The sequence below is a fragment of the Ambystoma mexicanum genome, chromosome 2q (genome assembly GCF_040938575.1).
Source record: "Ambystoma mexicanum isolate Mex_15411 chromosome 2q, UKY_AmexF1_1, whole genome shotgun sequence".
Lineage (NCBI taxonomy): Eukaryota > Metazoa > Chordata > Amphibia > Caudata > Ambystomatidae > Ambystoma > Ambystoma mexicanum.
The window spans coordinates 286,640,900-286,712,988 of record NC_090924.1 but is presented as its reverse complement, the minus strand read 5'-3'; positions in this window follow the sequence as shown (position 1 = coordinate 286,712,988).

Genomic DNA, 72,089 nt, shown 5'->3' with positions numbered 1-72,089 from the left:
ATGTTGAAACAATTGCTCAAAAGGTCTTAGTTGGAAGTTCCAATCACGGGAGGGATGGGCGGGAGCAGGGCGGGAAGAAGGACCAGGGAGGAGACAAAAGAACAAAGGGAGAAGAGGCACAGGGGCTTGGGTGGCACACGGAAAACGGAAGGAAACAGAAATAAATGCAATACATAATGAAATAGGAAGCACGTAGATGGAAGGTGGCCACTCATCACACTATCCCCACACTCCTAGCCTTGGGAGAGGGACTCACTCACACGGTCCTTCAGGCATCGTCTGTGGAGCTGCGCTCCAGTTTATTCCTGCTTCCTAAAAGGAAGCCCCAATCACAGGAAGGGAGGTCGGACACAGGGCGGGAAGGACAGGGGAGGGGACAAAGGGAGAAGAGGCATGGGGAGTGAGGATGGTGCACGGACAACAGTGGGAAAAATAAATAAAATACATTGTAAAAAAAGGGCAGACAGAAGTGGAAGGGGTTAGCTGACCACACTATCCGGACACTCCTAGCCTGGTGAGCAGGATTCACATTTTAATGGGCCTTCAGGCATCGGAAATTAATTAACTTAATCTTTAGTGGTAGCCAGACAGCATCCTCAGTGGTTTTGAACAGAGCAGTATGGATGGCTCGGTCGGATCTGTCAATTTATTTACAAGCCATATAAGGTGCGTGGATAGCTCAGGGTGCTCCCTCATCCCAGACCCCAATCTGTGCGCCAGTTATCAATCAAACCCCCACAGTGCATGAGCTTTAACTCCAATGGAGTTCCGTGCCAGTGTGGGCCCACCTTAGAATATTGAAACGATGGTTCAAACTTCGAAGTTTTATTGTTTTATTTAGGCAAAGAAAACCTCATCTATCCTTGCAACTATGATGATGGGTTTCCCTAAGCTTCAAAAAATAAACTGGTGCTAGTCAATCCTCCATCCGGATCTAATCTACCCTAGTATTAATACCAAAGGAAACAAACTTAGCCTGGTAAAATATGACTCCCTCCTTCCACCCTCTGCCTTTTCTTGGCTTGTGGAGGCTCGTTCCTGACTGCCACACATCATGTCTTTGGTAGCCCCTCAGGCCTCGGCCTACTGGTACAGTTCAAAATAAGTCCTTTATGCTTTCTCCCTTCATAGAAAATCGGATTCCAGATGTAGCCCCTGGTTTTAGGCCCAGACCTGGGGATTCACAATATTAAAATTACCTTGGGGCAGTAATGAACCACTATTGAACCACCCCACCATCTCAGACCAGCTGTTCCAATGAGGTGCTGAGCAACCTGCAATTAAAATTGTTAGTACAGGAGATGGGCCAAAATCCTGGTTTCCAGGTACTAAAAAATAAAGCACAGAAAAGGGGGAGTTGTGTTACCCATACAGGCTTTTATATAAAAATGAGTAACTTATACACAGAAGCAAACACATAACATTTCTTCAAGTCATTACAGGCCCCAATTCAGATCCCCCTTTATTGTTTGATAATGCACTCATCAGAGTAGTAAATGCCCTTTGCACAAACCGCCTCGGAATGACCTTTAAGCAAGTTCCTATGCACACCTCTCATTGGCACCATACTTTAATTTCCAACCTATCACTTTGCAATGACCCATTGCATCCATGGTACCATCTAAGTCGCATTAGCAGCTACAGTCTGCACTACTTAGAAACATCTCCCCTTTTTAGTCACCATGGTCAAATATCATGTTACCCAAATCACAGTGCCTTTTTTGTCTTGTGTCATGATGTCAGTGCTTTCATATTTGCCCCGCTATGCCGCGGGTGGCGGCCATGGCATTACTGCTGTCTCCCCTTCACAGGGTGTCTTCTAATAGTCCTATGGGCTGGCATCATTGCCGGGGGCCCAGGACTTACGTTATGTTAATAGACTTTCATACTGTACCACATCACAACCACAGTAGATTCTGAGCACCTACTCTTGTCTGCTGAGTCGCCTTCCATGCCAACAAAAGGGGTATCCAGGCCTGGTAGAGGAATGAAAATCAGTGATGGGAAGATAAGAGGATAGGAAATTGGGAAATGCATGCTAAGAACACAAGAAGGGAGGGATGCAGCAGGAAAATTATATTTTGTTTTGGCATGGGAGCATGCAAGTCCTGTTAGGGGGGCGAGTCGGGCATTTATCAAAGCGTTTTGAGAAATGGGTTGTGGTTTCAAGGCAGATTTGGAAAGTGGCATGTTTAAGAGTAGACTGCCTTAAGGTGAATGTTGATTGGTGACAGAAGATAAGGGAATGGAGTGGAAAAACTACTACATTAACATTGAAAAAGCCTGGCACCTTGATGCCCAAAAGGTTACTATTAAGAGTCTGTTCTGCATCATTTCAAGCTAGACTTTATTTTAGTTCACAGTGAGGCAGGGTGTTGCCTTACTGGGGATAGGATATAGTAGAATCATACACAACCGCCTACAGTGGGGACGTCTATCCTGAACCCCCTCTTCAGGCTGTGTTCCTTCAATTGAATGATAGACAGGAGTGCATGTGCGGAATACAGATTAGGTAGGGAGAAAAGAGACAGATATCTGCCCTCTGTATGCAGTTTGAGTCTGGTTGTCTCGTGCTATTGCATGTTACGTTATGTTAATATATTGTGAGGGTTACAATGAGCTGAGGACATACTGTGTTGCTTGTGAAGCAATTTATGCCACAGTAGGTTCACTTCTTAGTAATGAGAAGCAGGGAGGGAATGTTTAAGGTGGCAAGTCAACAAGGGGGAAAAAAAAGTGCAGCCAAAGATTAGCACTGCCGGGCCACTTAGACAGCTTGCCATCCAGGCAGCCAAAGTAGAGCGAGTGGGCATACAAAAGAAGTGGAAGTACTTTAAAGCTGGCCCACAGGCAAGATAAATGTTGACCTGGGCAGCTTGTACTCCTGGAAACCCTTTTAATGCCACCAGCCGGGAGCTGCTGAACATCAGAAAAGCAACAACTCCCTGAAAAATGAACAATATTCCAATGTTATCAATTTCATTTTGGCAACATTTTTCATGTTTTCATTAACGTGAAGTTACAATTCTCATAAGGAATCAAAAAACACCATAGTAGTGTCAGAGCACATTGGTTTGTCCTTTTGAACACCATACTTAAAAGCATGAGCATGTCTTTCAATCAGCAGCCATCAGCCTAAGCCTTCCACAGTGTCAGGGTGTCATTGTGCCTGGGCATGCTGAAACCATCCACAGGAAACCAGCAGAGAAAGGTCCTTCTACTTACTATCTCACTTACTCCGCTAGTCTGTGAATAACCACGTTCTATAGACAGGAACCTGTGAGGGACTCTGGACACTTTTAAATAAGGGAACGTTTTGAAATGTGCTCCTCTGGGGAAAAGCCCACGGGCCCACTAGAATTCCTTTAGCCTGCTAGGAGCTATATAGGATTTGTAATAGTGATGCGCATGACAGGTCTCCTATTAGGCCTGGGCTCGTCTGTGAGTTGTTCTGCATAAATCAGCCTTCTCAGCTAAGGCTGCAGTTACCTTGCACTGTTAATAATAAAGTGATAAACATAAACAAACATTGTAACATTTGAAAAAGCCCATTTACTATTTTTTTTAAATGAATTAATAATGATTTTGATAGAATATTCACCGTCTTTTCTCAAAATGCCCTTTGTACTTGGAAAGGGTTCCACTCAGTTTAAAACCGATGATCTGTCTCTCCTCTGAGATCCAAGCTATGTTTCATGTTGAATACTGGCCACTGATTATTCGGTTGTGCTGCTGAACCTTCACATTTGTTACAGTGTGCAAAACCACTAAACATTACTAAAAATAGATCTACACTCAGTAGTAACAGCCTATTTCTGAGGTGGGGATTTCCATAGATAGACTTTTTTTAGCATCTCTCCTCAATTTGAAGTGCCTATTGTGTGCTTCATGAATGGATCACCACCCTCACCCTCAGAGAGATTCATCCTTCAGACATGGAACTAAGCCGCAGCCTCCATTCATTCATAATGTACTAACAAGATTCAGGAGGAGTAGGAATTGTTCGCTGATTCAGATTTCGGCTCTTTTGCTGACAAGTTTTTGGTTGTCAAGAATCAGAAATCTATCATCTCAGCAACCTTATCTTCTTCCTACAAATGACAATCTGTTGAGGCAGAGCTATCTTTCAATGATTCACCATCCCATGGATCACTGACTTTAGCAGCTTTTGCCCTAGAACTTAGAAGGCTTGCTAGTCTATATGCCCTTGCCTGAAACCCATGTGGATTAGTTAACACGTAGACAGCCCTCCACTAGAACCCACCATTGTAACAAGTGCCCTGATTCTGTCATTGGCACCTAGGTAGACCGGTACATTGTGTGGCATGATCCTCAGATCCTTTCCTGCAGAACTGACAGTGGGCCTCATTACGAGTCTGGCGGTAAACCTTAAATGCGGCGGTAGCACTATTACCGCCGCATTTAAGGGTCCGCCAGATCATGGCTTTGGCGGGTTTCGACCCAGCTCTGAGCTGGGGGAAATCCGCAGCAAAATTGCCAATTTTTGGCACGATTAGGGAAATCCGCCGGTGGCAATAGCGTGAATTCTCCCCATTGGGCCCAATGGGGAATGAGGAATTCCCGAATGGGCCCAATGGGGAATGGGCAATAACCCTTCCGCCAAACCCGTGATCCAGCGTTACCGCCCAACTCGTGATGGGGCCCAGTGTCTTGGATTGAAGTGGACACTTTCAGGAGCGATCTTGCTTCAATATGAACTTATCATAGCCAAGATGATCTGTCCTTCTCTGTTATACCACTTGGCGAAAAGACACATCAAAGGACTCTACCTCTCAATTCTTCTAATAAGAGATCCACAGCCTGTGTGGGCCTTGAAGATAGGACGCTCAGCTATGCTAAGCCTACTCAAATGAGATAGCATTTCTAATAGCAACCAATTCTGCCATACGGTTAAGTGATCTGATAGCCTTGTTATCTCTTTAATAAGTGGAAGGTGGAGCTTTCTAACCATTATTCATTTTGCCTAAGGTCTGACGTCTACTTGGCTTTTCTTATTAATCAGCATATTCCTACTCAAAGGGGGCACTTTACTCTTTGAATGTACTCAATTCATTGAACTTCCACCTAGACGCAACAAAGCCCCTAAATATCGCCATGCTTTTGATCACCTTTGAGGAGAAGCAAAGAGGAAGGCGCGCGGCTAGGTCACACATTGCTCAATGCAAAGTGTTCTGTATTCCTGAGACTTACATAACTCAGAAGCTTCCACCTCCGTAAGGCCTTCACATGCACATGAGGTGGACAAGGACAGCATCTGTGGCTTTTTGGAGACATGTAAGAATAGACGTAATACGTCAGATAACTGTCTGAGCTTCCTCATGAGCTTTTTGCAAGCTTTTCTTAATGAATGTCAGTGAAAGGGATGATGCGCAATTCGGCAAAGCAGTCCTTTATAACATGTTAGTTAGCATTGGGATCCTCTCCAAGCAGTATTTTTTAGGATTATGCTTTGAAATCCCCCACATGTTGGAGGAGAAGGGATAGGACAACTAATCACGTGACATTACACTCCCTAGTGACCACTGTACACCTAGAACATAGCCCACATTCCTCACAGCACTCTTCACCTTTCCTGCTGACCTAGCCATCAGTGCAGAGCTCAAGTGCACAGCACAGAAGGGGTGGTGCTGAGTGCCCTGCAGGCGCAAGGCTTTGATTCATTTTTTGCAGTGCAAAAGTTTCTAATCCTGTCCCAATTGGATGGACATCTCATAAGCCACATGTATGAAGGAAAGTGGACTATGGGCTAGAGTAAGGCGGCTAAATCAGAATGCACAACTCATGCAGATGTGTCAAAATCTTTATTGGTCCTCCCTCAAAAAGAGTTGAATGACTTCCTAATATTGCATTGGATATCAAAACAAAGGGGGCACTCTGAGACAACAGTGTCAGGAAGGAAGGATACATCGAATACAGTGAAGGAACGATGCTAAGGAATGTTGATGTCCCGAGTTCAAAGGCCAGGCCATTCTGTAAAGTTCAGGTGTATCTACACCCAGAAAAGGTACGTACAGTTTGAGGGCAGATTTAAATGCCACATCACACTTTTAGATTTGACCTTCAGCAAATGATTCCAACATTGAGTAGTGCATCAGGATTCTGTACCCTTGATATGGTGCTACTGGTGAAAGATTTACTCTGTTACCATTTTTACCAAATGGGTTCCCTGATACATTATTGCTACGCACAACATTGTGGCTTCCCCTCTTGTTGCTTTAGGGGTCTCTTCTCTCTTTTACCCCACCAGATCCTCATAATATTCCTCACTTGCCCTTGTAGTATTTTGGGTGCAATTCTATTCCCTGTACCCAGGTATTAATTAGGGTTCAGAAATGAACACCTCCACTATCATCCAACGAAATGTGAATGGTGGCTTTGCAGTTACCACCAGTAGTTGGGGGAGAACCCACAGCAGGCAGTTTGTTGTCTCCTTCTTCTGAATTCCTGGCTCCGTCAAAACTTTGGGCTAAGATCCCCAGCAGGCTCTCTTTGCACCCTTGCCTAAACTCCTCCAGTGTGTTGCTTGTTTGGCTTGGCTATATCAGTTTCTTCCTCTCTGTCTCGCTTCCTTTTTCTCTCACTATTGCACCTATAGACTTTGGAACACTGCTCTAACACCCTCACAGCCAGGAGGCTTCTGCTTCTTTTCACAGTTGGGATTTGCTCGAATTGTCTAGATGAATGTCCTGGCTGGTGCACATATTTCCACGTATGTCCATGTGTAGTGTTTCTTCTGATGAGCTGCCTTGCCCTGGCCCCCATGACCTGAGGTCTAAAAAAGCCTGTCTGCCATCTTGGGACACGTTACTGTTGTCATTGTGGTGGATACATAGAACTGGAGAATAGTACACTGGCAATGCAGCAAAAGAGTGTGTTAATTTGTGCTCATCTTTTGTGCACGGAGAGCATATGCTGTGTATTTGTGCTTTTCTGTTATGCCGAGTATATTTTTTTGGGTTCCAGTCTGCGCATCACTAGGAGCTTTGTGCAGTGGACTGCATTTGTCACAAAGCCCTACTCCTTTGGTGGATCCTTGGTCAGAGAATGGTCTTCTCTGTATGTTTCCTGCATGTTTTGTGCTCAAAGTAACCTTTTCCTGGGTCTGTATATTTGAGGGTTTCCTCCACCTACTATAATTTTCCCCACATGCATACTGTATTGTCCCCCATGACAGATATTTCATGCTGGATGACATTATGAATCGTTCTTTGCAGAGTTTTTTGGAGTGCATGTACTGGGGTTTTTGAGGGAAGGCTGGGAGGGCGTTGGGGGATCCCCTGCATATCACGTCTCAGTGTTGTATCACACAGAGCATTGCTTCCTCTAGCCGACAGAGTTCTCCAGTGCCCACAATAGGTATTCCCAGTTGACTTTGTCAAGTAGTCACTATGACTGGAAGCAGCCATTCATCTGGATCATGGGCCCTTCTTGGAGTTGGGTTAAACCTTCCAGCTGGTTTATTAAATCTAGGAGGAGACTTTCATCTACACTGTCCTGTGATATAAACGCTGTGTGTTTGAGGCAAGACTCTTTTGTGGAGAAAAGAGGATTAGGACAAAAGGGCCTATTTACAGATAAGTATTTCTTCATAAAAAATGAGAGACAGAAACCACAACTCTACATTTGACCTGGGAAGCAATTTAGCTGGTGGTACTCTTATTTTGGGCATCTTCTACATGGGTTTCCTCTCATGCATGTCCCGACTTTTATCTGTGCCTATTTTATCCCCTCATACCGTTAAAGTTTCTACACTCTAACCTGTCACACCTTGTACCTATCTCACTATCACACTCAAGAATTCCAAGATTAGGCAGTGCGCTTGCTTGTCAACACTCCAATGCAAAATGTGTTCTTGGCAGAAAGTTCAATATGCACAAGCTGATAATCATGTAAGCCGGAGAACCTGGTCATTGCTTGCTTGGTAACTGTGAGAAAAGAACATGTCACGCTGATGTGGCCACTGACACCAAATGGAAGCTGGAAACTATTGTATGTATTGCAAAACCCTAGGCCTCACATGTCATCAAAAACATGTGAGTACAAACACCTACATAAAAACAGCAGAAGGTGGAAACACTCACAATTTTGATCTTTAGTAGCTACTATAAACCCCTTACGTAGGCCAGCTCCAATTCTAAATATGCCTTCATAAAGATAGTAAAACCAACACTTTCAATGAAGCACTGTATGATGGTTGATGTCCTGTTGGACCCAATACTTATGGGAACATCCACTGAGCTATCTTCGAAACCTGCTAGGCCCATTTACCTAAAGTAAATATTGGTTATTGTGAAGAAGCAGCAGGCTCTGAGGGCCCTGATAATGGCCTCATACAAGACCCTCCTCTTTGCTTCAGCCTTCACTCCCTCTCTCCCTTGTTGATCTGCTCTCTCTTGGCACTGTGTGCCTGGCCACCCTGTGTACCCTGTGCCCAGGGACCTACTGACCCTGCCACCCACCTGCGCTTCCTCCTGGCCACCCCTTGCTCTGGGGACTGTAACTGTACCCATACAGTCCCCCAACTCCCTTATTCTTCTTTCTCTGCACTTATCAGACTTACCCAGTCTGCTGCCTTAAACACAGCACTTGCCACATGCTGGCTGCACTACCACTGTTTATTGCCTCCATTATCTATTTATTTTTTTATTTGTTATTATTTATTCTGTTCTTCTCTGCTCTGCACTTTCCACTCTACCCCTAGTACGATCGTCTCTGTGAAGGCTGAGGAGATCAAGCGCTATACTAATAACATTTTACCGGGAAAACTAATTTTCCCTGACAGAGAAGGTAATAGTAGTCCGTGCTCCATTTTGATACTTGTTAACGTTAATGACCCTCCCAACGGAGCAGACCATTTTGAATAAACTTGAAACCCTACTCAAAGTGTATAGCGGTTCTATACCAATTACAATTTGTGGTGACTTAAACGCGAGAATCCCTAAAGATAGCTGTGAAGCAGTGACCTCTATTGCACCTGCCTGCAATAACAATATGCAAGGCAGAAGCTGGAAGGGTTTGAGTTGGGGAAGGATGTTGTACTCCCATGGTCTCCCTATGGTTAATGGAAGTCGCCATTCAGATGACCCCCCTCAACATACCAAGGTTACCTTTAATAGCACCAGCACCCTAGAGTAAGTCTTTGTCTCAGCTACTGTTGGCACGTTATTGATTGATATGTGTATCTTGCAGAGACATTAGAGTGATCACTATCCTTTGATTGCACCCTTAGATTGCCCCAGACCCATACATAATCAGGAAGAGGTGGGTAATTAAGGCTGCATCAACAGTTATGCGAGCTGCGTTGATGCAGTGAAATCCTGTATTCTGGGAAACCACAGCACCAAGGCATGGTCTGGTTTTGGATTTAGATCATCCCTCACCGCCATCATTTTGATAAGGAGTTAAGTAATGGAAAAAGGACCTTGCGTGCTGAACTATGTAGGGCTGCTATTGAATTTACTTCACCTGATAAGCATACACCAGCAGTGCGAACTATCCGAGTGAATTACCGGAAGTGGCTACATAGGCACCAAAAAAAACATTCAGCGTAAAATATGGGAAAGCTTGGTGTAAAGCTTGCAAATGAATGATGTTAAATCATTCTGAAACATCGCTAATAATGCAGTCCTACTACTATAAGTGGAGTTTCCCAGAGCGACTGCATAGCACACATCAATCACACGCTTGGTAATGTTGCTGTGCCCCAATTGGCTGTAAACATCACTAAATATCGATGGCAATGCACTTTGGGTTATTCAGACTTGGTCAAAATCATTATCACTATTAAATCTTCCAGGGCGCCTGGCCCGGATGGGCTTTGTAGTGTGTTAATAAAGGCAAGTCCCATTATTTGGGCTAAGGCCTTAAACTGTTTATTCCATTGGATCAGGTTATCTAATACTCTTCATGCCACTTGGACTTAGAGAATTATCGTCCCAGTACACAAGAAGACGTCTTGAGAGGACCCGAGTAAGCATCGCCTGCTGGCGATGCTCGATGCCCCTTCTAAGATCTTTGCACGTGTACCTTTACTGGAATTAAATAACTAGATTAATGATAACAAGATCATACCATTCTATCAGACTGGTTTTAGGAACGGGGCCAGTATGACTATCAATGCAATGGCATTAGTTACTATTATTCAGCAGACCTGGCTGATAAGAAAACTAACTGTCTATGCGGCATTCTTAGACTGCAGTGCAGCTTTTGACACCGTGGTTAGGAACAGACTTTGGATGAAGCTGAAGAATTGAATATACCAGCTGGTCTGTTTAACATGATCATTGCCCTACATGATAACACCTAGGTTAAAATATGAATGGACAATCATGGTTCCTCAGCTGATTGAATTAACAACAACACCTGTCTGAAGCAGGGGTGTATTCATGCTCCCACCCTATTCAACCTTTATTTGGCTGTTGTAGGTGTGAAATTGGAAAACTCTGCTTCTTGTCCACCTAAATTGGGGAACGTTGGCATATGGTGGCTTGCATATGCCGATGTTATTGCGATCTTGGACTGCTCCCCAAGGGGGTTGCAGATTACACTGAATAAACTCTTTGAATATGTGGAATTAAACTCCCTTAAGATTAACATTGGGAAGACCAAAATTCTGGTGTTTTGTTGAAGATGTTCTATTGCTCATGCAAAATACACCTGCAAACTCAACCAAGAACCTGTAGAGGAGGTGATCACATATCAATATTTGGCAATTGTCTTTGACTCCTCTATTATAAAGCCATCACAACCAGCATGTAAGGTAATGAGCCTTATTCAGTTACATGCATAAAAAGGCTGCAGTCTTACCCCATCCTTTTCCAGCCTCTAGCTGCCAACAGATCATAACATCACATTCTACTGCTGTAACATTCTATGACTTCACTGGCTATTGGCAGTGTTCCGTCTGCAAGACAATGATGAACTTTGTACAACATGAGGAACTATATACAATATAAAAGATCCTCCCTTAATTGGAAGACACATTTGGAACAGGTTGAACTCAAAGCATTTCAGTTGATGGGTGTCATACAGTCTATATCACATCAATAGGGAGGACATTCAGATGGGGTGATTCTTAAGTTATACTTCCCCAAGCTTTCACAAATGCTATCGTATGGCTCTGTAATTTGGGCCCATAATGAAAGCCTTGAAATCGACAAAATAGATCAGATTGTACCATGGAGATTGCTACGTCTCATGAAAGCGACCCCAGCTGAATACATAGATCTTGAGTTTGATATTGTCAATATTCGAGCTAAATTTCTTCTACGCTGCTTTACGCTATATTGTAAATTACTGGTGATAGCATCCAAGGGCTATTATGGAATTGTATTGGGACCCTAAGGCAACATATGGCAAAGACTATTATTATCAACATTTTGAAAAACTGTGAGCACTGGGCTACATGGTTGACGGAGGATGTACTTAACAAACTTTTTACTTTTTTTAAGGAAGGAGTGTTTGTGAAGTTTTGCACACACATTATTGGGAACACATCTATGTGGATTTGGCTACAAAAGGTTTGTCTGGCATGTTTGTTCAGTACATTACTAGCAGAGTGACTAAACCTAAATGCATCCAATGTTATTAAGGGAATTTCTCAGTTTGGGAATACATGAAACTCAAATTGAATATCAATATTACCCTTGAAGCGATCGGTACCCGGTACAGGATCCCGAAGGAAGAGAGGTTATGTAGACTCTGTGGAGAACAGGCAAATGAATCTGTAAGACACCTCATATTGACCTGTCCTTCGGTAACACATTTGAGAATGAAATATTTGTTGGTGGCAGGTCCGAGTTTGTAATATAATAACAGCATTGATAACATTTGGAATATGTTTATGTCTGCTAACAGTGATAGTTGTATTTACCATATGATGAAATGTTGGTTTCAGATAAAAAAACATTAAAATATTTTTATTTGAGGGTTTTTCTTTCCCTGCTTCCTTTATTTCTATGTGATTCTTTATTTGGATTTTTGATTATATTATGTTTATATGTTTTATGTATGTGAGGACTTTGTTTCTTTCTTGATTTTCTATTAAAAGTTGACTTTTGCAAACTGTATAATACCAATAAAGAGATTAAAGAAATGATAACAATATTGAAGGACACTATGTAATGGAACTAATGAAAGCATGAATCAGAAAGGCAACATCAAAGGGAGAGAAAATGTGAATTTTATTACAAAATAGCAAATCCTGGAGCAAGATGCCAATGATTCTGAAAGCTCATACGTTACACGTGTTAGTATTTACAATGAACAAAGAAACAGAACGCATACAATAAACAGAGTTAGAAACTACAACAAAATGCTGAAAGTAGTGGTGGTGCATTTAGGGATCCTCATTCATTTTCATTGGAGCCATAAACAAGCCCAAATCCTTAGTGACAGATGGTAATAATAATACTCCAGGGACATGTCTCTGCAGCATAAACAGCATTTTGAAAGATCTCAATGCCTACACGATTGTTGGTCGCTTTGCTGTCGCCTGTCAGTAGGCATTGTATGTCTTTGATGGTCTTAATAGCTGATAGTTCATGATGTTTACCTAATATATTCTCCAGGTAATTTCCTTACACAGCTATACTGATCAGATTTCACATTCTAGTGAGCCTGCTTGGACAGGGACCATACAGAAAAGTCAACATGTCAACAGTTAGATAGTAAACTATTTGTACGCATACTCCAAGTAGAACCTTCTGTACTCCAATAATCAAGGAAGCTAATACCAACACTGTGGAGGGTCAGAGAGTCAATCAAAAGTCTGTCCCATCAACCACACTGTTCCGAGATGCTGAGCTTTCCTTATGATAACAAGAAACAATCTCAATTGGTTTGGAAATTTAATATCTTGCTCAAAAGTGTATCATTGGAATGTTAGAACATAAATCATTTGGCATCCAATTGTACAATTAACAATCACAACATGAAACACCAGGCATGACAAATAAAGTAAAGGCATGTGTTTTTACAACCCAAATCAAGTTAGGGCTGCAGCCTCATCGCTACTCCCACTATCTTCAGAAGCCATATTTCTTTCAAAATTGGGCCAAAATGTCCTTAGGTCTGCAATGCAAAGTCACATTAGAAATATAAGTTTCTTCCCTTTCATTGGTATATACCATATATTTTATCCATTTAGATGATGTAGGTCCAACTTTGGATTTCCAGTGCCTCAGTGTACATTTTCTGGCCACAATACATGCTATATTGAAAAGTCTATGGATGATGATGGAGACCTTGCCTATATCACCCAAAAGATATTTTAATGGGGTAAACGAGGGCGGAATATCCATTATATCAGCTAATGGCTTGGCCACATTCTGCCAAAAGCTGGCGATGTGCGGGCCTGACCAAAACAAATGCAAGAAATCAGCTGGATAGGCAACAGGCCTCGTACACGCGTTACTAATGTCAGGACATAATTTAGCTATCTTCACTAGGGTGTAATGTAGGCAATTTAGGACCTTAAATTGGACAAGCCTGTTTCTAGCACATAAGGATACCTCCTTAGAAAGGAGGCAACATCTCCTCCACTGTTCATAAGTAATCTCATGACATGCATTGTGCTCCCATTTGGGGCGCATGTGGTTCAAAGTGGCTTGATGTTCTTGAGTCAAGTTATATAGCTTAGCGACCACTCACCTAGCTACAGCCATATTTACTGTCACTTCTATACAGATATGCGTCTCAGGCTCCTGGGGAAATGGGGACCATTTCTTCTGAAACTCTACTTTCATACAAAAGTACTCCAAAGTTAATATGGGTGTATTGCCCAATTTATTTGTAAAGTCCTCAAGGGAGAAAAACTTACCCTCCGGGAACATATCTCAACTAGGGCAGTGCATGTGGCCACTCTTTTTATATTGTTGCAGAATGTCTCTACTCTACTCTAATCTCCAGCCATGTGAATATGCTATGTAATATCTCTAAAATGTTGTCACTCCCCTTTCATCTGGTGCATTATATTTTATCCTCCTTATAACTTCCTTTGCCCTGCCTCTTCTGTGAGTAACCCCTCTCAGCTAAAATCCCAAAGTGTCCTCATCCCCACCTCCTCTATCATTCACTGCCTCAGTTGCCACAATGACACATACCTGGCATGATTCACTTAGGCACTCATGCAATCAATGTGTCTTGTCAGTCTGGTTGCACCCCAATGCAACTCAAGCAAGCCATTGTGATTCCCCTCCTGAAAAAAACACCATTAGATGCCTTAGTCTTAGTCAATTCCCATCCTCTTCTCTTCTACCTTTTATCATGAAGTTTTTGGAGGATTTAGTGTCTCCTCTTCTTTCTTCATTCTTGGAATCTTCCTTTTCTCTTGACCCCTTTCAGTCTGGATTCTGGTCGGGACATGAGTCTGAGAGTATCTTGGTATCCGTTGTGGACGACTTAGCCAGGCTGGTTGATTGCAGAGGAGCGGGTGCCCTGATATTATTAGATCTGTCAGCGGCTTTCTACACTGTCGACCACTCCATCCTGCTTTCCCGCCTAGCCCCGATAGGCATCTCTGGTCCTGTCCTGGCCTGATTTACATCTTCTCTAACTGAAAGGGTCCAATCACTGTCTCTTCTAACCTTTTCTATCTTCTTCACACTTTCTCTCATGTGGTGATCCTCAGGGCTGCCTCTTGTCCCCAATATTGTTTAACATATATATTCAGCCGTTAGTTGCTCTCATCCGCTCCCGTGGCTTCAGGTGTTACTCGTACGCAGAGGACACCCAGATCCTTGTCTGTTTAGAGCTTAACTGGGCTGAGGTATCATCCTGTCTATGCGAGTGCCTGGAGGCCATGAGGGGTTGGATGAATAACAACGGGCTCAAGTTAAATGGGGACAAGACGGAAGTCCTGATGGTGGGTTCCTTTTCTGATTTTCTTTCTTGGGCCCCTTCTTTCTGGCCACCTCTGCTCAGTGCTCCACCTGTTCCTGTGCTGGTTTTCAAGAATTTGGGAGTCTATCTTCCCTCATCCTTGTCAATGGCTCCCCAGGTGAGAGTAGTTTTCATAACAGATAATTTCCTGCTTAAAACTCTTTCTGAGGTTCTACCTTTTGTACCGGCTCATTTGCACCATGCAGTGTTCGCCTCTTTGGTAACTAGCTGCTTGGACTATTGTAATGACCTGCTTCTGGCCCAGCCTCTTGGCCTGATATACCGGCTGCATCTTTTACTGAACCTTGCCGACCGGTTGCCGCTTCTACTTGCTATGGCTCACACATTAGCCTAGTACTTTGCTTCCTTCATTGGCTCCCTGTGGCAAAAAGAATTAAGTTTAAATCCCTTTGTTTGGCCCACCGAGCCTACTATCGCCAGGGAGTGAACTTCCTCCAAGATACATTTCTGAATATGTTCTGGGGTGGTCTCCCTGTTCTATTGATGCATGTCTTGTGGTCATTCCTAAATTTTGCCTATGCAGGGTCAGGAGTTCAAACTTTCTCTGTTACTGCCGGCAAATTATGGGATGACTTAGGCGTACTATGAACCATTTGCAATTTCGACGCTTGTTGAAACCTTGCTGTTCTAGTTGCTGTGTCACCTAGCTTGCTCATCTAGTCCTCGCGCCAAGATGCCTTCGGGTGAACGTGCGCGGTGCAAGTGTAACTAACATAACATATGCAGCCTTTTCTGTTTGTCAGTGTGAAAGTTCCTTTCATTTAGTAGCAAGTGTTTGCAGAACTCGGGTCACTTATTAGACTGTGCATAGGTGATTAAAATAAGAAGGGGAGTTTGCAGGGTTGGGGTGGGCTTTGAGAAATGCTATTGGCGATTTTCAGGACATATAATAATAACACCATTCCATGATTACTTTATTGATATTCACAGTCCTGAAAGTTGTGTATGTCCTGTCATAAAATGCATAATACAAGAGTGATTTCATTATCCAGAAATGGCACCATTTGCTCAAGCTGCCAGTTAGCCAAAAGGAGCCAGGCTTCTGCTAGCTATAGGGGTGTACAGTGCTTAATCTGTGGGGGCCTGGCACATATTTATGAGCCCCTGCACTTATTGCTGATTCTAGCTTGATTATGTTGTGGTGTTTTGGCAGTTTTATTATTTTAACTGACAGTCAGTCACAGTAAAATAATAACAACAGTGCAATGTTTGAAGTTGCTGCAGCTGGGAGCTATGTTTCTCTTCCCTCGAGCCAGGAGAGCCAACCAAACCAACATCTACAATGAATTACTTTTAGCTTTCCAGTCCAAGTGGTGCCTTACAAAAATGCATATGTGACATTAACTTTGAGTGTTTGTAAATGTTAATAAAGAAGAACTAGGACTCATCTAGGACAGATTTAAATATAATGGACCATACATACTAGCCAGAAAGTTAGAATGCATCCCATGTGGAAGTTAAACCTGTGGTGCGTTGTGTACCCACTCCTGGTTACCCAGCGTACAGTATTTAAAAATAAGGGAAGATTTGCAGAATTCTTACTACTGCCTTTCTTCTGTTCTTTTCCTTTTTCCTTAGGACATCATATCTCTCTGCGTTGGCCTTTCGAGTCTGTTGCGAAATACCCCATCATATTCCATCTATTCACTGTTCATACCCATTCTCTCCACTGTGTTGGCACTCTCTTCATTATAAAAGGCTCTTAGGCCCCGTTCTTAAAGCACCTCTTCTGTGTGAAAAGGCTTCCCTCTCTCCTGTCTACCCACTCAATTGGCCCCAACCCTTGAGTTCTTTCCGCGAAGCACACCAACCAAGCTGACAAGCTTCCTTCTCTCTATCTGTGTTCCTGCCAAGCAAATGTTTACAAATACCTTCTCAGTGTACCCTGTTAACGCATAACAATTCTCCGCACTGAGCCAGTGGCGCAGGCACTTCTGTCTCTCCATCAGAAAATGGATCATAGGCCTCGTGTTTCGTTCTGAATGCTTCCTAGTGTTTACCGCAAATCTCTCATACTATAAAGCAAACTAATTCTAAGTGCCTCAACATACATACATACATGTGTGACAGCGTGTCAAACATATTTCTAATGTGTCTCTACAAAGCATACATGTGTGTCATTCTAAATGTCTCTCCATGGCATTTCAAATATGCCACTGTGTGTGTCATTACAGGCCTAATGTTTCTCTCAGCCTAAGCGCTATTTCTAATGCAAGCATGAATACATAGCATATCATGGTGACTATATATCGTGTCTCTAAAACACTACATGGCACTTCAAATATATGGCAAGTGTCATTCTATTGCAAATGGCAAAAGTGCAAAGTGGCAGCATGTTTCTTTATCATTCTAAATGGCAAGCACTATATGCATACATAATCATTCTAAAAGCATATTGCAAATGCATCAATCTAATATGTGATTGGGTAATGGTGTCTACTACAGCAATGTACTATGGGTAGCTAAACAGAATGCAATAATGGAATGATTCCATAGCAAAGAGTAATGATTGGGTAATGGTGATTCTAACAGTGAGTCTTAATAATGGGTGTTATGATTCTCTACAGAGAGTCTATGATTTCATCATAATGATAAAAATCCAAGGCTCCTCATGTTATCCAATTCCACAGGTTTAGTTATCTCGTCAGCGGCTACCGCTGACGAGATAACTAAAGACAAAGCCTGGTGTGCCAGCATTCAGTCCGCCATGCTCAACAAAATAAAACTCCTCCAGAACAAAATCCAAAACCTCTGCAAAGCCCTCCCAAACCAAAAAACCAACCGCCCTACACAAGACAAGTGTAGTAATCTCAATCACTCTCAATTCTCCTTCAGAAATGTCACTGAACCTGAGGTCCTTAATCTCATCAAAAACCTCAAACCATCCCTCTGCAAAACAGACATTTGCCCTCCCAAAATCATAAAGGAATGCGCCAATGACCTAGCACCCCTGATTACTGCCTTCATTAACGCATCTTTCCAAACAGGAACTGTCCCAAACAATCTCAAGGAAGCCTGGGTGCGGCCACTTCTAAAAAAGGCCACACTTGACCCAGCACAACCCAACAACTACAGACCGATAATGACAGTCCCGTTCCTCCTAAAAATCCTGGACATAGCAGCTCACATCCAGATCCAATCATACATTAAAGCTAACTCCATACTAGGCAAAAGACAATCTGGCTTCCCTGTCGGGCATGGAACAGAATCTGCCATATTAGACCTAAAAAATCAAATCTCACAGATCATGGACAAAGGCAAACCTGCCTTGCTCCTCCGCCTCGATCTATCAGCTGCTTTTGACCTGGTAGTTCACCAAACACTCACCACCCACCTCACCCATGCAGCCCATTTCTCTAATCAAGCAGCATCCTGGATTACTTCCTTCCTTGAAGCAAGAGCCATGAAGATCTACTCCGACACAGCTAGGGCAGATCCTACCACTATAAACTGCGGTGTCCCCCAAGGATCTTGTACAGCCCCCACCCACTATAACCTCTTCACAAAACCCCTCTTCGACCTACTGTCATGATTCCTGCCCCTCATGTCCCCATCCCTCCAAGATGTCAGGCTGGAGCAAGGCCAAAATCACCTACATGGCCCTCAAGGGCCTCTCCATCCCTCCAAAGACCCACTTGGAGTCAGAGTTGGTGCTTGTGGCACCAGACTCACTCACTCCCATAGGATAACATTTGGCATTGGACTTGTTGTGCATTGATGGGGACAAGATGGATGCCCCAACATATTTCGGTACCCAGAACTGCATGTGCGGTCTAGTCTTTGGGTGTGGATCAGCCCAGAGAAACCTGGGATACCTAGAGACTATTTAAGCCACACCCAGGCTGAGAAACATGCTTTGCATTTTCTGCACCTGCAGCGTGACACCCACCGTGTTCGGATCGGTCTCCAGTAGGTCTGCATCTTTCCTCTGCGTTCAGCTCCTGCAAGAACAAGAACACCGTTAGGAACAGCTTTACCTTGCGGCGCTTCTGCCCATCATTCATCGCTCCTTCTGTTCTGCGGGCCTCTTCGGCAGTGTCATTCCCATCCTGGCATGCCGCTTCCTAAGGAAAAAGGAAAAGAACAGAAAAAAGGCAGTAGTAAGAATTCTGCAAATCTTCCCTTATTTTTAAATACTGTACGAGCTTCAAGCGCTTACCTGAATCCCAGCCGCTCTGGGGGAACTCTGTCTCGGGAACTTCTCATCCATCTGCAAAAGGGAAAAGACACTCCAGGTTAGTGTGGAAACATCTAGAGGTGCCACACACCGTGCTTACCCACCGCCTTTGTTCTTCATAACTGGCATCCACGCTGAAAACACAGCAGCACCTAAAAGACACAGAAAAATAATTCAGTTCAATGCAAATACGAAAGGGGTACATCGCGCATCACGCTCTCACTCACCTTCAGCGCTACTCATCTCAGCAGTACGCTGCCATCCCCGGACGCCGGCCATCATCTAAGGAAGGAAAGGAACAAAGTTAGAGAACTGTTCAAAAGACTCATTATACTCACCTGTCGGACTCTTGCCAGTGAAGTAACTAGGCAGCAACGAGCCTGCATCAATCAACGCGCCCCTGTGCTGAAAGTAGGACGGAGAGCACACTTTCCAAGAAAACAAGGTGAGCTGTGGATCAAAGGGAAGGGTTGGACCCCGGGGAAGAAGGGGTTCAAGCACACAGAGACAATAGGGAGTTAAACTCTACCAATCCTGTGTTTCAGGCCCAGCCTCCAGTCGAATAGCCTCCAGAGAAGGGTTCGAGGTCGTAAGAAGTCAGACAGGCTGAGTGACGTCCCCGTGGATACCAGGTGAGCGTTACAGAATGCAAAGCCTCACATCAAAATCCACCTGGGCATCATGGAAAGTTCAGAAACCGACCAGTTAGCCCACATTTTGGGCCAGCTGCGTTCCGAAGTACATGCAGCCAGGAAGGAGACCAACACCCTGAGGAGAGAGCTGATAGTAGCCAAAGAACGCACAGATGATTTAAGCCGGCAACTTCTCCAGTCACAAGCAGGGCATGCGCCATGCCGGGAAGCGTGCCCTCGATGCCAGTGCCATCAGCCAATCCCGTTCAGATAATCCTTCCTGGGGCAGTACCCTTGGCCCCGCCCGAACGATTTGCGGGGGATCCCAAGAGGTTTGCAACATTCATGAACCAGTGCCACCTGCACTTCCTTTGTAAGCCAGGGACCTTTCTCTGAATGACCAATCACGGGTCACTTTCGTGCTATCCTACCTGAGTGGTAGCGCCGCGGACTGGTCTGTACCCTTTGTGGCCCAAGACGATCCTTTGCTGCATGACTTCAGGGCTTTCGGCAGGAGATGGAAAAGCTGGTCGCCCGTCGTACTCATGGGCAGGCATTAGACAACAAACTTATTTCCCTACGCCAAGGGAATCAAGACCTATTAACATACATAGCCACGTTCAATAGACTCGTAGTTGAAGCAGAATGGCCAGTGGAGAAGAGAACCACGTTATTTCATCAGGGGTTGCGGGGGGAGCTCAAGGATGTTCTCGCACAAGTAGTGAACCCCCCGAAAGACTGCTCAGAATTCATTGACCTTGTTGTTCAACTGGATCATAGGTTGCAGGACCGCAGAGCAGATCGAACCAGACCGGACCCTCGCCCTATGTATGTGCGTTCAAAGGACAATACTGCCCGAACAACAGAAGGTTCAGGAGAACCAATGCAAATCGGGGGGGTCAGGTCCCCCTTGACTAAAGCGGAAAGGGATAAAAAGAGACAGCAGCAGTTATGTCTGCACTGTGGAAGGTCAGGTCATTTCCTTAAAGAGTGCCCTGTGAAGCCACCGGGGAGGACGGTAGTGGCCACGGACAAGGAAGATACCATCAAGGAATCGGAAAACTCCCCAGCCCAGCAAGTGTAGGGGTCTGTGGTTTTGATTCATCACCAACAAACATCTCGGATGCACGCAGTAAGAGCGTACATAGACAGTGGAGCCGTTGGGAATTACTTCGACCAGGATCTTGCAGCAAAGATGGGGCTTTGTTACGCCCTAAATCAACCACCAACACTGTTACCACTGTCGACAGCATGGAAATAGCTTCTGATCCAGTATCCCAAGGCACTGCAGCTTTAACCCTTCTGTGCCAGGATGGACACCAAGAATCTATCATTTTCGACCTCATTGAGGCACCACAGTTCCGGTTGATTTTGGGAATGCCATGGTTGGTAGCTCACAATCCTCGAATCGATTGGCGAGCAAAAGAATTGGACTTTCCCAAGACTTGCGCCCACACATGTTATCGCCAAGAGAAACAACCAATAGACACCAGAACCTCCACGCTTGCGACTGTGGCAATTGGCACCCTACCAAGTGAATACCAGGACTTTCAAGATGTCTTTCAGAAATAACAGGCTAATACCCTGCCACCGCATAGACCATATGATTGCCAAATCGACCTGATACCCAGTGTACAAATCCCTCGTGGGCGAATTTACGCACTCACGGAATCAGAAAACTAGCACCTGAAGGCCTATCTTGACCAATACCTGGACAACGGGTTCATCCGTCCCTCGAATTCTCCAGCAGCCAGTCCTCTATTCTTCGTACCAAAAAAGGAGGGGGACTTGAGAATGTGCATCGACTATCGCGCACTGAACCAGATTACCGTAAAAAATCGCTACCCCCTGCCACTGATCCCTGAATTGCTTAATCAAGTCAAAGATGCCCAAATCTACACAAAACTAGACCTAAGGGGGGTATATCACCTTGTTCGCGGAAAACAGGGGGATGGATGGAAAAACGCTTTTCGCACCGAATACGGCTTGTACGAATATCAAGTAATGCCCTTTGACCTTTGCAACGCGCCTGCTGCATTTCAATACTTCATGAACGATGTCCTACGGGAATTGATTGATGTCTGTGCTCTAGTGTACATCGACGATATCCTAGTATACTCCGCATCAAAGCAGGACCACGTTAAAAACACGTCCGATCCATATTGGAGAAACTCCGTCGACACCAGCTCTACGCCAAGCTTGAAAAGTGCTCATTCCACATCTCTGAGGTGGAATTCCTGGGCTTTATTCTCAGCCCGAATGGAATCCGAATGGATGTACACAAGGTAGAAGCTATCCTGAACTGGCCATCCCCAAATTCATTCAAGGGGGTTCAAAGTATGCTGTGTTTTGCAAACTTCTAACGCCAGTTCATCCCAGGATTTTCGCAAATCGTGCATCCCATCATGTCATTACTAAGGAAAAGCATCAAAAAGTTCCAGTGGACAACAGAAGCCGAGGAGGCTTTCCGGGAACTCAAAGCAAGATTCACATCTGCCCCAATCTTACACCACCCTCGCCCTGATCTCCCATACCTGGTGGAAACGGACGCCTCAAGCATGGCTATGGGAGCCGTCCTCTCACAAAAGGACCCCGAAACGGGCCAGTTAACTCCTGGCCATTGAGTCAGCCTTTAAGGCATGGCGGCACTACCTCTTGGGCGCCAGACACACAATCACCGTAATAACTGACCACCGGGACCTCCAGTACCTAAAAACGGCAAAGGCCCAATCCTCACGACAACTACATTGGGCTCTTTTTTTGCTGAATATGACTATGTGATTACATTTCGACCAGGGGTGAAAAACGGGAAGGCCAATGCCCTTTCCCATATGGGGGTGGAAGAGCAAGGGTATCAGACCCCTGACCCAATAGCAATCATCCCGAGTGACAAGCTCCTAGGAATCACAGCAACCATAACTCAGAAAGAATTACATGAAGAAATCCAAAACCTGATGAGTCCGGAGCATTTACAAGCATGGAGTGCACAAGGAGAACATTAGATGATAAAAGATCAGTTGCCCTACTTCAGGAATCGTTTATTCTTGCCAAACCAAGAACTACGAGAACAAGTCATGTCCGGTTATCATGATTCCTTGATCGAGGGCCACCCCGGAATCGCTAAAACCCTAGCCAAGGTAAAACAAAATTATTGGTGGCCCACGTGGCGTAAAGACATTATCCAATTCATCCTATCTTGTGGAGTGTGTGCTCAAAACAAGTCATCCAAGCAGAAACCGGCTGGGCTATTACAACCATTGGAAATCCCACTAGCATCCTGACACACCTTGTCCCTCGATTTTATTACTGACTTACCACCCAGTCAAGGGTTTAACACTATTCTTGTGGTCGTGGACCTATTTTCAAAAATGGCACATTTCATTCCTCTTAAGGGGCTCCCAAATGCTTCCACTCTGGCAAAGGTATTTCTTGAAGGCATCGTACGGCTCCATGGGTTTCCTTCAGTTTTGGTCTCAGACCGAGGTACTCAATTTGTATCTAACTTCTAGAGAAAATGCTGCTTCTATGGCCCAGATCGACATCTGGCTATCCACCAGTCACCATCCCCAAATGGATGGTTAAACTGAGACGACAAATCAGATGCTCGAGCAGTATCTGCGTTGCATGTTACACCAAGCTGAAGGAAGCTGGTTCGACATATTATGGATAGCTGAATATGCTTATAATAATTCCCTACACACCAGCACTGGGCAGACACTATTTTATAGCATGTATGGCAGGCACCCACGTACTTCTGAGTTGGACGTTCCTACAACCCTCGAAATGCCAAAAGTCAAAACCTTGCACACGACATTACTCATACCTTTAAAAGGGCAGCTGAACACCTACTTCAAGCTAAGAATCGGCAAAAGAAGTTTTCTGATCAACACCGAGCAAAGGCCCCCAACTACCAAGTGGGAGACAAAGTCTGGCTGGCGTCTAAACACGTGTCCATTAAAGGAGCCCAAACTTTCCGTCCAAGATACCTGGGTCCATTCACCGTCACCTCCGTAATAAATCCTGTGGCAGTCAGACTAGCTTTTCCATCAAACATGCAGATTCATCCTCTGTTCCACATGTCTCTCCTTAAACCTGTCCAACCTGGGACCCGGGTAGCAACGCAGCCGCAGCCAGTAGTAGTCGCCGGGGAGCCAGAATTCGAAGTCAAGGACATCCTAGATTCAAAGTACATCAGATCCAAATTATACTACTTAGTAGACTGGACGGGGTATGGTCCACAAGACAGGACATGGGAGCCTTGTGAGTATATCCATGCACCTCGCTTGCTTAAACAATGTCATCAAAACCATCCAACTAAACCAGGACCAGACTGAAGAGCCACCTTGAGAGGGGCCTTGAGGGGGAGTGCTGTCATGATTCCTGCCCCTCATGTCCCCAGCCCTCCAAGATGTCAGGCTGGAGCCAGGACACAATCACTTACATGGCCCTCAAGGGCCTCTCCATCCCTCCAAAGACCCACTTGGAGTCAGACTTGGCGCTTGTGGCACCAGACTCACTCACCCCCATAGGATAACATTGGGGTTTGGACTTGTAGTGCATTGATGGGGACAAGATGGATGCCCCTACATATTTCGATTCCCAGAACTGCATGTGCGGTCTAGTCTTTTGGGTGTGGTTCAGCCCAGAGACACCTGGGATACCCAGAGACTATTTAAGCCACACCCAGGCTGAGAAACATGCGTTGCGTTTTCTGCACCTGCAGCGTGACACTCGCCGTGTTCGGATCGGTCTCCAGTAGGCCTGCATCTTTCTTCTGCGTTCAGCTCCTGCAAGAACAAGAACACCGTTAGGAACAGCCTTACCTTGTGGCGCTTCTGCCCATCATTCATCGCTCCTTTTGTTCTGCGGGCATCTTCGGCGGTGTCATTCCCATCCCGGCACGCCGCTTCCTAAGGAAAAGGGAAAAGAACAGAAAAAAGGCATTAGTAAGCATTCTGCAAATCTTTGCTTATTTTTAAATACTGTACGAGCTTCAATTGCTTACCTGAATCCCAGCCGCTCTGGGGGAACTCTGTCTCCGGAACTTCTCAACCATCTGCAAGATGGAAAAGACACTCCAGCTTAGCGTGGAATCATTTAGAGGCGCCGTATACCGTGCTTACCCACCGCATTTGTTCTTCATAACCGGCATCCACGCTGAAAACGTTGCGGCACCTAAAAGACACAGAAAAAGAACTCAGTTCAATGCAAATACAAAAGGGGTGCATCGCGCATCGTGCTCTCACTCATCTTCAGCGCTACTCATCTCAGCAGCACGCCGCCATCCCCGGACGCCGGCCATCATCTAAGGAAGGAAAGGAACAAAGTTAAAGAACTGTTCAAAAGACTCATTATACTTACCTGTCGGACTCTTGCCAGTGAAGTAACTAGGCAGCAACGATCCTGCATCAATCAACGCGCCCCTGCGCTGAAAGCAGGATGGAGAGCACACTTTCCAAGAAAACAAGGTGAGCTGTGGATCAAAGGGAAGGGTTGGTCACCGGAGAAGAAGGGGTTCAAGCACACAGAGACAATAGGGAGTTAAACTCTACCAATCCTGTGTTTCAGGCCCAGTCTCCATTCGAATAGCCTCCAGGGAAGGGTTCGAGGTCGTAAGAGGTTAGAACAGGCTGAGTGATGTCCCCGTGGATACCAGGTGAGCGTTACACCTACTTGAATCCATGGGTGTTGTATATACAAACTATGCAGATGACACTCAAGTACTTTTACCCCTATCTGGACACTATCACCAAGACGCCACGGCCCTTCACAACATCTATGCCACTATCCAAGCTTGGATAGCAATCAATGGCCTCTGTCTTAACAGGGATAAGACTGAAATTCTCATCCTGGACCATACAAACACATTATTGAAACTAAGCCCCCAATACAACTTCGACATAGAGAACTCAACCATCTCCGTATCATCCTCTGTCAAGACTCTAGGTATTCACATTGAAGCAAATCTTTCGATGAACAAACAAGTCAGCGCCATAGCCTCTGCTCAGCGTTCAGCACCAAACTCATCAATGCCATTAAACCCTACTTATCCATCCCCCATTTGGCCATAGCTAGAGCGACTATATGAGCAAAACTTGATTATTGCAACGCCATTCTAGCTGGCACCTCCGCCAAAAACATTCACAGACTGCAAACCACACAAAACAATGCCCTCAGAGCCGCCATGAGCACCCCTAGAAGAGACCATATATCCCACACCAGACGTGAAGCCTGAGGCTCCGGTCAAAAACCGTATTACTCTGAAAATCCTCACCATCACTCACAGGTGCATCAACGAAACGGCTCCAGCATACCTATCTGAAGTAATATCAAGGACCACATCCACTCAACCCACCAGAGCTCAGTACACCAACCAGCTACACATACCACGCATAAAGAGAGCCACAGCGGGAGGCTTCTCCTATATTGCACCGAAACTCTGGAACTCACTCCCTGCCACCCTTAGAGCTGAAACTTCCATCTCTGTCTTCTGCAAAAACCTCAAGACCACTCTCCTCAACTAGCAAGTGGAGGACTGCCTCCTCCACTTCTGCCATGTATATTGTAATGTAACACAAATGTAATATAACTATATTGTAACCTGTATATATACTACTAATGACTATGTAACTATATTGCAACCTGTATATATATTGCTAATGGCCATGTAACTAAGTAACTAAGCTTTGTACTGTAACAAGTGCCACCATGTCCTTGGGCTGTTGTGCGCTATATAAATACGAATAAAACAAACAACAACAGGACGTCACCAAACCTGGGGCAAGGTCAGTGAAAACGTCACTGTGGAGCCAAGTGGTCTTTTGGTCTCTCACTCTGTGCTTTTCATCATTTGGCGAATTTCAGCATAATTGCAAAAAATACCAGAGGGGGACACTTGCGCTGCAACAGCACTCTACCAACAATGAAGCAGTGTATTTTCCTTCACTGTGAACAAAGAGTCTGTTCACTGTTACTACTCAAGTGGCTGGAGCCTGCTTGAACCAGACTCAGGTGACCCTTGAAAGCATCCAGTACAGTGCTGAGCATGTGCGGTGTGCATCGAGCCAAGTGGTCTTTTGGTCTGGTGGGCGAGTGTGGCATGCCATGCCTTCCACTTACTGCCTCTACTGACATGGTAAGCAGGGCGAAGTGTCTGTGCTGGGTGTAGTGACTCCAAAGGTTAATGCAGGCCAACCTTATGTTAAGTTGAGGAGTGGGAGGCTCCTAATTACTTACGGACAGAGAAGGGGGATTACCCAAAATGATACAGAGGCCAGTCTTTCGGGCAATGGGCAGTATGTGCCTCCTCAGACGATATTTAATGGCTCTCCTCACCAATTATTTTCCCAATTACTGGCTGGGTCAGCCCAAACAAGCAGAATAATGGAGGGGTCCACCACCAATTCTCTATTGAACCCACCTATCCTTCCAACCAGTCATTCACCTGACCAAATGGCTCCTTCAGATTGAAACATTCTGAATGGCCCAGTTTATCGGACTACTTTAGCGGTGGAGCTCCATTCTCCAGCATGCACACTAAGGCCCATCACAGAGGCAGACATGGAGGAGGTGGAGCACATGCCGCAACCTGGTTAGCATTTTTCCATAATACCAATCTTGAATCATTCCCTGCCACTGAATGATTCTTTCAAAAAACTCTGTGAATACCTAGAGGGCATTAGCAATAGAGCCTACAGATCCCACTCTCTGGGCCCAACACATTGACGCAACAGAAGAACCCCTTTACAAGTTTGCCATCTTCACCAAATGCAGCTAATAATATTCAAAGTCTATCCTAAAACAGCCCTCCATCTGCATACATTTTACGCCCAGAAACATCGGAATGAGGAGAGACTCTATGATACTACCACAGATGGACAAATTTGGGCGAGCATCGATTTTGGCACTTCATCTGGTGCTAGAATCTATGCTTAGATTACATGACAACATCAAGGATATCACACAGGATAACTCAAGGAAGTTGGGCCATCTCGATCTTAAAATGTCCAGGCTACTGGAAGTCCAACTACCTCCAAAGTCCGCTTCGAGCGTCCCCAAATGTGTCTGTACTGGAGAGGATGTTTGGGAAGTTTCTGTAACACGGGCCTCTGAGCAACAAACACCTTCTAACAGAGGTCCCAGCCCTACTCCTGACACTCCCACCGTGCTGGTGGACGCTCACCTACGTGAGGTGGCACTAGTATCTGCAGTTGATGATGAGCAAGAGGCCCGCACCGAGAAGGAGCTCCATGGTGCGATAGATCTGTCCTCTTCCAACACTCACATGACCCTACAACAACAACAAGCAAGGAAGGAGCACACAAAAAAAATCAAAAATAAAAGGGAGCAGCAAAAAAAGAAAACAAAAAATCTTGCGGCCACAAATTTGAATAAGAGGAAAAATGACCTCCAAGTTCCTGAGTTTGCTCTCGGGAGAGGACACCCTCAAGTATCTGACTACAGAACCGCAATCACCTCTCTACACTGCTCAGGATCAATTGCGGGGGCAATCTGTCTAAACCACAGAGACCCAAGAGATCTAAATAAATCAAGCTAAGCAAGATGACATAATTTTTGGGAAACCCCATTCCAGCTCATCCATCCAAGAACAGCCCAGCACTGGGTTACCAATGGTTCCAATCATGGTGGACATCCAACAAGAGGCCCCAGAAACTATGTTGCAATTTCCTCGGGTGGAGGATGTTGGTGGGTCTTCCACAGGGGCCATTCCTTCAGTACAATCTGGCAGAACAGATCCATATAGGGTTGATTATTTTCATGTGGTTGTTATGGTATGGGATTACGTATCGCACTTAAACGGCCATCAATCCATGAATCGCTTGCAAATGCTCAGAGGTTTTCAGGAAATTCGGTCCCTGCGTGCCTTGCACTCGGACTACATCACAAGGGTGATCTTTCCAAAATCAGGCTCCAATAGATCTGTCTATCACTTAAAGTCCAACTTGATTGCACGAATCGTATGGAGAGAACGCGAATCATTGAAGATGGTGGGCTATGACATATTTGAACTTCATGACCCAACAATCTTGTCTGAATTTCTGACCCTGCTCGTCTCCCTGGACGACAAAATAAGAACATGCAATCTACCTTCGCGACTGTGGCCATTGAGGGCGGGTCCTGGTTGGAGGCCACGGTACAGATGTTCTCCAAGATCAAGCAATCTAAAAACCTGCACTAGGATGGGGAATGTAAATTCTCAACATGGAACGTATGCAGTTTTTCCAATCTAACTAAGGGGCTCTGTTTTTAGATGGGGATGACGAATGTTCTGTTTATGCAAAAAACCATGGCAATTACTTCTTTTACTTTGCAGGGGTTTGACAACTATTGTGAGACCGCCACCAGGGGGCCTAGGGAATGCCCATTGGGGGACCTTGCCATCTGCACTGATTTGGGGATAAAATGTTTCCACTTTGAGATTCCCTCCACTGTAGAGGGCCTCTTGGCAGTTAACATTACCTTCGGGGATTGCCCGGAGGCCCTACTACTGGTGAATTTATATTGGAATCCCCCTACGTATGCTCTAGGGTCTTTCTTGGAGGATCTCGATGGGCTTCTTGAAGGATGGCTGGCAATGGATAAAGGTACAATGATAATCCAGTTTGGAGATTTCAATTCTCGCTGTGTGGAGGGGGTCAGTTCAATGAGACCAGGAAAGGTGGTCCTTTAACCCTTCACCGGATCCCTCAGACCTTCCCTCCACCTGGTTAAATCATCCGCATAATTGGGACAATTTTTGCCTCCTACCGACCAATTGGGCACTTTTTATTCCTGGTCGAGGGGCACCAAAAAATCCACTTACTGGGGGCAAAATCAGTAAGCGACCATGCCCCTATTTTTTTGGTCTTGCACCTAGATCTGGAGTACTCCTCAAAAGAGTTGGTTACTGCGTTCCTCTCTCCAGACAGAGGTGGCTAATAGCACCATGGTTACCTCCAAACTCGTAATGAGGCCCAATGTGTTTTAAAGAAACACTTAAACACTTTGGGGGTCATTACGAGGTTGGAGGTAACCATGGCGCTATTAGCGCCATGGCTGCCTCTAAAACCTCACCACTCCGCCCTGGTGAATGGAGCTATTACCGCTTATTGCAAGGTTGGCGGGGGCGGTAATTCCCCATTCACCAGGACCCTTCCCCATTCCCATTTGAGCCCCCATAGGGCTCAATGGGAATGGGGAAGGCGCTAATAACGGTACTGCAAATTGCGGTACCGTTATTAGCTCTATGGTCCCTTTGCGGGTCAGGGAGGACCCGCAAAGGGAACTCGTAGTAGGGTGGTAAGGGATTACCAGTACCGGTGCCCTTACCGGTACCGGTAATCCCTTACCGCCCGGGTCGTAATGAGGCCCTTAGTTTATTTCAAGACACAACTCATTTATACTGTCGATTGATACCTGTAAAACGCACAGTGGATCCATCACCCTCAATTAACACGTGAGAGTTGCAGCTTTAACCACAAACATGTTGATACAGTATGGAGCAGCCAAAAGTGTCAATAGAGGGCAGAGAGTTGCCCACCCCAATGTGTAACAGGCATGCTAGAAAATATTTGGGGCCTGGCACTTATTTTCTTGCAGCAGGAGTGGAAAGCACAAAGACACAATGATGTAGTAATCAAGAAAATACAGGGTATTTACATAACACAAGTGGAAATGGGATTCTATAATTGCAAATTGTGAGGAATGAAAAGGTCTCTCACAAACTTCTTGGTTTGGGCATGCCCTGGCTCCACTCGAGTGTCACATGGATTACCCATATCTTACAGGACCATAGTCAGGGTCCTCTGAGTCCAATAGCTTACGAGCTTGACAAAGTCTTAGATTCTCCGTGGTAGTCAAAAACAAAGGTGGATCTTTCCCAACACAGCGCTTTACCAGGGCCATAGGCACATGCTTAGGTGGTTCTCCATCAGCTGACCTATCCATGTTCTAGAGCCTGGTCCCTGTGGTATTCCCCTTATGGCTACTTGTGATTAAACCTCCTTGACACTTGGTGATGCTGCATCGACATGTTCTAAAATCATCCCTTGGCCAATTTGGTTCACTAGAACCTCCCTTGTCTAACTTGCTAGTAGCCACACCTGTTTTACTCCTTCCTCTTCAGGCCTTGTACCTTTATCTCCACTTCTGGCTTTCCTTCATCCTCCTTCGCAGAAGGTAAGGGTTCTATCCTTTACCCACCTCTGCCAATCTTCCTCTCCTTATGGTACCTTTCTCCCTCCAACCTCATAAATAGAACGCTCTCCAAATGGTAACTACCTCCCTCCAACCTGTTCAGTGTAACTTTCTCTATCCAACCTCCTTAAAACCACTCTCTCCAGATGGTAAATCTCCTTCTCCACTGCAAATCTGTCCCTCCAACATCCAACACTCTCCTTACAGATCTCCTCTCAAAATAGGACACACTTTCTGACTGAACAAGCATGCTTTTATAGTCTCTCCCCTAATTGGGTGGCAATTAGGGGCATGATTTACATCTGTATACGGCAGGGAGGTCTGTTCTATGATTGGGCCAGGTGCCTATGATCATGTGGGCTGTTAGTGGGATGGAGTGTGCTCTTAGATTTTACAGAGGAGATGGGCATATCTGGGGTCACCATACCCCACCTATAGAGCTCTGCTACCATTTCTAGCTGCATAGTGAGTCCTTCTGTTCCTCCAGTGTGCAAATCAAAAGGCAGGAAAACGTTTCATAATGGAGGGTGGGCATTTGTTTCTCATGGGATTTTTTTTTTCAGGGAAATTGCACCTTTGTTATTCTCGCAACTCTAGCGGGGGGGGAATGTTTGTTTACTCTGTCCCACGTGTGGGTTATGTGCATGACCTTCCTCCAAGGCTTACTGTTTTCTTCAGGGAAACTGTGTAACTGCAAGAATTCTCGTGAGTTATGCACATCTGACGTATTCTCATGAATGTGTCCATTGGCAGCTGTGCAGAGGGAAGAAATATATGTACCCGTTCTCTGATGATGGCATGATTCTGCAACTTTGTTTTCTTAAATGGAAAGATTGTAATTCCTACGTTGGGTGTTGTGTTTGGGTCTTGCTAGGACTATGCATGCTAGTACTGTGATTAGAGACATTCTCAATGGTTTAGTAGATGACCGCCATCACCCCGATAGTTGTGGGGGCTGCAGGTTGTTTGTGCTCTTTTCTACTGTCCCCTGCCTCAAAAAGAGCCAGTGGGCCTCATTACGAGGCAGGTGCTGACGGAATGAAGGGGGCCAGTACGGGACCGGCCCCCTTCATTCCGTCAAGGCCGATTACAAGCTTCCCATCGCAGGACCCGGATCGCATGCCTGGTAAAACCAGGCGTGCTTTCCGGGTCCCACAAGGGGAAAGAAGGAGGTAACAACGGGACACCTGTAATGTGCCCGTTGTTATCTCCCTCCCCATTCCGATTGAGCCCTATGGGGGCTCAAATGGGAATAGGGAATGGTTCCTGCAAGGAGGAATTACCGGGTCCTCCAATGTTGGAATGACCCGGTTATTCCTCAATGCAGGAACCCGGTAAACAAGCCCAGTTTGGTGGCAGCCATTGAGCTGATAGCTCCATGGCTACCGCCAAACTCGTAATGAGGACCAGTGTGGGGTATGGGGATCCCCATAAAACTCCCCTAGGTCCAGACTCCACTAATTCGGGGGCATAATCGGTTGCAGTGGTGCATGTTAAAGCACACATGTTGTTAAAATGTAAGGACAAATCAATCTTATTTATAATTAGTTTTGTAGGATAGCAAATAAAATATTCCAAAAGTTGCCAGGTCATCAAATGTGCACAGGAGCATTTCCCAATGCATTTAAATAATACCTGTGCCTGCAATGTATGCCAGCATTACCACTGTTGGAATATACTCATGTTGACTGTGCCTAATAATGTCAGATCAGCCACTTTAATAAGTCATTGGGCCTCCTTACATGGTATGCGGTAAGGGTTTACCGGTACCGGTAAGGGCACCGGTACCGGTAAACCCTTACCGCCTTACTACGAGGTCCCTTTGCCGGACCCGACCTCAACGGCTGGTTTTACCAGCCGTTAAGGAATGGGCCCGCAAAAGGACCCTGGTGCTAATTACGGTACCGCAATTTGTGATACCGTAATTACATCCTTCCCCATTGAGCCCTATTGGGGCAAAAATGGGAATGGGGAAGTGCCATGGTGAATGGGGAATTACCGGCCCCGCTCACCTTGGAGTAGGGCGGTAATTCTGCCATCCACCAAGGCGGACACGGTAAAATACCGGCGGCAACCATGGCGCTAATAGCGCCATGGTTACCGCATACCGTGTAATGAGGCCCATTGTTATGTGGGGGCCTACCAGCATAATGCCAGTGTTGCCACTGAAAAACTTGTATGCTGGCTATGCACAATAATGCCATTATTGCCACTGTAAAAAGACAATGGGCCTCATTACACGGAAGGCGGTGAACCATGGCGCTATTAGCGCCATGGTTCATGCCGGTAAAATACCGGCACCGCCTTGGTGGAAAGGGGAATTACCGCCCCATTCCAAGGTTGGCGGGGCGGTAATTCCCCCTTCTACCATTGCCCTTTCCCATTCCCATTTTTGCCCCATAGGGCTTGTGGGATGTTTTTACCCATGCATCCAAACCCTACCATAAAACTGTGCGTTACTGGCATTGAAAACATCATGATGGCCAGAACTCCCCAGAGAGTGCACAGGGAAAACATGAAGAATAGGCTGCCACCCATTTTTGCCTATGTTGTGAGCACAGGAGGGCACTGCCTAAAACCACCATTGGGCTACACACACAGTAACCTGAAACCATTGGGAATGGCAATGCTGATTGCCAAAAGCAACCCAGAACTGTGGGGAATTCATTTTCTTAATGTCAAAAATGGATGCAATAACGGTGCTCACCACTATCAGAAAGCCGGCGTTTTAAAACCACCAGACTTTTGTGTAAAACTGAACAGATGAACCCAAACCAGGCCAAGGAAAGACTTGCTAAGAGGTGGATACAATGTAAAACTATATTCTGAAATGACTTGAAGGAAGTAATTATTTAATGTATATATAAAAAATAGCTGCATGTAAGTTGGATTTGAATGTAGAAAACTGGGAACTAAAGTGACATTTAGCTGAATTCTGCCTGACAACTACCCCCGACAGGAGTCGAACTGGCTCAACAACTCTTCCCAGGCCTGGCTGCATTCTGCTGCCCCACCAAAAGGAGATCACACCTCTCTGATTGAATTAAGGGAGGGGTACCTGCAGACAGCAGGAGTTCGAACAAAGCCCTGTCCTGGCCTCAGGCTAATGTTATATTGGGGGGGCCATAAATTGGCTTCCTCTGGGGAGAAATTGGAAGGGGCAGTGCCTCTGCTAGCAAGCTGAGCTTGGGGGAAGTGGATAAACCAGTTATTCCACCATGTGATGTGGGAAGCCACACCCCTTTTTGACCAGGGCATAATTTTAAAAAGATAGATAACTCATAGTGCGGACTGGTCAAAATTATATAAATAATACCATTATTCTTGTGCTTTTTCGGTGCACATTTTAAGAGGTGTTGGGACCCTGTGGTATGTTCTAGGGAGTAGTAGCAGAAATAAGGTTGTCACTCCAAATGTCTGCATGTTAAAAATCTGGCACCTCATCAATTAATGTCCATACTCTTTGCGCACATTTGTGTAATATTTGGTAAATGTCTGATATTGGTAAACCGACCAAAAAGCGCAAAATGTTGTCATTTCTGAATCCCAGCTCGCAGGAACATGGGGCTTGAACAGAGACCTGTCTTAATTCATCTGTAATATGTACATGTAATGTCAACCACTTGTGTATCTGGGAAATATGTATTTGAATCAAATATAGATTTGTGGGCAAATTGACCAGGGGAGGATCCTCTGACCCATAAACAGACCTCATCATGATGACAATCCATTTCCTTCCCCCAATCATGGGAGAGGGGAGAATTGGGCCAATGACAAGTAGAGAGGGGCAGGCTCAGTTATGCCACGCACACACCCACTTTCTAAACACATAAAAGCAGACAGTGTAGGACAGGTGAGAAGATTCACTTTCCACTTTCTTGCGGGACGCTTTGCCGGGAGACTCCAGACTTCAAATCCATCAACCTCCAGAGACCAGAGATCCAGAGAGACCAGAGATCCAGAGAGACCAGAACTGTGTAGTGCTGAGAGCAGAACAGAGACCAGACCGCTGTTCAGAACCACCCGCCGGGAGTCCCGTCCAACCTGACCAGACCTTGATGGCTTATTTCAAAATATAGTTTGAGTACTCACTGTGCCAAAACCAATTTCCTAGTTTAAAATAATCTAATCCAAACTATTTTAGCCTATTAGAACTGCTTCCTAGAATCGTGTCATTCTGTCATCTTTAAAACTGAAAACTGTCATCTGTCATTCTGAGCTTTAAAATTTCAAATCCAAAAAACTACCTTCACAGAATTGTCCGTATCTCCGGAACTGTTTGTGCTAGGAACGAAATTTAACTTTTATTTTAAAGCTAAGATTCTAGGCTTTCCAGCGCATGCGATTAAATTTGCCGACATTTTGCACTATTTCAGCCACGTGTAAAAATCAGCAGCTCCTTGCTTTCCTTTGCTAAAATTCGTTTTAACCTGCTAGTTACTCATAGAGCATTGCTAAAGTGAGCCTGAACTAATATAAACTAGATATCACCCACCCTGAACCTCTAGAGGGAATTAAAAGCATTTTTAGCACATTTCTCAATTCATTGTCATCACATTCAAAGCATTTTGGGCCTGTGTTTTAAAATCATACCTGTTTTTCTCTAAGCTTGCTAGGGGGGAACTGCATTTCGTATTGCATTTTGTTGGGATTCTTGAAGACTGTGTGCTCTCCTTCCATTTCTTACATTGCAAAGGAGGGGGGGGGGTGAATTGCCAGAGAAAAAGTGATTATATTATCTTTTGCTAAATCATATCAAGTTATTTCTGTACTGCATTTTATTCATCATTGCATTGTCCTTGAAGCCATAAAAGCATTCTCAGCTACTTTATCCTCTCTATATCATTTCTAAGCCATCAAAAAGAGTGCACCACTGTAACAGTATCCATTGTTGATCACTATCATCCTCACAGTGTGCTATCAAATATTAATTTACTATAGAAGTGTGATATATATATATATTGTTTAATTTTTCAAATAAACCTTTTAAATTTGCAAAACAAGCCTACTTCTTGGCTCAGTGGGGTCAAGGGGGATTCTAAGAGAGGGGTGTGATATAAGGGTTGTCATCCAGAGTACATGAACTGGACATAAAAATATATCAATAAGGGTTTCCATCAGCATCCCAGACTAGGCATTGACTTAGCTGTAGTGTGTAATTGAATCCTCTTACAAAGTGGGGGCTCGGAGCCGGGATATTCTGGGTTAGAATTACAACTTGTGCAGCTTAATACAGTGTGCCAACTGCCCAGATACACATATCCGGTTAGATCACCACGCTGTTTTACACTGTGAAAGCACCCCTCAAAGGAACGCTCTAAGGAAATGGTCTGTTTTTCAAAATAAAATACAAACTTCTGTAAGTCAGGAAGGAACTCAAATTCCAGAATGACGACACTGGTAGACATCAAAATAGCCAGAGAGCACTTCTTACATAAGCTATTTGTGAGAGGTGAATGGATTGAGCAGGGCCAGGATGCGTGGTTGCAGGCAATCACCCAACAGGTCACTGCAACTGGGTTAGATATCTGGAGAGATCAGGGTCCCTTACATGTGGCCCTGAGTGAACTATACATGCTCCTAAAGCTAAAGATGAACACAACAAGATGGTTAGGATAGCGGCATATTTGTATCTATATATGGGAGCCATGCAGGACAAATGTGCTGAAGGCCAAGATCTGGCAAATAGGCAACAGATCGCGTTAGAGAAGGCCCAATCTGACCTGGTCTCTTCTGAGCAGAGGATGCACGGAAGCCAGGAGTCAGAAAATGAGAGCAGACAGTTAAAATCAAAGAGGACATGTGTATCCTGCAACAGGAAAAGTCTGACCAGGATACCAGATTTCTGGCCTTGCAGAAGGAGTATCAAGAAGGTTTGGACTCCCTACTGCAGAGCCAGAAAAAGCTGGAGCAACAATTAGATTTCAATAGGGCATGTGCTGAGCAGGTAGTCACCCTGCAAAGTCACCTAGATAGGCAAAAGGCAGAGAGCAATAAACTGATCCTGAAAGACCTGGATACCCAGGCAGAGTTTGATCAGGAGTGCCAGAAAGCTGGTGCCCTTCAAAGGCAAAGGGATGACCTGGCGGCACAGATGCAGACTCTTAGTCAGGAAAGGGACACCTTAGGCCAGGAAGGCTGCCATTTAAAAAGAAAAACTGAAGAAAATCACTTGGCCCTCCAGGGGCTGGGTGACCTACAAAAAGAGCATCAGAACCTGTTAGAGCACACCAGGAGGGTGGAGGAGGCTCTGGCAAGAAAGGAGCAGGCCAGTAGGGATGGGACTCAGGAGGTAACCCTCCTGCAGCAGAGACTGGCTCAGTACTCCAGGACCATTCAGGAGGCACAGAGAGAAAATGAGGCCCTCTGCCAGCACAATTATAGGCTCAAGCAACAGGTAGCCATGCAGGAGAGACTGATAGAGTCTAGTAAGGCCTTAACTGAGGAACTGAAAGTGCAGGCTCTTGCATGGCAACAGGGAGCAGGGGCTGATAGAGATGAGGTTCGCTGGGAAAGGGAAACGCCTGAGCATAACCTCAGGAGCCGTAGTACCAGAGGCCTTCATCTCTCCCAGTCCCCGGACTCTGCCACCCCCATGTCCCCTGGCGCACATGAGCACAGGGCCATAGGGATGGCAGATTACTATCCAGCCAAAAGGATGGGGCTCATAGGCCAGTACCACCCAGAAATGGATGGCCGGGCATCCGGGTATGGGCACCCAAGCACAGTGCAATTTAGTGGGGAACCCCAGGAGAGTAGGCCCATTAAGGGCATCCTGAAAACCTCTGCCCAGTTAGGTCAGTGGGGGGTACCCATCAAATCCTGGCAGCAAGGAGGGATCTGAAGACTCCTCTGAGCGTTACAGGACACAGGAGACCAGGTCCCCACATTCTGCCAGCCATTCCCAGGCTTGCAGAATCCGGGAAAACCTGGAAGATCAAACGGGCACCTCTGGGAGCAGTGCTTCGGAGTCAGAGGATGAATGGACCAGGGTGACCCGAACCAAAAAGGCCAATAAGGCAAAAAGGGCCTTGCTTAAGGACCCATTGAAACAAATAAAGGCAATAAGGAGTGTCATCACGCTTTATCATAAGAACAACAAGTATTCTGTTTGGGAACACTTGGAGCTCTATGAGCAAATGATGGAGACTTTCCATTTGAAGGACAGCAGTAGCTGCATCCAGTACGTCAAATGGACATTCTCCCCAGAATACTCCAGTTTCTTTGCAGGGCTGGAGGACCAAAACCATTCAAGATGGTCCGCATATAGGGCGGCCATCTTGAAACATTTTTCTGTACATAGAAATCCCCAAGAGGCTCGCAAGGCAGCCTACAATTTGCAATGTGGGGAGGATCAGGCTCCACAAGAATTTGTGCAAGAATTGAAGCGTGCCTTTGCGCAGACCACCAGAAGGGTGCGCACGGACAGCAGAGAATTTGTCAATACTTTTTTCCATGCCTTGCCCAAATACATCATGACCCAGCTAGTAAGAGATTTTCATGAGAAGAGGGCACTAGACTGGGTCATTGAACAGGCTACCCGGATCTATGAGGTGCAGAAGCCCATAGAAAATAAAAGTAATGTGCAGAAAACCCCCAAACCAACAACACCCCTGCTGCTGCCAAGGTGGCGGAGGTAAAGGTTGCCCCTGTTTTAGATTTGGAGATGGGGGGGCCTAAAAACCTGCCTGCACCAAATAATTCACAGCCCAGAAGGCCCTCGGGCCAGTCACAGACAGGGAGTCGAGGAGGTAGTCCCACAATTGGGATTCCCCGCTCCCCTGATTATGTAAGTCCCCGCTACAAGGGAAACTGACCCATCCTGGGTTATGTGTGGACTCCTCCAGCCCAAGGGGGGGGAACCAGTCAAGCACCTAACCCAGGGAACTTCCCTCCAAACTTCCCACAGGAGGGCAGAAATTCACCAAACTCTGGGCCGAAGTTTTTCCCCAGGTATCCACAAGGATTCCAGCCCCAAACTCATCCATCCTTCTTTCCCCAATTCCCTGAGCCTAGACCACCTAATCCGGGAGAAGGGAGGCCAAGGGTGTAGGGTTACCCAAATCTTCCGAATCCGGGGTATTACCAGAGAAGGGATAGCTACCCTTCCCGGGATTAGCCCAGGGGAGAAAATAGAGCCCCGTATCAGCCTGAGCGGGTTTCACAACTTGAGCGCCAGGTCCAAAATATGGCACGGGATCTGGGTCACATACTGAGGGCTCAACAGAACCCTCAGATGAGCATGCCACCGCAGAATGCCCCAAACTCTGGGCCTGGTGCTCCAGAACAATGACGGGGGCAGCACCCCGATAACCCACTGGTTCCCAGGGAGGAGGCACAAGGGGAAGGGGGGTGTGAAGCCTTGGAGGAAGCTTCCTTCCCAACTTGTAAACCGCCCCTGGAAAACCAGGAACCAGAAACAAAATCTCCTGCCCCTGAAAGTCTGCCACCCAAGGAGCCGAGAGGAGGTAGGAGAAACAAAGGACCCAAACAGACCCACTTTGTGGAGGAGGTACAGGTCTTCCAATTTGAGGGAGAGGGATCCTCAGAGGATCCTGGGGAAAGGATCTTCTCCTTCAGAGATGGGGGAACTCCTCCCAAGGAAAAATGGGTCCCAAGAGATTCCAATCCAGACTGGGTAGATGTGGGGATTGAGCTGTCGCCGCCCATCATCCTATCCCAGAACCAACAAAACCAAAAAACCCTGGTTCAAACCAATGCTGGTGACTGCCTCCCAAAAGGCAGGGGCGGCCTAAAACCGGAACCAAGGGAACCTAAAACCAAATCAACAGACTGGGTAGATGTGGGGATTGAGCTGTCGCCGCTCATCATTCTATCCCAGAACCAACAATACCAAAATCCCATGGGTCAAACCCATCCTGATGAATGCCTCCAAAAAAGGGGGGGCGGCCCAGAACCCCAAACCATTTCCAGTTGCCAACTTTTTCTTTCAGATTCCCCAGGCTCTTCACAGAATTCTGCCTAAATCTCTTCTCTTGCCATGTCCGAAACCAGAAAATTAGCCCACCAGTTGTCCAAAAATGTGCATTATTTGTGCCCCCTTGAGGAGAAGGAGGGAAGATATTATGCCCCGGTACAAGTACAGGGGCAAGGTACAATTTCAGCGCTGGTGGACACTGGATCTCAAGCTACCCTTCTGTCCAGAAGGGCCTTTGATGAACTGAATTTAGGAAGGTGAGAGAATTATCGTATTCCTCTCACCTCTCTTCCTGGACAACTCCAGAACTTTGACGGGAAGGAAATTCCCATCGAGGGGACGGCAGATTTGGACATTAAAATTGGACGTCACAGGTTGAAACACCCGGTCATAGTAGTGACTCCAGAGGGCACCCCTTGTTTACTAGGGAACGACCTCCTGAGAAGGTTGTCACCCCTAATATATTGTGTAAACAAGGTCCTCTGGACCCAGACTAGCCGGCCAATAAAATTAAAACAGAGTGTCAACCATGTTAGTTTAAATGGCACCTGCCACATGGTTGAACAAAAATCTGACCAAGTAGAATTTCACTTCCAGAACAACCAAATTCCAGACGTGACAGTAATAGCAGTAGGACAACAGACTGGTGATGGGGGGTCCTCTCTATTTCTGAAAATCAACCTTCCTTCCAGTTTAAGGTGGTATCCACACTGGAAGGAAACACTCCCACTCCTATAGTCCAGAAAGATGTGAAATCAGCTCAGAGCCTGGCTGATATTCAGAAAATTGGAGAGCAGTTGTTCATCCCTATTCAGTTAAATGATGGGAAGGACTCTGTTCTCGCTCGAGTGTGTGTGAACAACGGTAAGAGCTTCATCAGCGAAGCCATGTTCCGCCAACTCCCAAAAGATCCAGCCATTCCCACATTCAAACTGAAAGATAAATGGAAAATGGACCTGGAAGCACCCAATTCCAAACATCTGCTGCCAAGCAGGTGTATGCTCAAAATCTCCATTGGCAACAAGAGCATAGTCCATAATTGTTGGGTTGTGCGAGACGTCACTGCTGCCTTTTACTTAGGCAGTGACATTCTCAATCGCTTTGCCATTAGTTTGGACCTAATAAACTTCAAAACTTGTTCCCGATTAGCGGATAATCCCATGGGCTTTGATGATCAGGAAAAAGCATTTAGGTCAGCTCAATTACTACCTTATGCAGTTGAAATTCAGCTTAAAGAGGAAGTCACCATCCCAGAAATGACCCGACAATTCTCAGTGGAAGTGAAAGTTAAAAGAGGACAAAAATTGAAAAACCCCGATGCTTATATTCATCTAAATGCTCCTCTTCAACAGCAAGGGTTAGGGGTAAACCCAACACCATTAGTCAACATAGAACATGACACCATTCCAATAGAGGTGCATAACAGGGACTTAAAGAGTATTACTCTAGCCGCAGGCACCATTATTGGAATGGCGGTTGATGACCGACATTTCTCCATTGATTTAGGAAATGAACTGTTAGGACCAATCCCCAAGGACTGTTTTAACAGTGACAGTGATGACAATACAACACCAGACAGGATTTTCACCCGGCATGGGGGGAACTTCCTGGTGTACACTTCTTGCCCTTATGGTAAGAAAGATGTGACTTGTGACTTCAGAGGGGATGAGGTGATTTTCCAGGTCCATGAGGGCTGCCTTTCCTACCTGAAGCCTCCGGTCCAAATCAGCACTCTGACCAGGGACTTCTCCACCCAGCTGGAGGAGGCCGCAGAGATAGCAAAACCAGAAGTCTTTCCAGGTTTCAGGCAGATGGTGGAAGAGAGAGTCAACCTAGCTGATGCCTTCGTGACTCTGGAACAGAAGCAAAAGTTGAAACAAGTTTTCTTGGATTTCCAAGATCTCTTTGCGGTAGACTCATATGACTGTGGTCGCACCGACATCCACACCACAACAATTCCCACGGACCCTGGAATGACTCCAGTGTTTGTGAAGCAATATCGTTTGCCTCTCGCATCCATGGAGTCCCTTACTGAAATAATTAATAACCTTGAGTCCTGGGGAATAATCCGTCCAGTACACAGCACCTTCAATAATCCGGTGCTGGGAATATTGAAGCCAAATGGCCAGTGGAGACTCTGTGCCGACCTTAGGGAGCTCAACAAACGGGTCCATACTTCACAATGGCCTCTTCCCTACATTGACCAAGGGCTGGCCCAGATCCAGGGGTCACAGGTATTCACAGTAAAAGACCTGACCAATGGATACTGGACCGTGCCTGTCAGTAGGGAGGACCAATACAAACTGGCTCTTACCTTTGGGGGCCAGCAGTACACATGGACCCGGACTCCCTTCGGATACCTCAACTCCGGCAATGAATTCAACATTTTCCTACATAAGTCCATGCCCGACCTGGGTGCGAGGGGTAACCTGGCTTATGTAGATGATGTCCTCATCAAAAGTTCATCTGTGGAGGAACACATAGCGGAGATCCGTTATGTTCTGACACAGTTGAGGGCCGCCGGAGCAAAACTTTCCTTTCAGAAAGCACAGTGGTGTAGAACCCGTGTTAATTTCTGGGGGCATGAGATTACTCCTCAGGGTCTCTGTCCCCAAGAAAAGAAAGTGGAAGCACTTCAGAAACTGAAGGATCCCACAACTCTGCGGGAACTAAGGAGCCTCCTTGGACTGACTAATTACAGCAGAAAGTTCATTGAGGGCTACGCAGAGATCACCAGACCCCTGATTCATCTCTTGAAGGGGGGGGTCAAGTGGGAATGGGGTCCAGAACAATCCGAGGCAGTAAGACAACTCAAGAGAAGCCTCTCACAAGCGCCTTGCCTAGCTTACCCTGTCAGAAACAAGGAGTTCTTCCTGGAGACAGGGTTCTCTAATACGTGCTTGACGGCAGTATTATACCAAAAGCATGACAAGGTCAATAAAGTAATCTCCTATGCGAGCAAAACTTTATCCTCTGTGGAGGAAAAATTCAACAATTGTGAGAGGGCACTCATGGCAACGGTGTGGGCATTGAAGAATTACCGCCCGTTCATCCAGGGGGAACACATCATAGTGGAGACTCCACACCAGCCTCTGCAATACCTCCAAAGTGACAGAATCCGGGCCGGAAAGGTGGTAATTCCCGAATTACTTCCTGGATTCTGTCAATGCAAGGCTTTCCTGTGGAGGTCAGATATGGCCAAAACAAGAAGAGTCCCCTCGCGCAAGGTCTGGCTGACTTGCATGATTGTGCCAGAGAAAACTGTCTCGAGGACAAAAGTCTAAAAATCAAGGACAACATGGAGGCATACCTTAATTCCCCGCACAAAGTCTTTGGTGAAGACAAGTGTGAGGGAATGCCCACTGTCTATGTGGATGGATGCTCTTACCATGTTGACAACAACGGGGAGAAAGAACTGGTGGCCGGCGTAGGGAATGCATGGGTGAATGAGTCCCCAGAACCCTCCGCTGGATACAAAATTGGTCCCCGAAGTAGTCAGGTGGCAGAATTGATGGCTGTACATCAGGCCATCCTCACTGCTGTCCAACATCAACTCCACGAACTGGTCATAATCACAGATTCGGATTATGTACGGAACGGGTTCGTGGAGCACCTGGTCAATTGGAAAACCAGAGGCATGTTATCTGCTAATAACAAACCCCTGAAACATGGGAAGCTAATCCAAAATATTGATGAACTGGTCAAATCGAATGAGATGACCATCTACTGGAAAAAGATGAAGGGTCATTCCAAAGTAGAGGGACCAGACAAAACTGGAAATGACTTAGCTGATGAGCTGGCCAAAACCGGGGCAATCCAAGGAGATCTAATAGAGATTGAGTTCCTGTTGGGGGGAAATCCAGGTCACTGCTATCACTAGGTCCCAGACAAATGTTAACAATGATCTTTCAACTGCACAATGGAGTAAGGACACCCCTGATGCTGATTTAATTACGGCTCAAAAGGGGGATCCAATAATCGGTAAGTTTTACCAACACATTGAGGACCCTGAGAACTTTCCCCTGACGGATACCGATTACATTGGGAAGGAGGACCTTAGAGTGTTCATGAAATGTCCAAAGATGTTCCGAATCCAAGACGGTTTGTTGGTAAGGAAATCCCAAGCTGGCCATGATCAGTGGGTAGTCCCTACCTCATTCCGAAGCCTGATGTTAAGTCACACACCCATGATGCGGCCACCGCCGGTCATAGGGGGTTTCACACAACACTGGAAATCTTAAGAGAGGTTGCATACTGGCCACACATGGGGCAGGACCTCGACCAATACTTGAAGGGGTGTCTGGTGTGCACAATTTCAGCCATCATCCCTCACACACCGTGTACCTCTCCAAAAGAGGGGGATGACACTGCCATGGTCAGATTTGCAAATCGACTTTTTAGGCCCTGTAATTCGCTCGTCTAGAGGAAACAAATACATGTTGACCGTTGCATGCTTGTTTACCAAGTGGGTGGAATGTCTCCCGGACACAAACTGCAAGGCAGAAACAGCAGCTGCCCTGATGATTAACCACATCTTTTCCTGTTTTGGTCTACCTCAAAGGATTGAGTCAGACAGCGGTAGCCACTGCACCAGTGAAGTAATGACAAAGATGTGGGAGATACTGGGAGTTAAAAGGAAGCTACATATTGCTTACCGGCCAGCTTCTTCTGGAGCAGTAGAGAGATACAACCGAACCATTGTGAGCATATTAAAAAAGTTTGTGGCCGATTCTGGGCCAAGTTGGGATATCCGATTACCTCTGGTCCTAATGGCCATCAGATCTACCCCTTCATCTGCAACTAAAATGTCACTATTTGAGTTGATGATCGGACACAAGATGGTGCTTCCCCAGCATTTGCTCTACAGGAACCAAGAGCAAACATTGATAAATGCCTCCACAACTCATGAGTATGTGGAGAATTAAAGGAAACACCTTCAACTTGTTTTTTTCTATCTTCATTGCAATCTAGAAAGATCAGCTGATAGCATGAAAACCCTCTACGACCTGAAAACCACCAGGAAAGTATACGAGGTGGGGGACCGGGTCTATCTATAGAATTTCCAAAGGAACCAGGCCAAACAGCGAAAATGTTTGCCTATATGGAAGGGACCGTTTGAAATTATAGACAAGATCTCCCCTGTAGCGTATAAGATCCGCATCCCCAAAGGTAATCTGGTGGAAGGGGAAGACAAGTGGGACCATATAAATTAGCTAAAGTGTTGCCATCCTAGGCACACTCTGCAACAACTGGAGGGATCCTCTGGAATCCCAGAGGGGGCCGCCCCTGATCAATAAAAGCGCCAATCCTAAAATATTCCACATATAGTCTATAAAATTCTGTGATCCTTGAATATATGTTCTTTTCTCCTAATTTAAAAAAAAATGTATATGTTCATATCTTCTGATTTCTAAAATGTACATGCCGCCCCACTAGATCAATAGTGGTGGAAAATGTCTATGAATAGGTATTGCCGCTTTTGCTTTCTCATCCTAGGAGAGAGGAAACCATGGAGACTGACCAAGGAGGATGACCGGGGACCCGGAGCGAAGATCCGAGGGGCCTGGGCTACCGCCCAATCCTCCCATCAGGACCAGCAAGGAGAACTGATTGATCGACTGGAGGGAGGAAAAGATGCTGAACTGTGCCATCTATGGAATTGGAAGAAGATGAGGCGAACATCCCAGATCTTGCGAGTTCCATCAGTGAAAGATCAGAATGGCCATCGCAAGAGGGGGGGCTTGTGGGATGTTTTTACCCATGCATCAAAGCCCTACCATAAAACTGTGCATTACTGGCATTGAAAACATCATGATGGCCAGAACTCCCCAGAGAGTGCACAGGGAAAACATGAAGAATAGGCTGCCACCCATTTTTGCCTATGTTGTGAGCACAGGAGGGCACTGCCTAAAACCACCATTGGGCTACACACACAGTAGCCAGAAACCATTGGAATGGCAATGCGGATTGCCAAAAGCAACCCAGAACTGTGGGGAATGCATTTTCTTAATGTCAAAAATGGATGCAATACCGGTGCTCACAACAATCAGAAAGCCGGCGTTTTAAAACCACCAGACTTTTGTGTAAAACTGAACAGATGAACCCAAACCAGGCCAAGGAAAGACTTGCTAAGAGGTGGATAGAATGTAAAACTATATTCTGAAATGACTTGAAGGAAGTAATTATTTAATGTATATATAAAAAATAGCTGCATGTAAGTTGGATTTGAATGTAGAAAACTGGGAGCTAAAGTGACATTTAGCTGAATTCTGCCTGACAACTACCCCCGACAGGAGTTGAACTGGCTCAACAACTCTTCCCAGGCCTGGCTGCATCCTGCTGCCCCACCAAAAGGAGATCACACCTCTCTGATTGAATTAAGGGAGGGGTACATGCAGACAGCAGGAGGTTGAACAAAGCCCTGTCCTGGGCTCAGGCAAATGTTATATTGGGGGGGGGCGTAAAATGGCTTCCTCTGGGGTGAAACTGGGAGGGGCAGTGCCTCTGCTAGCAAGCTGAGCTTGGGGGAAGTGGATAAAGCAGTTATTCCACCATGTAATGTGGGAAGCCACACCCCTTTTTGACCAGGGCATAATTTTAAAAAGATAGATAACTCATAGTGCGGACTGGTCAAAATTATATCAATAATACCATTATTCTTGTGATTTTTCTGTGCACATTTTAAGAGGTGTTGGGACCATGTGGTATGTTCTAGGGAGTAGTAGCATAGTAGCAGAAATAAGGTTGTCACTCCAAATGTCTGCATGTTAAAAATCTGACACCTCATCAATTAATGTCCATACTCCTTGCGCACATTTGTGTAATTTTTGGTAAATGTCCGATATTGGTAAACCGACCAAAAAGCGCAAAATGTTGTCATTTCTGAATCCCAGCTCGCAGGAACATGGGGCTTGAACAGAGACCTGTCTTAATTCATATGTAACATGTACATGTAATGTCAACCACTTGTGTATCTGGGAAATATGTATTTGAATCAAATATAGATTTGTGGGCAAATTGACCAGGGGAGGATCCTCTGACCCATAAACAGACCTCATCATGATGACAATACATTTCCTTCCCCCAATCATGGGAGAGGGAGAATTGGGCCAATGACAAGTAGAGAGGGGCAGGCTCAGTTATGCCACGCACACACCCACTTTCTAAACACATAAAAGCAGACAGTGTAGGACAGGTGAGAAGATTCACTTTCCACTTTCTTGCGGGACGCTTTGCCGGGAGACTCCAGACTTCAAATCCATCAACATCCAGAGACCAGAGATCCAGAGAGACCAGAGATCCAGAGAGACCAGAGATCCAGAGAGACCAGAACTGTGCAGTGCTGAGAGCAGAACCAGAGACCAGACCGCTGTTCAGAACCACCCGCCGGGAGTCCCGTCCAACCTGACCAGACCTTGACGGCTTATTTCAAAATATAGTGTGAGTACTCACTGTGCCAAAACCAATTTCTTAGTTTAAAATAATCTAATCCAAACTATTTTAGCCTATTAGAACTGCCTCCTAGAATCGTGTCATTCTGTCATCTTTAAAACTGAAAACTCTCATCTGTCATTCTGAGCTTTAAAATTTCAAATCCGAAAAACGACCTTCACAGAATTGTCCGTATCTCCGGAACCGTTTGTGCTAGGACCGAAATTTATCTTAAAGCTAAGATTCAAGGCTTTCCAACGAACCTAGAACCGACTTCCTACTCCTTATAGGGCCTCCGCAATTACTCTCTACGCACGCGATTAAATTTGCCGGGATTTGACATTTTGCACTATTTCAGCCACGTGTAAAAATCAGCAGCTCCTTGCTTTCCTTTGCTAAAATTCGTTTTAACCTGCTAGTTATTCATAGAGCATTGCTAAAGTGAGCCTGAACTAATATAAACTAGATAACACCCACCTTGAACCTTTAGAGGGAATTAAAAGCATTTTTAGCACATTTCTCACTTCATTGTCATCACATTCAAAGCATTTTGGCCTGTGTTTTAAAATCATACCTTTTTTTCTCTAAGCTTGCTAGGGGGGAACTGCATTTCGTATTGCATTTTGTTGGGATTCTTGAAGACTGTGTGCTCTCCTTCCATTGCTTACATTGCAAAGGGGGGAGAGGGGGGTGAATTGCCAGAGAAAAAGTGATTATATTATCTTTTGCTAAATCATATCAAGTTATTTCTGTACTGCATTTTATTCATCATTGCATTGTCCTTGAAGCCATAAAAGCATTCTCAGCTACTTTAGCCTCTCTATATCACTTCTAAGCCATCAAAAAAGTGCACCACTGTAACATTATCCATTGTTGATCACTATCATCCTCACAAGTGTGCTATCAAATATTAATTTACTATAGAAGTGTGATATATATATACATTGTTTAATTTTTCAAATAAACCTTTTAAATTTGCAAAACAAGCCTACTTCTTGGCTCAGTGGGGTCAAGGGGGATTGTAAGAGAGGGGTGTGATATAAGGGTTGTCATCCAGAGTACATGAAATGGACATAAAAATATATCAATAAGGGTTTGCATTTGCATCCCAGACTAGGCATTGACTTGGCTGTAGTGTTGAATTGAATCCGCTTACAGGCTCTATGGGAATGGGGAAGGCGCTAATTACAGTACCGCAAATTGCGGTACCGTAATTAGCTCCACTGGTCCCTTAGCGGGTTAATTTTTAACACCTGCAAAAAGCAGGCGTTAAATTCCCCAACCCACAAAGGGACCTCGTAGTAAGGCGGTAAGGATTTACCGGTACCAGTAAAATACCGGTACCGGTAAACCCTTACTGCCTACCGTGTAATGAGGCCCAATGTAAGTTGTGCCAATATGTGCATGTTTTGCCACTGTAAGAATGCACAAATTGTGGGTGTGCATAATAGTGCTAATATTCTCACTGTAAGAACACATTGTCATGTCAAATGTAAAAATATATGTTCATAGTGCCAATGTAAAAGCACTCTCACATTGGCTAGGTCGAACAATGTGAGTATTACCACAGCAAGAAGATTGACATTCTGGCTATAACAATATTTGCCAGAATGTCCACTGCAAGAAGACATTTGCATTGGATTTGCATTCATGTCTGTGTTTCGGGAATCAAAGTTTACCAAACAGGAACAAGGTCATGTGGAGCGAGATGAAGCCACAAAAAGAACTCCTTGGAGCGGGGAAGTAAAGGATAAAGGCAGGTCCCCGAGAGAGCCGTGGCCTGTCTAGCCAGTGCCAAAAACCTCAAGGAATCTGGCTTAATTCCACGCAATGGGAGGTGGGAGGATCTCTATCACTCTGCCCGGAGGAAGAAAGACACATCATTATTTGTCAGGACTGAAGGAATCAGGTGTCTTCAAGTAAGGACTTGAATGATGCATTTCGAGCTCCAGGTACTCCATATGTTGGCACCAGGGATGTACTATACAGCTAGCCATCTAGAGTTCCTACAGTACGTTTCACTTAAGTCTGTTATGAATGCAAATATCGGTCCCACGTGACCTAATGGCACACATGCCCTGATCCCTCTAGCGTCAGGCTGGAGTCAATGCGTTTGTTTGGATGGGTCACACTACTTCATCCTGCTGGTAGGAAAGTTGTGCACTCCCTCGTATTGGTGAGTATGCACTGGGAACCCTCCAGAGGAAGTTTCAAATGGAGACATCATTTCGAGACTACTCTGTCATGCCTGGCTGCAAAGAAAGCAGTATTAGCTCCATACTTGACAGTGAGAATGATTCCTAATATAGTGCACAGCACATTCTGTTCATCTTACCTAGCTTAGCCATTGCCCTTGACACCACTTCTTGTAAGCCATGGTCCTTTCCTTACATGAAGTGAGCCTGGTAAGTGGAATTTGTACTCTGTAAGGAGCCTCTAGATAGTGTGTGAGTGGCCTAAGCATGATGCTTGCCATTTGCCAAACATTGCTTTTGATGTTCTCCCCTCTCCCCTTCACACATGCGAATGGCCCCTTCCCCTCGTTTGAGACTATTGGGAGAGAACATGAAGTTCCACTTGCGATTCAGAAGTTATGTTTGCAGGTCTCCCTGTTCCTTCACAGACAGGAGGACGAGTGAACTGTAGGTTTGTCGATTCTGCAGCCTCAGAAGGCTAAAATGCTTTGCTGGCTCTTACATGATACAAACCTGTTGCTTAAAGTTCTTCACATATCCTGTAAGCATGCACAACAAGCTAATGAGGTACATAACATGAAGAACGAGGTTCTCTTCTATGCGTTTCACAACTGGTGGATTGGTGAAATCCTAACACGTGATACATGAGGCTTGCTGTTAATGACGTGAATGATCCAGACACCCATCATTGCTCTGGGCAGCGTTACATGTCATCATTTTCATATGGGCTATACCATTACAGAAGGGTCCTTCCAAATCAACATGTTAACTGGTAGTGTCATCAAACAGAGCTGTCCTGTTTGAACTGCTAGGTTATGTAGCTTATGCAGAGGAATACAGGCAACCCCAGCCATGTGTTGGGCATGCGGCCTGGCAGTACAATGCCCTAGAAGGATGTCCAGAGCCGTCACAGTGGTTATGAAGGATGCACACTCTTCCATCCATTACTTTCACTTTACTGGGGGAAGTGGAGTATGATTAAAAAAATAAAGCTGAGCCAGTGTGTTGCCCACGGGTGAGTGCCTGTGATGCAACTTCCTACAATGTCATTGCCGCTAATGCCAATTCACAAGACATCACCTGGGACAAATATTGTACCAAAGGACTCTCCTTTCCCTTTCATTTTAAAACATAGCACCACGGACCTCAATGCATTTGTTGTTGATGCTACTTGCTGTTGCGTAGTGTATACGCAGTTACCACACATGCGCGAGCGGGATCGAGGCTCGTGCAAACGCAGTTGATAATAAAGACGGTCACCCGGCAATTGGAGCCGGGGACACGAGCAGTCCACACCCATCCCGTGTGGTTACTTGTATGTGTGGACGTGGCTGCGTATGAATGCCGGTGGGGGCCCTGCCATAGCCCCCACCACTTAACACTGAACACTGGTAACGAGGACGACTCCGGAGCAGTACATCTCCGCACTGAAGGCGTTGGAGATGGAACATCTTGCTCCGTGTAGGCACGAACTCGCGTGCAGGGCCGGCGGACATTTTCTTCATACGCGGATCGCAGCGGTTGCAGCCGAGGAGGGTGCTCGTGCGCCGACTGCGATCCCCAGTAAATACTCATCAATTTTTGGAACTTTCCACAGCCCTAGCATGCTGCAGGGCTGTGGCATCATTGAAATAGAAGAAGGGAAGCCCTGTTGGGGGTGCTAAAGACTTTCCCACGCCTGGACCCACTGGGTTGGGTTCCGGAATTTTTCATCTGAGGACTGAATCATCTCTTCACCTGTAAAGGCCAACAACCTGTGAGTACTTTACCCTGACACTGACATGGGTGAGGAAGGAGAAGAGGAGGGTGCCCCTGCCCCAGTCCCACATAGGATGCACAGCACTTTGGCCCGCATACCCGAATTTGACACCACGGGCTCACCATCTAATTTGGGGCTGAAATGGCTCCTGTGGGTCAAGAAACTAGAAATGTTTTTCTGGGCCTCTGGGGAGGTGGATGATGAAGCGAAAATTGCCATCATGGTGTACTCTGCAGGGACGGAAGTCGACAGAATCTACGACTCTCTCAACATCCCGGTGGTCTCGTACGACGCCGTGAAACAGGCTCTTCGAGACCACTTTCTTCCCATGGTGAACGTGGATTTTGACAGATTTGTCATGTGTGCTGAGAAGCAGCTACAAGAGGAGTTGCTGGACCAGTTCTGTGCGTGGCTTAGGCACCTGGCCAGCTCCTGCAGGTGGGTGAATGAGGAGAAGATGGTCCGCCATTAGCTGCTGCAAGGATGCAGTTCGGGGAAACTGAGGAGGAAAGTGTTGAGGGAGCCTGGTTTGACCCTGCAGCAGATGTTGGACACTGGGAGAGCTTACGAACTGGCGGAGGCTAGGGGGGCGAAGATGGATTCAGCCATGCACCCTGGCAAAGGTGAAGAGGCATTTGCCATTGGACGCTCTGCTCCTGGGAGTGCGAGATGGTCACCAAAGAGAGGGGATGGCCCTACGGCGCCTGGCAATGCTCAGTCGTGTCCCTACTGCGGGTATGACCTGCCGCATGTGGGGGAGTGCCCAGCAAAGTAGAGGGTCTGCGGCCGGTGTGGCACACCAGGACATTATGCGAGGATGTGCAGGGCATCCACCCCGGTAGCAGCCTCAAGAGGACCAGCGAGAATTGGTGGGAGCAATACCCGGGGGGTGAGGGGTGTGTCAACGGTCGAGCAAGGCCTGCAGGACCTGAACATTGCAGACGAGGAAGAGGAAATCTTTTTCATTTCAAGCATTGCCACAGGGTCCAGAGGAAGCCGACAACCGGTTTGCATGGTAGACATCGGAGAAGTTCCCACCCCGGTCCTCATAGATACGGGGGCGTCAGTCTGTGTGCTAGCGACTGAACATTATGAAGCACTCCCAGGCGCTCCGGAGTTGACAGAATCCACGGCGCGGATATACGCCTTCGGGGGGGACATGCCACTTCCCATTCAAGGAGTGTTCATAGCTCCAGTATCCATGGACAGAGCAAGATAAAAGCAAGGTTCTTCGTAACAAGCGTGAGCCCACACTTCCTCCTAAATTGTTCCGCCTCCGAAGCACTAAACATTGTGCACTTCACGTTTGCTGTCTATCACACGGACCTAGAATGCCTCTTGCAGCATTTTGACATGATCTTCCAAGGGATAGGGAAACTAAAAGACGACCCCATATGGCTCCACATTGATGAATCGGTGAGACCAACAGCACTCAAGCATCGCCGCATCCCATTCCACCTGAGGGCACAGGTGGAGAAGGAGTTACAGACAATGGTCGACCTAGACATTATTGAGAGAGTGGAAGGCCCAACCCCTTGGGTTTCTCCGATCATGGTTGCCACAAAGCCCAAACAGCCAGTTGCAGTCCGCATCTGCGTGGACATGAGGTTGCCGAACACGGCGATCAAAAGGGAACGTCACCTCACGCCCACCCTAGATGACATTGTCGGCAAGCTACCAGGGGCGAGAGTCTTTTCTAAACTGGATTTGAGGTCTGGCTATCACCAACTGGAGCTCCTCCCAGAGTGAAGATATATTACCACCTTTACGACTCATGAGGGGCTATACCAGTTTAAGAGGCTCAGCTTCGGGGTCTCGTCGGCAGCGGAAGTTTTCCAGAATGCCATAAGGGGTGCCCTGTCGGGGCTCAAAGGGGTAATCAACATGTCGGATGACATTCTGGTGTTTGCAAGGTCAGAAGTTGAGCACCTGAAGCACCTGGAGAGCACCCTGGAAAGACTCTGCGGCCTAGGACTGACCCTGCACAGAAATAAGTGTGAATTTTTGAAAGACCAGATAGAATTCTTCGGGTTCGTGTTCCACGCCAGGAGCATCTCTCCGGACCCGGAGAAGGTGAAGGACATCCAGGAGGCCGCCCCGCCGAAGTCGCCCGTGGAGATCAGGAGCTTCCCGGGAATGGTCAATTACTGTGGATGATTTATTCGCGAATTGGCCTTCCTATCGGAATCCTTGTGGGCCCTGACTAGAAATGATGTGGCCTGGTCCTGGACCGGGAAGGAGCAGAGGGCATTCACTGCCATCAAAAACGCCCTGTCGGGGCAAGAGACTATGGCCTACTTCAATCCGGACCAGGAGTTGGAGATTGTGATAGATGCAAGCCCGGTGGGACTGGGTGCAGTCCTCATGCAGGCCAACCCACAGGGGACCATACGGCCCGTTGCTTATGCCAGCAAGGCTCTCACCGAGACAGAGAAGCGATATTCACAAATTGAGCGTGAAGCCTTGGCTATCTTGTGGGGCTGTAAGCATTTTCGGATTTACATCCTGGGAAAGCCCGTAGTGGTCGTGACGGACCACAAGCCCATGATCCAATCATGTCTGGGGCGTCTTCCAGCCACCGCCTTGCATCGAGAGATGGATGCTCTCGCTCATGGAGTACGGGGTCAAGTTGCTGTATCGTCCTGGCATGCACAACCCAGCGGACTATCTGTCCCGGTATCCGGGGTCTTGGAGGCCCAGAGACTTGGTAGAGGTGGCGGACTGTGTGGAGGCAGTGCACCTGGTGGTGGAATCGGCGCTACCTGTCGCCCTGGCGTGCCAGGAAATCGCAGATGAATCAAACGCAGATGAGGTATTCCTGAGAATCAAGGAGGCTGTGGCCAGCGGGGAGTGGGGCGACGTGCTCACGAACAGTGCCAGAAGGGACGACAGTGCACGAAAGGACCTGCAGGCCCTCTGGAGGTCTCGCCACGAGCTGTCGGTAGCGGGGTACGGCTTGCTGCTGAGAGGGCACCAAATTGTCATCCCACGAGCAATAGTAGGAAAGGTGCTGCAGCTCGCACACCAGAGTCACCAAGGAATGGCGAAGACAAAGGCACGCCTCAGGTTGAAAGTATTGTTCCCAGATCTGGAGAGCAGGGTAGACGAGTTTGTGAGGGCATGCATTCCGTGTCAAGCAGCAAATCCAGTGGAGCGAGGGCCGCCCATCCAGGCCATGGAAAGGAGTGAACGCCCGTGGGGGAACAGTGCATGCAGATTTCGGGTCCACGGGCCGGGGGACGTACTTCTTGGCAGTGATAGACCAGTGGTCGCGCTATCCTGAGGTGGAGCTGGTTGAATCCACTGCCAGTGATCACACCATCCTGGCCCTGGAGAAGATTTTTGCCACCCATGGCTTCCCCGTGGAGATATGTTTGACAATGGGGCGCCATTCCAGGGCCAGCAGTATGCAAGATATTGTGAAGAAAGAGGAATCAAGCATCGGAAGGTCACCCCACTCTGGCGCAGGGCAAATGGAGAGTTGGAACGCTTCATGCGGACGCTAAATAAAGTGTTCCGAATATCGCTGAATGGAGGGGAAGACCTCTGGCGAAATCTGGTCAACTTCCTGCACGAATACCGCACAACCCTGCATCAGTCCACTGGGGTCGAGCCAGCGGAAGCCCTTTTCAAGCGGGCCCCCCGGGGGCTGTTGCCCGAAGTCGAAGGTCGAAGCCCGGGGGAGATTGACAACAACAGGGTACAAGAGGAAAGGGCTGCCCAGAACGAGCGGGAGAGTGTCCGGAGGAAGTTACCTGAGAGGGTGATTGCAGTGGGGGACACGGTGCTGGTTCGGAATTGGAGGCCGGACGGGAAGTTATCTCTGCCTTACAAAACGCAGCCGTTAGGAGTGACCCACGTCAAGGGGTCCATGGTCACTGCAGCCAATGCCCGAGGAACAGTCACAAGGAATGCATCATTCTTCAAGCGACCCGCATGTGACCGAGTTTGATGATGGATATTCACCAAGGGCCGATGGACCGCCAGAGGCCCCAGGGACACCAGAGGCGCCCTTAGAAGAGGCATGCAGGTACCCGAGCCGGGCTGGGCGCAAGCCGCGCAGAGGTTCCAAGACTTTATTATGGACCCTGCCTCGTAACAGGTGGAGGACTGTCAGTCTAAGTTTGAGCTGTTACTGTTGAATGCATTTTGTTATATGTGTTTCTTGTTTGGGGGAAAAGGAGGGATGTTGCGTAGTGTATTGTCATGACCCCTGGGTGCAGCAGTGCTGTCTAGTTGGTGATACACTCTGACTACTTAAACCCCTCCCCTTTGTTTAGCTGTGCTCCGCGTCTTTTACTGCTTGTTGCAGTGGACGCTTACCGCGATTGTCCGTCTCCTCAGAATTCCTTAGAATCTTTCTCTCAGAAAAAACGAAGCGTAGTTCAGTATTTCTGTCCTCCCCCTGTTGCCTTTTCCCATCCTTTTAGTACTAGTCATCCTGTGCGCCCTGCCGTGGTTTTCCAGTCACATACTTCTGTGAAGAGTTCCAGTGTTCTCGAGCTCGAGTTCATTTTGGATACATTGTATCTCATTTGAACGGCACTCTGCAAGTATTGCTTTTCAGTTACTTCTGGTTATTGTAGCATTGCCGTTCGAAGAGTGCGGAGCATTATTTATTGGACATTACTTTTGTGACACGTTAGTTGTTTGTGTGTGCGTTTAGGAGTTTAAAGTGTGTGAGGAATTTCTTCCCGCAAGTGTTGCATTTCAGTTATCGCTTGGCCATCGTAGCATTGCCGTATGAAGAGTGCGGAGCATTGTTTCTTGAACATAACCTTTATAACACGTTAGTCAGTTCCATGAAAATAAGTGCATGCAGTTTTCCTGTCACAGTGTTGTTTAAGCTAAGACATTATTAGTGCTCTACGTTACCTTTTACTCAAAAAGAAAAAATACTGTCACATTTTCATTCCATATGGTTTTGTGTGCACAGACATAGGAACGGACCTTGGAACATTCACTATTTTGGGAGATAGCATTGCTCCTTTTACTGGGAATTTTGAGATGACTTTAATCTCTTCTGGCTCAGAGATATTACGTTTGTTTTTAGGTATTTAGTCTTATTTCTTTTATGAATTGAGAGAGAGAGAGTTTTAGCACATCTTCCAGCATTAGGTGAAAATTGTTTTCCTATTCTTTAGCATGGGAATCTTGTAGGGAGATTGTATTATTCCCTAGTTTGTTGTTCATTTTTCCTTGCACCACACTTACTGTAGGGATTCCAGCCCTTCCTAAATAGCACCTATCTACAGAACATGTGCCCCTGCGTAGAAGCAGGATGGAGAGCTCATCATAACAAAAAATAAGGTGAGGAGGGTGACACTACGGAGGGAAGGGGTGGTGTAATAGTAATAGAATTTTCTATCCCAAACTATCAGTAAAACATAGGGTAACAATCTCCTTCTATATTCAGTAGAATTGAAGAATTCAGAAAAACTGCAGCAGTAGTGAGAGAGCCACGCCCCCTGAGAGGAGTAGGAGTTGTTGTCAGAAGTGGTGTTCCCGCAGAGGTTAAGGTAAGCGTTACAGAACGCGAAGCAGTGTGGAAAAGTACTCTGACTGAACATCATGGAAACTTCCGGGTTAGACCAGTTAACCCAACTGTTGGGAGAACTCAGGGCGGAGGTACATGCAGCTAGGTCCGAAACCAGTGCGCTTAGAAGAGAACTAGGGGTTAATAGAGAGCGAACAGAAGAACTAGCTCGCCAACTGTCACAAAATCAAGCGGGACAGGTACCTTTACCCCAAGCTAATCCCCAGGCTTCCTCCTCAACCTTGCCTCCGGTTCCTGTCCAAGTGGTCATTCCGGGGAACATTCCTTTGGCACCTCCAGAACGTTTTATGGGCACCCTAAAAAGTTTGCAGTGTTATTAAACCAATGCAGATTAGATTTCTTATGCAGACCTGGAGTTTTTCCTTCTGACCAATCGAAGGTTCCATTTGTTTTATCTTATATGGGTGGATGTGCTGCTGAATGGTCCATTCCCCTGGTTAATAGGGATGATCCAGTGTTACAGAACTTTACAGAATTCCAACGAGAATTGGAGAAATGTTTCGCTCACCACACTCAGGGACAAGCCTTGGACAATGAACTGTTGTCCCTCAAGCAGGGTAACCAGGAGTTGCTTGCATACGTCGCTACTTTTAATAGTTTGGTGCAGAAACAAATTGGCCCACAGAAAAGAGAACAGTGTTATTTTAGCGTGGATTGCGTAGTGAGTTGAAAGATGTTTTAGCTCAAGTAGTGAATCCGCCTGAAAATATCACAGAATTCATAGATCTAACCATACAGTTGGACCATCGGTTGTAGGACCGAAGAACAGATCGAGCTCGCCAAGACAATCAAACCTTTGTGGTTCGTCCAAGAGAACCAGTGGTGAAAGCAGGATCAGATGCTCATTCCAAACCCATGCAGTTGGGTGGTATCTGAGGTCCAATCTCACAAGCCGAAAGAGAGAAAAGATGCTAACTACAGCTGTGCTTATATTGTGGCAAGGCTGGTCACTTTTTGAAAGATTGTCCTGTTAAACCTGCCAGGAAACCATTGGGAGGAGTTAATCAGAAAAAGAAAGATTAAATGGTGGAAAACTCCAGTGCCCGACAAGTTTAGAGGTCCGCTTGTCGAGCATAGAAAAGGTTGCTGCAACCTCACACTTCGTGTTTCCTATAGTCCTTTTTAGTCACAACACTCCCACAGAAAGGCATGCCCTAACGGCTTACATTGACTGTGGGGCGGTTGGCAATTACATGGATTTACATCTGGCAAACAAAATGGGGTTCTCCTTGAGGGAAAAGTCAGAAGCCGAGAATGTTTTCGGGGTGGATGGCACTCCATTAGTGTGTGGTCCAGTAACGCAGTGCACTAACAACCTCATCATGCTTTGCCAGGAGGGACACAGGGAGAGGATCTCCTTCGACCTTATTCGAGCTCCACAATTCCAGATCATCTTGGGAATACCCTGCTTGGAAAAGCATAACCCATTAATTAATTGGTGTGCCCGAACCTTGAAGTTTGCTGTACGGTGTCAGAGTTTTTGCATGTCTAAAGAAGATTCAGTCATGATGATGCAGCCAAAACCAACTACTGAACTTACCTTAGGTCTCATAGGTACCTTACCTGGAGAGTATCAAAGATTCCAGGACATTTTTCAAGAAGAAAAGCAAGTAGAAGTTCTGCCCCACACAGGCCTTATGATTGCCAAATTTACCTTATTCCCGGAGCTCAGCTTCCATGTAGTAGGATTTATGCACTTACCGAAAGAGGAAAAGTTCATTTAAAGGCTTATCTGGATCAGTATCCGGCTAGTGGGTTTATCAAGCCTTCCTAGTCACCAGCGGCCACTCCCCTTTTCTTCGTGCCCAAAAAGGAAGGTGATTCGAGGATCTGTATTGGTTACCGAGCACTGAATCAAATCACTGTGAAGAATCGTTATCCTCTCCCCCCTCATCTCGATCTTGTTGGATCAGGTGAAACAGGCGTGAATATTCACCAAGTTAGATCTTCGAGGAGCCTATCACCTAATTCGAATTAAGACAGGAGATGAGTGGAAGACCGCTTTTCGAACGCGGTTTGGGATTTTTGAATACCAAGTAATGCCCTTTGGGCTTTGCAACGCTCCTGCGGCCTTTCAGTCCTTCATGAATGACATCTTCAGGGAATTGTTGGATATTTGTGTGGTAGTCTATGTGGATGACATTCTAATCTTCTCCGCCAACCTTTCGGATCATGTGACGCACGTGAATTCGGTACTTCAAATACTCAAAGAAAACTCCTTGTATGTCAAGTTAGAGAAATGTCACTTCCATGTTCCAGAGGTGGAATTTTTGGATTTTAGTTGTCTGCACACGGAGTCAAGATGGATAATAGGAAGGTTGATGCCATTCTTAACTGGCCTGCGCCCACCTCTGTCAAAGGGATTCAAAGTTTTCTGGGATTTGCAAATTTCTACCGACGATTTGTTTCCGATTTTTCCCGGTTGGTTCATCCCATCACATCTTTGCTAAGAAAAAACAGGAAATTTGATTGGACTAAAGAGGCAGATGAGGCTTTCAAAGAATTAAAGGAGCGATTTACAACTGCACCAGTTCTTCAACATCCGCAACCCGATCTTCCCTTTGTAGTTGAGACGGATGCCTCGAATGTAGCCATTGGAGTTGTTTTGTTGCAGCGAAATCCTAGCACCAAAGAATTGCACCCTGTAGCCTTTTGGTCTAAGAAATTCTCTTCTGCAGAATTGAACTATACCATTACTGACAAAGAGCTGTTGGCTATATAATGTGCACTAAAAGAATGGAGACATCATCTGCTAGGAGCGAGACACACTATAACTATATTCACTGACCATCGAAACTTGCAATATCTACGCTCTGCAAAGGCTCAATCCTCTAGACAGTTACGGTGGGCTCTCTTTTTTGCAGAATATGATTTTATTATCACATTCAGACCAGGAGTGCATAATGGAAAGGCTGATGCACTATCTCGCATTGGAAAAGGCGAAGCAGCTTATGTGCCTGTGGCTCCTAGGGAGATCATTTCTGGAGAGAAGGTCCTTGGAGTTATGGACACCGTGGATTCGACCTTTAAAGAGATGAGAAAAGAGATTAAAACTAGTATCTCTATGGATGAGTTGATGAAATGGGAGTTAAAAGGTGAAGGTTATTCAGTATGGGATGGTTTACCTTTTTATCAGGAACGTTTGTACTTGCCCACATCCAAACTGCAAGCTCAAGTGGTTGCAAACTATCATGGTGCCCTGTTGGAAGGCAATCCGGGAATCACTAAGACCTTGGAAAAGGTGAAGAGATCTTATTGGTGGCCTACTTGGTGAAGAGATGTCATTCAATTCCTGAAAACGTGTGGCAATTGTGCTCAAAATAAAACTCAGAAAAGAAAACCTGCTGGCCTACTGTACCCTTTGAGTGTACCACATGCTCTCTGGCATACAATTTCAATGGACTTTATCACAGACTTGCCTACTTGTGAAGGTTTTGATATCATTCTGGTGGTGGTGGACTTATTCTCAAAGATGGCGCATTTCATAGCATTGAAGGGATTACCCACAGCATCAGTTTTGGCGAAAACCCTCCTGGAGAACATTATGAAATTACATGGTTTCCTTCAATAGTGGTCTCAGATCGAGGGAGTCAAGTTGTCTCTAAATTCTGGAGGAAGTGTTGTGAATTGGCAAGGATTGACGTGCGCTTGTCCACCAGCCATCATCCCCAAACGTATGGGCAAACTGAGCAAACTAATCAATCTCTAGAACAATACCTCAGATGCATGTTACATCAAGTAGAAGACACCTGGCTAAATATGTTGTGGTTTGCAGAGTATGCATATAATAATTCTGTTCATGCCTCCACTGGTCTTAGTCCCTTTTACACCCTGCACGGCCAGCACCCACGAACATCGGCCTATGACCCACCTGAACCATTGGAGATGCCAGCAGTGAAATCGCTGCACGGAAAAATCACCACCACTATAGCTCAGGCACGAGCACACTTGTCCTTGGCCAAAGAGTCTCAGAAAAAATGTGCAGATAACAAGAGATGTAATGCTCCAGAATATAAGGTAGGGGATTTGGTGTGGCTAGCCACTCGAAATTTGGCTTTAAAGGGGTCCCGAAAATTCCTTCCACGATTTCTGGGGCCATTTGCTATTGAAAAGATTATCAATCCAGTAGCCATGAAGTTAACCTTGCCAATAACCATGAAAATTCACTCAGTATTTGATGTTTCCCTTTTGAAGCCTGTGTATCCAAACACTTGAATCCCAGATGCTCCAGCTCCGGTGGAAGTTGAGAATGATCAACTCGAGTATGAAGTTAAGGAAATATTAGACTCTAAGATTGTGCGCAACAAGCTATTCTACTTGGTGGATTGGAAGGGGTACGGTCCTCAAGATAGAACCTGGGAACCTTTAGAAAATCTTCATGCCCCCAGATTAGTAAAGGCTATTCACCGTAATAACCCATACAAACCTAGGAAGGGGAGTTCCTGTTTAGGAGGGGTTTTGGGGGGAATACTGTCATGACCCCTGGTTTTCCACTTAGATTTGTACCAAAGGTTTCCTGGTTAATGGCATACCATGCCTGGTCAAAAGATAGATAGAACTTGGTGAACTGTTTAAGACTCAAGCATTCTGCATTGCCCAACATGGCTGCCGGATTGCATCTTCCCGAGTGCAGCAGTGCTGTCTAGTTGTTGATATGCTCTGACTACTTAAACCCCTCCACTTTGTTTACCTGTGCTTCGCGTCTTTTACTGCTTGTTGCAGTGGACGCTTACCGCGATTGTCCGTCTCCTCAGAATTTCTTAGAATCTTTCTCTCAGAAAAAACTAACCGTAGTTCAGTATTTCTGTCCTCCCCGTGTTGCCTTTTCCCATCCTTTTAGTACTAGTCGTCCTGTGCCCCCTGCCGTGGTTTTCCAGTCACATACTTCTGTGAAGAGTTCGAGTTTGTTTTGGATACATTGTATCTCATTTGAACGGCACTCTGCAAGTATTGCTTTTCAGTTACTTCTGGTTATTGTAGCATTGCCCGTCAAAGAGTGCGGAGCATTATTTATTGAACATTACTTTTGTGACACGTTAGTTGTGTGTGTGTGTGTTTAGGAGTTTCGAGTGTGTGAGGAATTTTTTCCCGCAAGTATTGCATTTCAGTTATCTTTGGCCATCGTAGCATTGCCGTATGAAGAGTGCGGAGCATTGTTTCTTGAACGTAACCTTTATAACACGTTAGTCAGTTCCATGAAAATAAGTGCGTGCAGTTTTCCTGTCACAGTGTTGTTTAAGCTAAGACATTATTAGTGCTCTACGTTACCTTTTACTCAACAAGAAAAAACACTGTCACGTTTTAATTCCATATGGTTTTGTGTGCACAGACATAGGAACGGACCTTGGAACATTCACTAATTTGGGAGATAGCATTGCTCCTTTTACTGGGCATTTTGAGATGACTTTAATCTCTTCTGGCTCAGAGATATTACGTTTGTTTTTAGGTATTTAGGCTTATTTCATTTAAAAATTGAGAGAGAGAGAGAGTTTTAGCACATCTTCCAGCATTAGGTGAAAATTGTTTTCCTATTCTTTAGCATGGGAACCTTGTAGGGAGATTGTAGTATTCCCTAGTTTGTTGTTCATTTTTCCTTGCACCACACTTACTGTAGGGATTCCAGCCCTTCCTAAAAAGCATCTATCTACAGAACATGTGCCCCTGTGTAGAAGCAGGATGGAGAGCTCATCATAACAAAAAATAAGGTGAGGAGGGTGACACTACGGAGGGAAGGGGTGGTGTAATAGTTATAGAATTTTCTATCCCAAACTATCAGTAAAACATAGGGTAAAAATCTCCTTCTATATTCAGTAGAATTGAAGAATTCAGAAGAACTGTAGCAGTAGTGAGAGAACCATGCACCCTGAGAAAAGTAGGAGTTGTTGTCAGAAGTGGTGTTCCCACAGAGGTTAAGGTAAGTGTTACATGCATACGCAGTTACCACGCATGCGCGAGCGGGATCGAGGCTCGCACATGCGCAGTTGATAATAAAGACGGTCACCCGGCAGTTGGAGCGAGGGACCTGAGCAGTCCACACGCGTCCCGTGTTGTTCCTTGTATGCGTGGGCGCGGCTGCGTATGAGTGCCGGTGGGGGCCCTGGCATAGCCCCCACCACTTAACACTTGCCATGTATAACTAGAACAGTGGGTACACAACCTTGTGGATAAATGTGTCATGGAGAGCCCCATAACATTTATAGTTATGTGTCCAAATGTTGCACAGGGGTTGTATCTGTACTGCATCATCACACGCTTACCATGGAAACAGTCTAGACTTGCAGTCTGAGTTGGTGGATATGAATAGGGCATGACACAAGGTGCATGTGTAATGTTGGTGTTCCAGCATTTTCTGACCATTCAGGAAATGTGTGCATACCACTGCTCAGGGTGCAATTGTTTGTTTGAGGTACTGTGACACATATCTCTGGTTATGCATGCTGACAAAAACACTAGTCCAGAGTCTGCGCTTTCTGGGGGGGGGTCGTATGCACTAGTTACGCAAGTAATGTGGTGACGTAAAAAGTGACATGTTGACATCAGGAGTGGGGACGTCATTGAATGCGGAGCATGTAGCATAGGTATAGGTTGTTAAGGCACAGGACCCGGGGACAGCGTGAAAGGTCCGACGGGGGAATAAAATGGAGGGTGTGCAATGTGCTTCAGGGATGGGGTAGCTGGTGCAGGGTGGGCATAGGGGTGAGGATGTAAGGTGTCCTATGGGGTTTTAGGATATAGGGCTTTTTGAATGATATGTGAACATTAAAGGAGCCATGCTGTGGAGGACCATGTTAGGAAAACATTTTTGGAGACAGCTCATAATAAAGGGCTGCAGGCGTTTGTGACAGCAGTGTTTATTTTTTGAATACTCAGCAGAAACAGTGCACAGTAATGTCGCAAGTCTGAAGTTTCCAGGAGAACGCAGTGCTAGCAAAGTCGTTTCATGAGCTACTTTCGAGGCCACAGAGGTGGGCATCTGGGTGTCAGGGAAGAATTGGCAGGGGGAAAAAGGAATCAAAGACAGTTAATTAAAATAGCTTCACTGTGTTGTATATGTTTTGAGAAGCACGCTTGACAGCTAGGCATGAGAAGGGAGCTGGAGGGCTAGAATGATGGTGCTGTCGCTGAGGTGCACATGGCACTGAGCCAATGAGCAGAGAGAGGTTTTGGTGTTCCTAGGGTGAAACAAAAGTGTCCTTGCTGATATCCATGGGGAACCTCATTGCTCAGACTCAGTGATAAGGTCTCGCCCCATGCAATCTCAAGGTGCCATGTCCAATCAGCACACAGCAGGGTATCCACTTGTATATTAAATAGTGCCAACCAATGGCGGGTAATAGTTGTTTGACCGATCAGCAAAATAACTTAATTGTGGGGTGTGCAGGAAGATTTGTGATGTCACGAGGGGTATCAATGTGATTTTGGTCCAAAAAATGTTTTATCCTATAAGGGTCACCTAAGGTAAATATCTCTAAAGTGGTCTGGCGTACTTCCAACAATCAGCTCCTGTGACCTGCCCCAAAAATTTAGCTATAATGTTGTATGATATATTTGTAATCTGTGTATAAAAAGTACTGCCGCAGTGGGCGCCGTTATGAACTAATTTCATTCAGTTCAGATCCATGGGGCTGTCTGAACCGTGTCTTTCAGCTGTTTGGGTCCAATAAACCTAAGTTACTTCTTGCTTGGTGTATGCTCCTTGTTGAAATACCTTTCCTTCCTTGGGATTACCTTTGATGGAGGTGCCCTGGTATACAGCCCTCGCATAACACCCATGCTGGTATTGTCAGTATCCATATGAGTGGATGGAAGACCTACATCATGCTGCTGATGACACACATGAACCAATATGGGCATTCTGCAAAAGAAGATGCCTTGAACAGGAGGGTAGTCAGTGTGCCTGTTATGATGTGGGCCTGTATCAACCATGTGCAATGGGAGGATGATAGAGAAGATTTGTTGAAATCCTGGAATGCTGAAACATTACAGATTTGGGGATATTACATGTTTCATGTGGCTGTTCAAATGATGAAGGCCAAAATGCCCTTAATATGTTTGTGGCACTAGCTGCATTCAGCAACAGAAGCTGTGTGGGAGGAGTGGGTCTTGGAGCCCCCCCTCCATTTTGAGACAACACACTTCCTGGATAGGCCTTGATGTGACTGCTTTGGGTTCAGGTCCCTGGCCCCAGAGCACTCGCACGGGAATACCCTTAGGAACTGCGACCCCCTGATAACAGCCTAAACTAGTGTTGAACCAGACTCCATGTTGTGTGCCACCGACTCCATTTTGTTTTTATCATAATGGCAGGTCAGCCATGGAAATTAGAACACAGGCCTGCAGCTCTCCCTGCAAGGCTAGCACAGCGAACAAGCTACTCCCCCCAGCCTCCTCCCATCTGTCATCTCTGCAGCCGTCCGGTTCTCATGGGAGACTGGCCGGGCGAATGCAACAAACTTCGCACTGTATCTTCTGTCTTCTGTCTTACCTCATTGACCCTGCTGCGGCCCAGCACAAGGTCTGGCAGCAAAGAATTGTTCATCTCTATAAACCTGCCCCCAGCATGCAGACCCAGGCCGTAAAGAAGACCATCCCTAAAATTCTTTGAACAGCTAAGACTAACCCCTGAGTATGTAATGTATATTCGTGCTCTAACCTGAAAATAGAAGTGCCTTTCTTTGTTAAAATGTGTTATTCATGAACTATTTCAATTATATGTGGAGTCTTGAAAGGGTCCCTGTGAATAATAGCATATCAGCGTGTTGCATGAAATGTATAATCAAAGCTCTAACGATAGATCCCAGTTATATAAGCAAGGAGTATATTAAGGTGCAGTATGAAGTTTAATATAAATAGATTGTAAAATGTATAATGTAACATATATTTGTATTTTATTTATTTATAACGCGCGAACCAACAGGCCCGGAGGCATCAGGGCGCAATTTGTACAAGGTTACAGATATGCAGGTATAACAGAGAATCATTACACATGGGTTCCGATATGCAAGTCTAATAAAGAATCATTATATACATTTGCAAGAGGATATTATATACATATGTACAGTAGTTTCAGTGCCGATAGGTGATAGTAGCGGTCGGCAAGTCAGGGTAGGTCGGGAAGAGGCGCGAAGCCGGCCTTAAAGCTGGTTGAAAAGCCAAGATCTAGTATTGGCTTTGAAGGTATTGAAAGAGTCTTCCGCTCTAATTGAAACAGGGAGGGAGTTCCATAACTTGGAAGCTAAGACGGGGAAACTTGAGCCCCCTGCTTTTTGCAATTTAAACTGCACATGCCCGCACTAAGCTACCTCATTTCGAGCTCAATGTATATATATGCACAGCATCGTGTAAAAGCAATTTAGCAATCAGATGCCATAGCCAGTATCAGTCCATTGCGATAATATGTTATAAGGCCTGCATGTAAACAACCTAGCAATGGACTGCTTAATTACACACGGTATCATTGTGAGTCGTATAACAATGGAAGAACCCAGCTATACAGAAATGATAACATATTATAGACAATTGTAAACATAATGTAATAATTATGTGTGAAAAGCCTTTATGTAAAAACGTTTCAAGAGACCCCGTCCCCTCCTGTAATACAGGACCGTATCTTGAAGGTGTTTCGATTCCTACCCCACCCTTCATGATGCCAGAATGGACCAGGAGATATTTAATGATGTTTAGACAACTTGCCTTTAACCTCCATAGCAAGACTTATGACCATTATGGTATGTGCCTTTTTGTGACCCACCCTTTCAATGTATAATCTAGCTCTTGGATTTAGTGCCCTCTTTGTTGTGTACCAGATGGACATTCCAGACCACACCGTGATCTTGGCCCCTTAGCCAGTATATCTTGTATTATACTAAAACACAGTTAAGCAGCTTGTCGAAGGGTTTAATAGATGCATTATGACCTTTGCCCAATGATAATTAACCTGCATTTGAGAAATGTCTTTCCTTTGGTGTCAAGATTCACAGGTCCTAAACTCTGCCGGACAAGACAGAGTGTAATATTGGATGAATGGGAATGTGTGGCCACAAGGGCAAATGTCAAGTGTCTATTGATATGTAACACTACACAAGTTGCCAACACTGCATGCCAATCTGATCAGCCCAGCTGACCGATTGACCTGAAAGGCATTGTCACCGCACCACGTGAAGTCGCACCGACCGCAGCGCATCTACCCTATGTCACCTATAGGTGCCTGCCCCTAGTGACCAATCCCAATTGTTCATGTGCCCCTTAGGCCTCCCCTCTCCTCGATGACACACAAGCTGTATAAAACTGATTTGTAACATGGTTTCTGCAGAGCGCTCTCGGCATGAGCAGAGAAGATTCTGCTTGCCCTATTTTAGATAAACAATTTTTCATATCACCAGCACTTGGTTGTGGTCTCAGTCCCACCTGGGGTGTGTCCTGTTTGACTTTTATTGGGAGAATTAAGTACATTTTTCGGCGGGACTTCTCACTTTCACAGCGCTAGGAGAGACTGAGCCAAATGCCTCTGTGATGCGTAGACACCAGACATGAACCTGCAGATAAGGCACAGTATCACAGCAGAAGGGGAAACAGTCACATATTAGTGCATATTAGTGCAGTGAGAGCCTTCCTCAGACTACAAGACCATAAAGGCATAGAAGATCTCCTACAGCGAGTGTCCACACATGTACTTCTGACTACTGCCACATAAAGCAAATACTTCTGCCCCGGCTGACAGGGCCTCCTCTGTGTGTCCAACACCTACTTGCAGCAGTAAAAAGATAGCTTCAAGCATTGTTAACTAGACGCTCATCATCACTGTGGTGTCTGAGAAGGCCGCTGTCCATACACACCATTGCCTCACATTTCTGTAGGTGCATGCTCACTTCATAGTGATGTCTCAGAGTCAAGTCCCCTCATGTCACCTCTAGAAAAGGGTTTCCTCAAGGAAAAGCCTAGACTCATCATTCCTTTTCATACAGCTGTGAACAGGATCATGGAGCAGGATCGTGCTACCATTCAAATCCCCACTCAGAGACATGGGACCAGACTCTAGCACACAACATGGTAATGTAAAAGTATGTGTTCATGAGTATTTTTCTCTGTTGCTGGCGTACCTGCAGACTTGAATGCATGAGTTGGCAATTGAGGTTGCTTTGGCCATCGCAATGCCATGACATCTTCGGGGAGATGTACCAGCAGACTGTGAATGCCATCAGGGACATAGGCAAGAACACTACTGATGCCACCATGGAGACAGGTCAGGAACTGTTGACAACAATAGGGAGACAGTGCTAGTATGGAGAGATAAGCTGTTGTCTTAAGGACAGGTTTGGGTACTGTATGCTGCATCATGAAGTGTCCCATATTCCATTCCTCCTTTGCTTTCCTGTACCAGAGTATACCCTCATCTATAAATGTATGTATTTCCTTGAGTTATTCATGCATATGTGTGAATATTCCATATTTTACCACGGTGCCCACTGGCCCACATAGTGCATGAAATGAAACAATGTCACTTTTGTTTGGTTCACATACTGAGCTCTGATACCATGCAAAGTTACATTGCTCAAGGAAACAATATGGCTGCTGGGAGTACATCTAGGAAACACAGCTTGTTGATACATGAATACAAGAGTGGGGGTTTTGCAGTGAAAGTGCATGTGAAGTGCTGTTTGCTGGGACGAACGTTTGAAGTGAAAGATTTCTGCTGTGTTTCCACTGTTTTTGTGGAGTTCTAAATGGCAACGCCCCCTTTGACCCAGCAAGACTACTTATTTCTGGAACAAGCGCATCCGCGTGCGCATCACGTGGACGTGCATGTGAAGTGCTGGTTGCTGGGATGAACGTTTGAAGTGAAATATCTCTACTGGGTTCACAGTGTTTTTGTGGAGTCCTAATTGGCCACGCCCCCTTTGACCCAGCAAGACCTCATATTCCAGGTGCCTGTGCATCTGCACGTGCACATCCGTGGAAGTGCACATGAAGTGCTGTATGCAGGGAGGAACATTTGAATTGAACAGTGAATCATCCTCAACTACTTATGGACTTTGATACCATTATGAATTAGACATTAAGCCTCATTCCGACTGTGGCGGCCACGGAATGAACGGTGCCGTTAAGGGACCGTCACTGTTAACTCTGGGCCACCACATTATGAGTTCTGCAGCGGGTCCCGCTCTGTACGCCTGGCCAGACCAGATATGCAGAGCGGGACCCACTAGCAGTACAGGATGCTAACAATGGGCCCTTCATTAACAGGCCCGTTGTTAGCATCCTCCCCATTCCCATTGAGCATTATGCGGGCTCAATGGGAATGGGGTTGTGCCGGGTCCGGGTTCCGCGAAAGGGATTTACCGGGCCCTCCAAGGTCGGAATGGCACAGTAAATCCCCTTTTGCAGCACCCGGACCCAAGTTTGGGAGTAGCCATGCCACTATAAATGGCATGGCTACCAACAAACTCGTAATGAGGCCCATTGTCTCTTTGCCTAGAAGTCCCTTACTCAACTATTATAACATTCCTTTTTGTTGTATTGCAGATTTCTACTGCGTTTACAGTGTTTTTGTGGGATCCTAATTAGCCACGACCCTTTAACCTCGGCAAGACTACATATTCCAGGTGTGCGCACATCCACCAAAGTGCACGTGAAGTGCTGTTTGCTGGGAGGAACATTTGAAGTGAAAGGTGAATCGTCATCAAACACTTATGGATTTTGATACCTTTAGGAATTGGACATTGGCCCTCATTACGACCCTGGCGGATTTTTTCCGCCATCGACGGACTTTTCCGCCATGGCGTAAAGTCCGTTTACGCCATGGCGGATGGCGGACTTACCGCCCCATTCCGAGGTTGGCGGGGCGGTAAGTCCCCATTGACCCATTTACCCTTCCCCATTCCCATTTCGGCCCCATAGGGGTCAATGGGAGTGGGGAAGGCGTTAATTACGCCACCGTACATTACGGTGGCGTAATTAACACCAAGGTCCCATAGCGCCATGGATTTTTACGCCCGCAAAAAGCGGGCGTAGAAGTGACCATGGCGCTTTGGGAACTCGTAGTTGGCGGTAAGGGGTCGGCGCAGCTAACGCTGGCGTAAACCCCTTACCGCCAGGGTCGTAATAAGGGCCATTGTGTCTTTGCCTCGAAGTCCCTTAGTCAACTATCATACCATTCCCTATTGTTGTATTGCAGATTTCTACTGTGTTTACAGTGTTTTTGTGGAGTCCTAATTGGCCAGGCCCCCTTTGACCCGACAAAACTACATATTACATGCGCACGTACATCCGCACGCGTGCATCCTTGGAAGTGAACATGAAGTGCTTTTTGCTGTGAGGAACATTTGAAGTGAAAGGTGAATCGTCATCAACTACTTATGGACTGTGATACCTTTAGGAATTGGACATTGTCTCTTTGCCTACAAATCCCTTAGTGAAGTGCCGTTTGTTGTTCGCTGGTCAGCTGCAGCACTCCACTGTGCTAAGCTTTCGGGCCATCCCTGTGCAAATGTGAATGCGAGTAGAAGTGGTCAGCAGTGAGTGCACTGTTCGTCTGAGGTGAAGTTAACCAGGAGGACCTGGTGTCTTTGACCGTTTCTGTTGCCCCGCCCACCCCCCTGTCTTCTTCGGGAGTGATATTACTTTCCCGATAACTCTCTGAGTCTTCCTTAGCGCTAGTGAGCGTGATTGCCGGTCTTTCTGTGATTTGGAACCACTGTAGCTTGGCAGTGGGCCCGAGTCCTGAAGATGGAGTCCACAATGCCAGAGTGTAGTAAAAGGATGCACAGGAGGCATAGGGGTTTCTGGCTGAACTCCTTCAGTGTAGTTCCAACATCAGCTTCCTTTGCAAATAACACACTATGGGCCTCATTACGACCCTGGCGGAAATCGAAAAACGATGGCGGAAATGCAATACCGCCATCGAATAGCGCTCGGTGCGACTATGACCCGTCACCGCAAAGTACGATGCCATTAGCGACACCGTAGTGAACGCCAACGCTAACTGCACCAAGTACGCGCGCGCGCGCCATGCCAAACCGTAAATACCACCATGGCGCAAGGGTACGCGAATTCCGACCCTAGCGGACATGTACCTAACGCCATCAAGCACGGCGGAAAGTACCATTCCGCCATGGCGAGAAGTACGGCATCGCGAATCAACCGTAAACGGCCCCACTGAGTGCCTGTACACCGCTCCCTGGCCACATAGTACAACTCCCCGTAGGTGCAATGAAGTCACAATGCAACCAGTGAAATGTACAAGTCACCCATGCATGCCAACGAACAAAAGAATCTCAAGAGGGGCCAATGGGAGCTGCAGGGCACAGATGGCACGAATACAGAAGCCATTCCAATGGACATGACCTCAGTCCCCCACCAAGAAACGCACGCAAACACAGGCACCTGTGACCAGCAATATTCCGAAAATCACATCATTCCACCAGTCCACCTGGCTGACCGGCATCTGTTACACAAAACCTAATCCCCCGCCCCTGAGCATGACATCATTCAAACAGTCATATTGGCAGGCCTCATCCCTGACCTCACTGGGCTTCGTAGGCAAACGCGCCCAGCACAGTACCACGCAACTATACTCCGAAGCTGGAACCCAATGCAGATCTCCTCACAATACATCGCTCCCCAAATAGGAATATGCCACATCACTTGCAAAGAAGAACGCTACACGGCCCATATCAGAATAGAAATTTAATGCACAACAAATTCACCAAGCCCATACAGCCATTAGGCCATGAACTCCAAAACACATTTCACCATTGTGGGCTGCATCTGCAAGAAATGACCAGCTACTTCTTGTGTGACGCCCTGTTCCTTCATGGTACACAGGGCCACATTCTCGTACGAAAAGGCAACATGGAAGCGCACAGAACCGCAGGGCCGTCCCAATGGGGAGGCACTAGTCCAGCTGAAAGGCCGAAATGTTGCTCCGAGCCACTAGTACTGCGTAAGGGCATGTGGCCCATTGGCGATCGTCCCATAAGATCGTAATGCTGCTCCACTGATTAACACGAAGCAGCAGGTGTCGGGAGTAAAAGCCATCTGCAGGAGTGGCATACAGATGGCAGTGGCAAAAGGGGAGGAGATACCTGTCAACCAAAAGAAAAGAAAAAGAACAGAATGGCCATCAGAACTACATTCGAACAACTCACTTCAATGATCACACTAAATCCACAGCCATATGCATGCTAGCCCACTCCAAAGGATCATCACCACCCCAAAACCACTTGCGACTCATAACTATCTATATCGAGGTGTAAACACCATCACAAACGAGTGTACCTGTGC